Source organism: Miniopterus natalensis, chromosome 14 (assembly GCF_054644295.1).
Source record: "Miniopterus natalensis isolate mMinNat1 chromosome 14, mMinNat1.hap1, whole genome shotgun sequence".
NCBI classification, from domain to species: Eukaryota; Metazoa; Chordata; class Mammalia; order Chiroptera; family Miniopteridae; genus Miniopterus; species Miniopterus natalensis.
In genome coordinates, this window is record NC_142094.1 from 8,021,329 (window position 1) to 8,091,691 (window position 70,363).

The 70,363-nt window shown below is 50.2% G+C and overlaps 2 protein-coding genes across 3 annotated transcripts; both read right to left on the reverse strand.

Moving 5' to 3' along the window:
• Window positions 1-9,416: 9,416 nt before the first annotated feature.
• GDF2 (growth differentiation factor 2) lies at window positions 9,417-13,553 on the reverse strand. Its single transcript, XM_016200842.2, has 2 exons — window positions 12,684-13,553; window positions 9,417-10,416 (listed from the first exon to the last, which is right to left on the reverse strand). Exons 1-2 carry the CDS (start codon window positions 13,027-13,029, stop codon window positions 9,473-9,475), a joined length of 1,290 nt encoding a protein of 429 aa, XP_016056328.1. The 5' UTR covers window positions 13,030-13,553; the 3' UTR covers window positions 9,417-9,472.
• Window positions 13,554-21,896: 8,343 nt separating this feature from the next.
• Window positions 21,897-32,242, reverse strand: GDF10 (growth differentiation factor 10). 2 transcript variants are annotated; one of them, XM_016200852.2, is made up of 5 exons: window positions 31,919-31,964; window positions 27,516-27,640; window positions 26,197-26,258; window positions 24,784-25,709; window positions 21,897-22,871 (listed from the first exon to the last, which is right to left on the reverse strand). In XM_016200852.2, the coding sequence occupies exons 2-5, from the start codon at window positions 27,533-27,535 to the stop codon at window positions 22,680-22,682; spliced, it is 1,200 nt and encodes a 399-aa protein (XP_016056338.2). In that variant the 5' UTR covers window positions 27,536-27,640; window positions 31,919-31,964; the 3' UTR covers window positions 21,897-22,679. The 2 variants fall into 2 exon arrangements, with proteins under 2 accessions (XP_016056338.2, XP_087680379.1); XM_087824253.1 differs by lacking the exons at window positions 26,197-26,258; window positions 27,516-27,640 and having other exon boundaries at window positions 31,919-32,242.
• Between the last annotated feature and the right edge of the window lie 38,121 nt (window positions 32,243-70,363).

Genomic DNA, 70,363 nt, shown 5'->3' on the forward strand with positions numbered 1-70,363 from the left:
TAGAGGCCTTAGAGAGAGAAGTCAAGTCTGTGCAAGTCCAGTAAGTAGGGCCAGACCGAAGGATACCCCAATTCAGAAGCTGACAGTTGAGTAATCTGCCTATTCAGAGGCTATGACTGCAGAATGTTTTTCTTGTTTTAAATTTTTTTTTAATTTAAAATATACTAAAAATTACTTAAAATCCCAAACAAAACATTCACCTATATTTAAGTCATCCCAAACCAACAATCTCAACATGTTTATTTCCATTCTTATTTCTGTGTATGTATTCTTTTTTAAAAAATTACTGAAATAAGGAAAACAAACGTTTATAGATAAAGCAAAATGCCTTTTGATATTCCTCACCATCTTTCTATTTACTGTGTGCCTTTCTAGTGCTTTTATAAATGGCTTCCTCATATGTAAGCATCTCTCTGGGATGCATGCAGTCTTTGTGTGGGTTTTCGTTAATGTAATAAACATCACACTGGGCATTCACTGGGCATTTGCTTTCCACTCAGCATTATGTTTTTTATATCTAGACATACTGCTGCACATGGGCCAGTAAGCTTTTTAATAGCTCTGCATTATCCCACCAAATGCATGTACTACCTTCAGTCAGCTGTTCACCCACCGATGGATGCTTGGTCCCAGGGGAAGATAGAGCAGGGACAGGAAGCTGCACTGTCAGCAAGGCGAGGACATTGCACTGGAAAGAGGGAGAAGCTGAGTGGGATGCAGCTGCAACAGGGGCCTCGCCCCATTCCAAGGGGAGCTGTGGAGCAGGAATGACCCTTCAGAATCACCCCAAATTGAAGCCAGGGGCCAGGCCTTGATATCCCACACAACCAGTCACTGAATAGAGGTTGTCCCTGGGGAGGTGACATAACCAGGACAAGCTAATTCCTGTAGGCAACTAGGGACAATTCTTGGGGAGAGGCAGGCTGTGAGCTGTCAGCAGACAGTCCTAGGGGGCTCTGGGTGGGCTCGCCACACCACTGCAAGGCCAGCACCAGTGTCCCAGGATCACAGCACTGTCACAGAGCTATGTCTGAGCATGCCTCTCTGCTCATGGGCTCTTGCTAGAGTGGATACACAAATGAAGTTTCTGGATCTCTCCACTCTAACTGATGCTGCTGAACTGCACCCAGGGAGACCAAATCTGCTGGCAGTCCGGCCCGCCACCTATAACCGTGATCATTTCCCTCCTCGCCAGCGCCCACCTGTTATAGTCTCACGTGGCTTCATTTATCCACACTAGTAAATAAGGAGAGAATGGAGTCTCATTATCACTTTCAGGATTATGAATAAAGCTGAGCACAGAAAGCCGTTAGTGGCTAATTCTCTATTTATATTATACTTTGGCCCTGAATGTAAGCTGGACTATCCTCATGCATTCTTTCCTCTCCTTCTGCCTCTCTCAGTTCTCCTAAGAAAGGGTGTCTCCTCTGAGCTGTTTTGCACTGTCAGACGTTGCTAATGGGTCAGGAAGTTCTGGTGATTTTGCTTATTTTTGGATCAAAGGCACACACGCATGCTTGAGCACGTGCATGTGGGTGCTGTGTGTGATGTGCACACATGGGTAGTGTGTTACGTGCATGTGTGCATGTGTGTGGTATGTGCATGCACATGTGTGCCCACATATCCATCCGGGGGCATAGGGTACATGTGGGTGAGAGGGTTGTCACTCCTGGTCTGGCCCTGCTTGAATTCAAAACTGTGTCATTTTAAGTGTAACCAGAGGCTGGCTTCCAGGGGTGACCTGAGACTAACACGCTGCATGGTTTCCTTTCTGAGCTCAGCAGGCATGTGTCCTGCTGCTGCCTCTCAGCTGTTGCTCCAGCGACTTATGCAGAAAACACTGATGTTCTCTAGTCTAACCATGAATCAGTCTCAGGAAAAAAGAGGAAAAGAACTGATCGTAGTTCAATACATTATACTCCTATTTGTTGGTCTTTTTAGTTACTTTCCTGTTTTTCACTATGCAAAGCCCCATTCAGTGAACATAAAGGTTTCTTCATATTTAATAGATTTTCAGATGGAGACTCATATATTTTGGATATCAGCCCCTTATTGGATATATGGTTTGTGAATACCTTCTCCCATTCAGTAGGTTAACTTCTGCTTTGTTGATGGTTTTCTCTGCTGTGCAGAGGCTTTTGGTTTGATGTAGTCCCATTTCTTTATTTTTCTCCTGTTTTTTTGCTCAAGGGGATGTGTCCAAAAAGATACTACTCAGATTGATGTCAAATAATTTACTTCCTATGTTTTCTTCTAGGAGTTTTATGGTTTTAAGACTTCCATTTAAATCTTTAACCCATTGTTAGTTTATTTTTGTATATGGTGTAAGAGAGTGGTCCAGTTTCACTGTTTTGCATGCACCGGTCCAGGTTTCCCAACACCATGTGTTGAAGAGACTGTCATTCCTCCAGTGCATATTTTTACCTGCTTCGTCAAAGATTAGTTAACCATATAAGTGAGGGCTTATTTCTAGGCACCCTGTTTTTGTGCCAGTATCACACTATTTTGATTACTATGGCCTTGTAATTTAGCTTGATATCAGGTAGCATGAAAGCTCCAACTTTGTTCTTTCTCAAGATCGCTGGGGCTCTTCTGGGTCTTTTGTGGATCCATATCAGATTTAAGATGATTTGTTCTAGCTCTGAGAAGAATGACATGGGCACTCTGACCGAGCTTGAGTTGCGTCTGAAGCTGCTTTGAGCGGTGCGGTCGTTTCGGCAATGTTCACCCGCCCTCGCCACGAGCACAGAGCCTCCTTCACGCACCTGCGTCGCTTCAGTTTCTTCCTTCAGCGTCTTAGAGTTTCAGAGTAGAAGTTTTTCACTTGCATGGTTAAGTTTATCCCTAGGTATTTTATTCTTCTTGATGCAATTGTGAAGGGGTTTGTTTTCAAGAAACTCATATAACTCAATCACAAAAAGTAATCTGATCGAAAAATGGGCAGAAGGCATAAAAAGACATTTCTCCGAAGAAGGCAGACGGATGCCAACGGAACTATGAAAAGGTCCTCAGCATCACTAACCGCCAGGGAAATGCAATCAAAACCACGATGAGATCACACCGCACACCCATAAAATGGCTGTTATCAACACGTCAGCAAACAACACGCTGGCGAGGGTGGGGAGCAAGAACCCTTGCACACCGCTGGTGTGGCTCCAGCTGCTGCAGCCGCTCTGGAAGCAGTGCGGAGATCCCACAAAAGAAACTGAAAATAGGTCTGCCACACAACCCAGCAATCTTACTTCTGGGTATTTAACTAAAGAAAACGAGAGCACTGCTTTGAAAAGATATATCATTGCAGCATTATTTACAGCAGCCCAGATATGAAAGTCACCTAAGTATCCATCAATAGGTCAATAAATAAAGAAGATATTATACACACACACACACAATGGAATATTTCACAGCAATAAAAAGAATGAAATCTTGCCATTTTTATGGATGGATCTAGAGGGTATTATGCTAGGTGAAATAAGTCAGTCAGAGAAAGACAAATACAGTATCATTTCACTTATATGTGGAACCTAAAAACAAAACAAAACAAAAAACAAAAACAAAATAGGTTCATAGAAACAGAGACCAAAGGGATGGTTACCAGAAGGGAAGGATGAGGGGACAGGTGAAGGGGGAGGTGAATGTAATCAAGAATATTGTGATGAGTTTACAGGGTGACGGACAATGGCTAGAATTAGTGGGGTGATCACACTGTAAGGTACAAAAATATTGAATCCCTGTATTGCACACCTGAAACTAGCATAACCAATATAAGATTGTGTACTAACTATACGTAAATAAAAAAATTAAAAAATTAGATGGAGACTCAGAGTCAGGATTCCTACATCAAAGAATATGAGCATTGTGAAGCTCTTCACCAGAACTCTTCAGTTCTTATCTGCATCTCTTGATTAATAGTACTAACTGCCACTTCACTGAGCCTTACAGAGTGCCTGAATCCTGAGCCTCAGAGGCCCCAGACTGGGGACTCAAGAACCATTTCCCAAGCCCCTTCTGGAAGTGGCAGCTCAATGCTTCTAAGCCTACATTTCTGCCCAAGTGAGCACGTGTCCTTGTTGTTTAGGGGCCTGGCCCTGCCTGCTGCATCTTATTGATATCTTTGCTTTCCTGGAGTTTTGGACACAACAGGCCCCATCTGTTTCCCTCTCTGGCAGGGAGTCAGGTGGGCAGGTGGGCAACTATGTGGGTCCCCTGGCCTGAGTAGGAGGCAGAGCATGCCTGGCCATGTGAGGATGCAGAGGCTATGTCCCAAGTCATATGTGGCGATGAGGGTCACGGTCAAAGTCAGAGAGGAGCGAGCAAACAGGCATCGTAGGTGTGCCTGTGGTGGGTTCTCTCGGCCTGGAGCAGGAGGGCCAGCGGGGGGAGGCACAGCGGAAGGTCACATGGTTTGCTGGGCCCTGGAGACCGGGGCTGGAGCTGGGCCCAGGGGGGTTGACAAGTCCCGGGTGAAGGCTGAGTGAGACTGGTTCCCTTCACAGGTGTGGTGGCATCAGTAGGCACCTGGCTGTGGGACCCCCTGGTGTGTGGGTTGGAACCAAACCTAAGATGAGCCAGGGCCATGGGATTTCATAAACCTATAATTGATCACAAATCATTTTGAAAATCAAGGCAAAGTTGTCAGCATCTTATTTTGCCACACCTGGACATTATTTTATCATCACTATTATTATAATCCTTAACCTTTCTGCATGGCTTGACAATCAACCGAGCCTCTTTGGCTGGGCTGGGCATTACTGTTAAAAAGCCTCTTACCTACGCTCCTCATTCTTTCTTTAAAATGGGGGAGACGTGAAAACCCCACAAACCGCATTTGGCTGATGTGAACAATATCTTGTTGTCCTTACTTTGTTCACTTAGATCCAGACTGGAGAAGGCCCGTGGCCCCCTCGGCCTGCTCGGCCTCGCCTGGCCCAGCAGAGGCCCCTCAGCACCATGGAGAGGGCCCCGAGGCAGGGCCGGGAGGGAGGCGGGACACCCAGTCCCAGGAGATGCGGAGAAGTGGACTCTGGCCCCAGCTCAGGAACTTCTTCCCGAGGAGCAGAGTCATGCTCTGATGAAACAGGCGCCCTGTGTGGGCGGTGGTCATCTGCGTGAGAAGCTTCAGGGATGCTGAGGCCAACAGCGTGAGATTTCTGCCTGGGGTGGACGCTTCCATTTGGAAAGGAAAGAAGTTTCAAAACATGCACTGCCCTCCGTGTGCAGTTCTGCCTGCCTGTGCGTAGTCTCCGGTCTCCTCACTACGGTGAGTCTGGGAAAAGCGAGACCCTTCACCTCAGGCTGCTCCCGACTTTCCCAGGTTCCTGGGGGACCCAGGAGCTGCTATATGGCTGGAATAGACCGGCCTTTTGGAGCTGAACTGGGTTGTTTTGGTCACAAATCGGAGAAGCCTCTGGGCTTCCTCAACTGCTCACGGGGGAGGAGGGTGGTCCCCTCTCTCAAACACTGGGGCTAGCGCTCAGCGGCAAAGCTCGGACTCCCTATCCCACCAGACCCAGTCAATGTCGAGGCCTGCAGTGGCCTCCAGAGTGACCTGGGACTCGGGAAACCGTGGTGCCAACCACGCACATGCATTCAGGATCGGCTACATCTTTTGCAGAATGAAAATGTGGGGCCCTTGTCAAAAAATGTTATAAATTTTAGGAAGGCGACAGTAGGACATGCAGCCAAGCAGCCCTGCGCCACTGCCCAGCCCAGGCCACACCCTGCAGCTGTGTGCGCTCGAGCCCTCCAAGCAGGGGTCCCGCGGGCTACAGGGAGCCATGCTGCTGGCTCTCCTCACACCAAGTGGCGTCAGACCAAAAAGCCAGGGTCTGCTGCAGGAGCTGTCGGGACAGAGGGAGCACCCACAGGTGTGCGCTTGTCCAGGCTCCCCACTGAGTGCCTGTGCCAGCATGTCTACCCCTCTGGGCCTCCGTTCCCTCCTCCCCTGCTGCGAGGACCCCCACCCCGGGGGGATGGAATGGGAGCTGTCTAGAGCCTCTGAGATGGGCCCAGAGGCAGAGGCCCCATTGGCAGGCAGAGCAGAATTCTGAGGGACATTCTGGGAAGAAAATGATGTCCAGGGAGAGGGAGCTGGTCAGACCAGCAGGATGTGGATCCAAACCCCTAGTATATGATGAAAGGGTTTCGGGGGAAGGTGACCTCACTCTCTCACCTGTATGGCCCAGCTCACATGGCTGTGCCTAAATTGGGCTTAGAAAAGTAAAAGCTACAGCAGGAATTGACCCGGGAGTCTCTTTCCCCCAACTGTGGCAGAATCCGAGAGAAGAGGTAGGAGCCACAGTGTTTAGCGACTGTGTGAACAGATCGTTAAGCAAACGGGAGAGGAGGGGCCCTCCTCCTCCAGCAAACAGTGCCATACGGGCGCCTGGCGGGGCTGAGACCCAACAAGGCGGACAGGAGAGAGCCCTGCCCGAGAACACAGGCTCTGTCGGGGTCCTCGGATTCGTGCCCCAGCTTTCTTTCCTTCCACTGCTGTGGCTGTGGCCCAGACCTTGAGGGAGGTTTCAGGACAGAGACCAGTGCAGCAGAGAGAATGTGGACATGGTGTCACAACTGGGGTCCCAGTGCTGCTCCAGCAGTCCCTGGCAAGTGGCTCTGAGCAAAAGGCGAGGCCTCCACACGCCCCCATCACCTTTTCACTTGTACAGGTTGGGATTTAAATGTCTGTTGTCATGTGGTGGTTGTTGTCTGAGCCAGCCTGTGCTGGGGGTGCCCAGCCTCCCTCTCTGGCTGTCCTCACAGTCTCTCCGCTCCCATCTCGCTGTCTCGCTGTGTCTGCCTGTGGCTTCTGCTCCAGTCCCTGAGCCTGCCTCTCCCCTTGTCACTCCGGACAGTAGGTCACGTGAGGGGCATGGGACATCCATCAATCTTGCCAAGTCCTCACTTTGCTGGGCTTCAGCTTCCTACGTGTGGGGGTGACAACTTCACTGCCCTGCAGAAAGGCACACGCCTCAGGACACATGGCACAGGCGACAGGGAGGGCGGTCCCTAGGCAGAGGGCTAACTGGCTGCATGGCAGTGTCCAGAAGGTGGTGCTGCTGCCTCCGGGCTCTGGTGGGTGACCCAGCGCCGGGACACTGGCGGAAGAATGCAGCCCGAGCACATTTCTTGGGGCTTCGTGCATGTCCTGTCCAGCACATTCGTCCAGGCCAGTTTGTCCCGAGCACAGGCCACTTCAGCCCTCCAGGAGTGACAGAGACCAGAGGCTCTCATCCTTGACCCAGGGGACTTGCTGCCACTGGAGGCTCAGGACAAGAGGCTCTCAGGTTCCTTTCGTAGCCAGTGACAACTGTGAGAGAGAAGCAGGGTAGAGGTCCTCAGGGTCAGGAAGATCAGCCCGAGTGTCAGGAGAGGGGCCAGAGGGGTGATGCTAGAGCTGGGTCCCAGAAGGTGGACTTGGGCTGTGGCACTGGGCTCGAGGCAGTTAAGGCAGTCACTTGAAGGCTGAGGACAGGGAGTATTCTTGAGGGTGTTTGGCTGGAGCTGGGCAGCTGTGCGGGGGCATAGTGAGGGCAGATGCTAGAACCGTGCAGGCCCCGGATGCCAGGTAAAGATGACTTAGGGCTAAATGTCCTCTCTTAGCAGGAGCCAGGGCCTCTGTCCCCTGACATGTGGGGAGGTTGAGGGTGGCATGGTGGCTAACTATCCTTGGTCGCTTACAAATACCTACAGTCATTCTTATGCCCAGGCCGCATACTCACACACGCCCATACAGAGACATTTTGTCCGCCCGCCACGTGCAGGGATGTTGCTCACACATGTCCCCTGCCCCATGGCGGGGCACCTCCATTCCCTCCCCTTCACCCACCCATGGAAAGAAGGGCCTGTAGGGGAGGTGGTGCAAGGGTGGGGTTGAGGGACCATCAGGCCCAGGTCTCATATGCACAAAAGGACACAGATTAGACATTTGACTTTATTTCCAAGTAAAACTTTGATGCAGGCATAGAAACACACCATTGGGACTAGAAGATATCCATCACCCATCTTTATGATTGAGCAACATTGTCGTACCAGGAATTAGTATTTTCAATAACTCCAGTAATTAAACAATGATGTTCTATTGCATTTTTATGTTAAAGTTGTTCGTTGGCTCCATGTAAACATTTAGCACAAACCTTTATTCTTTTTTTTTTTTTTAAATACGCTGAGCACTTCCACAGGTGGGAATGGCTGAGGTCTCTCTAGGCTTCCTGCAAACTCTGCCTGGCTAGCAGTCAGAGAGCCATGGGGCAGACTCCTCACCACTTCGAGACTCGGCATCACTCCATCCCCTTCTGGGTGCCTTGAGTGGGGGATGAAGTTCAGAGGAAACAGAAACGCTGTCCTCTCCTGGATCAGCGAGGGCAGACCCGGGCCAAGCCCAGGACAGGGCCTAGATCCCAAGGTCAGGAATGCAAGCAGAGCTGGCTGAGCCAACGAGGACCTGAGGTCTCCTGAGAGCCCTGTCTCCTAGGAGGCCCTGGGATGGAGCCACAGTGTGCTATGATGATGAGCTGCTTATGCTGAGCAAGTAACTGCAGAGAAGCAGGTCAGAGAGCCCCCGGTCCCCACGGCAAACCATGTCTGCCCCTCCCAAGCCACCCCACAGTGTGAGTCCACAGGCAGCAGGTGGCCTCGTGTGAACTGCTGGGCATACAAGCACTGTGCCAGCAGGTCAAAGCAGCTAGGTCAATGCCCACTGTGGCCCCAGCATTGCTGTCCTGCACTCTCTCCACCCTGCAGGTGGTTTAGGGGGTAGCTTCTCAGTAACTCTGGGGTGATCTTACAAAGCTTTGGCCCCTGAATCGGCCCAGACTGATTCGTACTTGCCCTGGATGTAACAGGCAAACCGGTCACATAGGTGAGTACTGGCCAGTCTCAGCCCAGTGCCGGCACTCCCCACCTCCCAGCATCTAACTGACCTTCAGCTACCAGGGGGCCTGCTAGGCTGCGATGGGGCACTTGGGAAGGTCCTAGGCATTGGAGACAGACAGCGTTATGGAAACCTGTGAGATGGAGTCGGGCAACTGACCGGTGCTGCTTGACCTGTCGAGTTTGGGGTTCTACATATATAAATGAGGGTCATAACACCTGTCTCACTGGGTTCTGGGAATATGTGAAATGATTGGTGTAGAGCACTTTTCTTTCCCACACCCCCTGAGGTAATAGGAATGAGCCCCTTCCCCCTCAACTCCTTTCATTTTTATAAATCGCTACATGTCACCCACCCTTTGATACTCCTCTGGCTCAGCTTTGCTCAGAGTTCTGCCGGCTCAGGATTATTTTCTCTTGTCCCGTTTCATCATCTCCCTTCCCACCCCGGTAGCCCTCCAGCTGCCCTCTTCTCTCCAGATCCTTACTGCCCAGAGGACGTGACAGGCCCCTTTCCTTCTCCAGGCTGGCATGCAGACGGGCTTGGTCCCCACCGCAGGGCCTCTCATTACAGCCCCCGCCTCCCCAGCCCCGGGTGGCACTACCTGCACCCACACTCTGCCACGCTCATCCCTTCGTAGTGGTACTTGAGGGTGGGGACCCCCATGTCGTCCTTGTAGAGGATTGAGATGGGGCTCAGTTTGGTGGGCACACAGCAGGCCTTGCCCACCTTCATGGGGAACTTGAGATGCACCAGAGTCTGAACGATGGCGTGTTTCGTGGGCGTCACGTCGTCGGCCAGTGGGAAGAAGCAGCCCCCTTTGCACTCATAGGCATCGTACTCCTTGGGCGCAATGATCCAGCTGTCCCAGCCGATGTCCTCGAAGTTCACTCGCAGGGAGGTCTTCTGACAGTGGTTGCTGGCCCCGGCGCTCCTCTTCCGCCTGGCTAAGGGTGACCCCACGGCCACGTGGCCTTCCGTGTACCCTTCGCCCTTGTTCTCACCAGCCCCCGCTGGGCCACTGCTGGGCAACTTCTTGAGCACACTCTCCTGCTCGTGGCCGATCATCTCCCTGAGCTCCAGCCGGGTCTCCTTGGTCCCATTGCTACGGTCATTGGAGAAGACAACGAAGAAGGGCAGGTTTTTGGAGCCTGGGGGGACACTGATATCCAGCTTGTCACACCCTTTTCTGTGACTCTCCACGGTCACTTCCAGTTTGTTTTTGCTCTTGGTGGAGTCTGCCCTGACCCACCTTTTTACAGCACTGGAGACCTCAAAGGTCTCCCAGCCCTCGTCCCGGATGTCTTGGGACACCAGGAAGGTCTTGGCTCCTGCAGAAGCATCCCACATGTCTGCTCCATCCAGAACATCATAAATGACCATGTTTCCTTGCAGCTCATGAGAGGGGTCCTCGTGGCTTTGGCAGGAGATATAGAGTCGAAGCTCTGCCCTGGTGATCTGCTCATGCCTAGGAATGGAGATGTTGAAAAGCAAGATGTGTTTCTGGAAGGGGAAGTCTTCTGTGGCAGACATGGAGACGGCATCTGAAATGCAGACACACAGTGGTGGGCATCATGGCAACAAAGTTGAGACTCACGGCTTGGATGAAAGGGCATCTGGGTAGCACTGTCAGATCTCTATTTGGTTTCACTTAAGCCTTTGCTCTAGAAGAGTTTTTTGAAAGGTACATTTAGGATCTTGCAAAGAAAAGCAGATGCAGGAGATGGCTGGCATTGGAGTGAAGGGGTCCAGGTGTTTATTGAGCATTACTAGGTGCCCAGCACTGCACTAGGGACTTTGCACACATATTTCACTGCACTCTTCACCTTGACCCTGTGAGGATCTAATTATTATTTCACTTTTACAGAAGTGGAGACTGGGTTTAAGGTGTTTAGCTTCCAAAGTGCATGCATTCTGCAAAGACCTTCACTTTTAAAAAAGAACCAAATAGAAGAGCAATAAAACTATCATCTCCTGAGTGCTGATCCTGAGTGTACGATTGTAAAGGAGAAATCCTGGGAGGGAAGGTCAAATTCTCAAATTCTAACATTAAGGCGATATTAAAATCTCAGCATCTAAATGATGTAAAAATCATTTGTAATCGTAACTTCAGAGTGAAAGTAGATGATTTTTTTAAAGTTTGAGGGGAAAAAAATTTAGCCTCAACTGCTTTGTTATATGTCAGGCAAAAATGGGACTTGCCTTTGGCCACACTGTTGTCTTGGTGCCACTTCTGGCTGGCATGTGGCCATCATCTTGTCTGCATTAGACCATGGCTCAGTCACAAAAGGGAAGAGAAGTTGCGTTTGTGAGCACTTACTATGCCAACTGAAGGGAGACTGTGTGCTGTCATGAAAACCAGCAAGTTTTGGTGTCCGACAGACTAAAGTGCCAATCCTGACTCTGCCCCTTCCTAGGCTTATGGCCTTGGAGAAGTCCTGAGTCTCTCTAAGCCTCAGTTTCCTCAACTATAGAATGGGGTGCATCTTTTCTGCCTCCCTGGGTTGATGTGAGGCTTTAGCAGGATGGAGCAGTAACTTCCCCAGCACTGTCCTGGCTCATGCTCAATGCCCAGTCTATTCTTCTGTGCCCTCCCCAGACCTTCCACCCACCGGTACATGCCCTGCCCCCACAGCGCCTGGCCTGTCCCAGTTCCCTGCAGTCGCCTCCCAGCTATTCCAGCTCCTACAGAGTGCGTTGACACTGGCATCTCTGAGTAATGGGGTGTCTGTGAGCAGTGCGCTAGTGACCTACTGTGCTCCACTGTGGCTGTGGAGGCCTTAGTGGCTTGTGGGGCCGCATCAGACATCTAGGAGCAAACGCCCCCCTCCCTGCGCCTCCCTCCTGTCTGTGGGGTCTGCGAAGGGCAGCACACTTGGCCCCCACAAGAGTGCTGTCCACAGGCAGAGCTGGGGTCTGATCAGAGCACTTGTTTCCAGGACCTGGACAATGCTGGAGCACTGAGGCAGCGTGAGTAAGGCCTGCGAGGTTACAGGGCTCCAGCCCAGTCACCAGCGAGGCCCTGTGCCTTGGGCTGTTCAGAGGAAGAATGCAGCAGCTGGAGAGCCCGGAGCTCTGCAGACAGGCGGGCCTGGGTCGGAATCCAGCTGCCTAACGATTAGGCCCTGGGCAAGTCCCCCCAGCACCTGCTAGCTGGCTTCCCGCTCTCCGAATCATTTCCCCTACTGTGTGTTAGTGAGCGCAAGCCCTAAGTCTGCCTTTCTCATTGTCTGGTCCCCCTACCTCAGGAAATTACTTTATATTTAGAAAAGAATTAAGTAGTTCTCCAATGTTTATCTCTCAGAAGAATTTATCTGAATCTCTGACAACTTTTCATGAGAGAGACAAGAGAGATGTTCTCTCAGTTTAAATATATACCAGTGGTTCAAGGCCAAATGAGTAGCCTGTTTCTGAGTGGAAAGGGGGCATTAAGGAAAGGGGGAGGAAAAGGAGGGATGGAACGAAGGGATCCTACGTTCCCGCAGCTCCCGCTGAGCTAAAGGTGGCTCTGGGCTCAGAGAGGGAGAATCTCCTAGAGCGCAGCTGCCCGGGGGAGCTTTCTGCCACGATGGAGACGCTCTGTTAGCTGCAGAGCCCTGTGGGCAGCCTTAGCCACACAGGACTGCAGGCAGTTGAATCAAAGCTAGTGAAACTAAAGAACTCAGTTACTCATTTTATTTTATCTTAATTAATTTAAATTGAAACTTAAAGAGCCTCATGTGGGCAGCAGCCCCCATACTGGGCAGTGAAGCTGTGGACCAGAGTCCCCCCAACTCCCAACCCTCAGGGGCCCTGGCAGAGCCGATTCTACCTTCCACGCTGAAGCTGCGCACGATGTTGGATGCAGGGGTGGACGACTTGTCGGTGGTGTATCTGTTGTACAGGTCGATCATGTACTGCGGCGGCTCTGCTCGGGTTTTGTCCTGGGAGGGGACGCCGCTCAGGTTGAGGCTGCGCAGGAAATCCACCTTCATGTTCTCCAGGAACATCCTCAGGTCGAAGGTGCCTCCCTCCTGCTCACCTCCGGCCATCCCTAGCAGCTGGTGGGTATCTCCCCTGTCTGATGCCCGGACCCGGCTCTCCAGAGGCTTCCCCTGCCCAGAGCAGGCCAGCAAGTAGAGCACAGGCAGGGCCACCAACAGTACCCTGTGGCACATCTTGGGACAGCACAGTGCCCCTGGACAGGAGACTACTGGTGGCCACCTTGTGTTAGTGGGTGTGGGGAGGAGCCTGGGAGGCACAGGCCAGCATTGTCCTGCTGAACACTCTGCACCAAGCCCCCTGGCCAGTTCCCAGGCTCTCACCCGCCGTCCCGGAGTGTCCTCCACTTGTTCTTATCTGGTCCTCAGTGCCTCTCCAACCTCTTATCTAAGGGAGTGTTAGGTTAATGAAGACTCTATAAACATCTGACAAACACACAGGCTGTGGGAAGAGCACAGTCTGCTGCAAAGAACCCGAGTTCCCTGTGGGGTTATCGCCCCTAATTAGGATCTTTGCTCATTTCCTTTCCAGTTCTGTTCAGAAGAATCTCAAGACAGGGTGACATATGCTCTATCTCTTGGGCCACAGAACAAGGGATCCAGGAAACAAATAAGACCAAAAAGTCCTCCAAATATAGAAGCAACACGAAGCCCTCAGAAGTCCCTGCAAACTCCCTGAGTGGGTGGTGGGGTGGGGCCGTGGCAGGTTAGTGAGAGGCCTGCTCCCTGTGATGTCAGAACCTTAGGTGCAGCTTGAGCTCTCCACGCCCGAGCATTAGAAACCACGAGGATGCGGCACACGATTCAGTGAGGCGGTGAAGACTTCGGAGTCTGATGAGAGAAGGGTTCCGATCCAGCCCCCTCCCTCATTCCCAGAGGGATCTGGAGTAAGTCACTCCGCGTTTCCAGGGTCGGATTCCAAGGAGAGTGTGTGGGTGTAGGTACACACGTGCTGGAATTCACGGCCGTCTCTGTATCCTAGTCGGTTTGGGGGCTGCTTTTAGTCTGTCACTTCTCTGTCCAGGTCTGACTGAGGGGGGAGCGAGGAGGAAGCCCTGCTCTCCAGGGATACCGCACACACACCCAGGCCGGCCGCCAAGGACCCCCAAAGTGCTCTGTCACTGGCCTTGTGTGTGGGGTCTTTGCTCATGTCAGAGGGGAGGCTGCCTGGACCACATTCCTGTCAGGAGAATCATGCAGTCTGGGGAGACAAGGCAGGGGAGTGGAGCTCTGAGGCTGGTACATACCCAGAGGTGGACCCCTGGCCTAAGGAAGCTAGCAAACCACAGCCCAACAGCGTCTTGCCAAGCCCCAAGGTCTTTGCTATTTTAAGAACATCATGCCCACACTTAAGCTTTGTCCATCTCCATCAGGTGTGGGTTTGAACAAGGCAAAGACTGAGCCTTGTTTAAAATGCTCTGGGGGTCTACTCTGACGAAGATTTGCACATGAAGTTTCTATGCTGGTGGTGCTGCTGGGGAGGGCGGCAATGAGCTCAGCGTTTTCCTGGAGACGCAGGAGGGGCCTCAGCAGGTTGGGGTCAGAGATCTCAGTGTGCACCCAGCTTTTCTCCCACCCCTGATGGGGGCAGGGCAAAACCAGGAGTCCCCTAGTGGCCAGACCTGGACAGAGCTTACTGTCCCTATCCTTCGGGACACTGCCAGGGGAGGATGCATGAGAAGGGTGTGGCCTCAGAAGTGCTGCTTGGAATGGGGGCAGGAAGCATCCTGGGTGTTGGGCCAGCTCAAGGCAAGAACTCCTGCACTGGCACAGGGGCAGGGGGCAGGGGAAGTGCAGTGGGCTGGGAGGAGCTGCAGGCAAGACCCCCACACCACCCTTCAGTCCCTGGAGGCGGCCCAGGAATCTGTCAAGCTGGAGGAGGAGCCAGGGCTGCAGGGGGGTAGCCCAAATGTGCTCAGGGGAGCTCAAGGGGCTGTTGCCTGAAGTTTTTTTGTTGTTGTTGTTTTTTAAATGACAGATTTTCTTTCCTGATTATAACAATAATATATAGTGCAGATAATAGGGAAATGCAAGACACTCTGAAGAATGAAATAAAAATAAACTACAATCTTATCACCCAGTGGTGCCCACCGCTAGCTAACACTGAGATATGTACAGCTCCAGTCTCCCATTTAAAACCCCTGTGGCCAGGAGTGTTTTCAAATTCAGAAAGCTTCTGATTTGGGGGATTCAGTGTGGCATATATACTGTGACTCTCCAGCAGGGTTGGGGAAGCAACATTAATATTCCTGCAGTGAAACAAATAAAAACACACGTATCTTTCAGGTCAGGTTTTGCCATGAAAGGAGTTAAAAGAAACTTCAGGTTTTCTGGTAGTTTGGGGTGTGGGGACCTCAGATAAAGGATGGCAGACTTGTTCACCTGTGGAGTCACCAGATCTGCTCGTGGAGGCTCCATGGGAACAAGGCTGAGTAGCTGGTCTGTGATGTGGATGGTTCCCCAGAACTGTGCAATGCAACATGCGTGTGGATTTCTGGAATTACCTGCCCCACAAACTCAGGGTATCAATATGTCCACATCTCTTATACTGTTTTTAAATAAATGTGTGCAGCCTTCTATTATCTAGAAGTCTAGGTTTCCTCCTCCCAGGGCATCTCCTTCCTAAATTGGTCAAGTGCACTGTAGGTTTATTTAGTCCAAAGGAGATGGAGGTGGGATGGTACCAGTCCAGCTTCTTCATGCTGGAATGCAGCAGGAAGAGAGGGGTTCTAGCAGGTGCCACCTGCTATTGCTTCTCAGTGACACCTGGCTTTGCTGCTGGGGATTGTTCCAACACATCTAACAGCTGTTTGTGCACAGTCACTGGGATGCCGTGGGCAGTCCAAGTTACTGCCCAGGTCTCTGCGATGTCCTCCTTGTGCACCAGCGTCACAGCTTTCTTAGGCACACTCCCATTCTCCAGAAGGCACATCCTTGTGGTCACACTCTGACCCCATTCTGCCTTCTCTCACAAAACTCTAGGTTCTGTATGGGGAGCTTGGGTCACTAGCTCAGATTCCCACTTTCCTCGTTAAGAAATCATTATCTATTAAGATAATGATTTCAGAGACCTTGTTACCTTTCTCTACAGATGGTCCATCTGGACAGATCCCCTTACCCTGGCTCTTAGTGAAGGTTTGGGTCTTGTTCTGTGTCTCCCAGAAAATGGGGGGTCCTCATACAAAGGACCAAGCCCTCCCTGTCTGCAGCGTTCCATTTCTGGGGCCTCATGGAGGGGCTGCTTTCACTGAGCTATCAAATATCTTATTCTTGTCTCCTCTTCTCCCCCAAATTGTGTACCATATGACTAAGCAATTCCATTTCTATGTACGTTCCCAAAGAATTGAAAGCAGGGTCTTGAAAAGATATTTGTACACCCACACTCATAGCAGAATTATTTACAGTAGCCGAAAGGGTAGAAACAACCCTAGTGTCCACGGATGTGTGAGTGTGTAAACAAAATTTGGTACATATACATACACACATACACATAATGGAATATAATTCAGCATTAAAAAAGGAATTCTGGCATATGCCACAACCTTGAAGACATGCTAAATGAAATAAGCCAGTCACAAAAGGACAAATATTGTATAATTTCACTTATATGAGATACCTGGAATAGTCAAATGCATAGAATAGTGGTTACCAGAGGTTTAGGGGAAGGCAGAATGGGGAGTTATTGATTAATGGGCACAGAGTTCTAGTTTTGCAAGGTGAAAGAGTTCTGGAGACAGATGGTGGTGATGTTTACACAGCAATGTGAATGTACTAAATATACTACTGAACTGCACACTTAAAAATGGTGAATTTTATGTTATGTGTATTTTGACACAATTTATAAAAATGAAAGTGTCCCATATAGAGTTCCTTCTGTTGCAGGTTGCAGGAAAGAAAAATGCAAACAGGCTTAAGGAAAATGGGTATGGCTAACTAACGACAGCTGACAAGTTCAGCAAAGGTTTGGCTTTGGCACAGCCTGATCCAGGATACAGGCAAAGTTCTAGTGATATTTTCCCACTCTCAGAACTGCCTTCCACTGTGTAGTCTTCGCGCTCCATCTGTGTCTTGGAAAGAAGGCTGCAGCAGGTCTGAGACCAGCCGGGAGGAGCAGAAGCCTCCTCTCCAAGAAGCCTCAGGCAGTCTCATGGCGTCTCCTTGTTCCTCATGGGTCATCTGCCTACGCCCTAGCCCATCACTGTGGCCAGGGGCATGCAATGCCTTGATTGGCTTAGGTGGGGGTGATGTCACTGACAGCAACCAAAGAGTCACATTGGGATGAGTCCTCAGAGGGGCTTAGATGGTCACCAGGGGGAGATTATACAAGTATCTCCATATGCCATGAAAAATGTTTCATATACTTCATTTTTAGTGACTTAATATCCAGCCGTATGAATATATCTTAAAGTATTCAACATTTGCCAATTATAGGGAATTAGTTTATCTGTTAAGATAATGCTGCAATGCACATTGTTATAGTCTATATTTTATATTATTTTCTTAAGACAGTTCATCAGAAGTGGAATGTGTACATCAAAGTATATTGGTAAACACTGCAAAGCTAGTGTCCTGAAATGCACTTTTAATATTCTCTCCTATTAGAACAGCCCAGAGCACCTGTCTTACCACCCCTCACCAGTAGTTCTTTCTAGCCTTTAGTCATTTGATAAAAAATATGTTACTTTGCAGGGCTAGCTGAGCTGGACTAATCTTTCCCCACATTTGGATGAGCCACACTAGTGTGTGGACTTCGGCCTTTCGGAAGGTACAGCAGTAGCAACCTCTCACCCCGGCTGGCCAGGGCTGTGCTCAGGAACTGTATTTGGTGGTGCGCTCGCTGTGTGTCCAGGGAGGGCACCAGAGATCCAGATGTCTGGGGTTCCCCGGGAGCACAGAGCCGGGCACATGGTAAGCACTCTCGATTGCTCTGGTCAGTGAGAAGTCAGATGTTCAGTCACTTCTTCTGTCGCCCTGGGGCAGCTCTGTCCTTCCCTCTGCAGAGCCATGCTTTGGCTGCGCCCACAGTTAGGGATGTCTCATGCTCTCTTCCCCATTGTCTTCCACCTGGGCCAATCCCCACTGCCTTTCGGCTTCTGCTCAGGACTCCCCTTCACCACACAGCCTGTGTGTTCTGAGCGCTGGCACTTGTTGGGCTTTGTAGCAGGTGATCACTACAAAGGGCCCTAGGACTGCTGTCTGCTGTTGGCTTGAGTTGGAACATCCTTCTTGCAATTTGGTTTGCCCACTGAGATGGCCTGCATTTATAGTGAAGCTGAGGCTCCTTCCAGGCAGACCTCCGTGCTCATCTCTGTATATGCCCTTCAACACCTCAGGGCGCTCTACTGGGTGTGTTGGTCAGGCTGAGTATAGTAGCTGCCAGCTCAGCCTTGCCCCTGTCTATACTTGATGCCCAGATAGTAAGCATTACTGTGCTGTGGTGATTTTTAACCAAAGCCTCTGTAACATCATCTCTCCCAGGACTTGTGAGTCATCACATGCAATTGCTCTGAGAAGTATAATTTAATGAGTAAGAGAGACAGACTGAAGGCATCCATTTATTTCAAGGATTGCTGAAGCTCGTCCCTCCAGCAGACATTGAGCTCAGCCTTCATTTATGGAGGTGGGACACATCTGCCTGAAGTTCTCTGATACAGCCCCCTCCAGGAGTTGGGAACTCCTTCCGTCCTAGGGGGGCCTGACTATGAGAACACCACCAGTCCCTCTCTGAGTTTCTAAAGCTCCACAGTCACCTACACGTTGCTCAGAGGAATAAGGATTGGACCCACCTAGAAGCTGTAAGGAGAAAGCACGAGCCAGGCAGAGCAGGGGGTGGCTCGCTACCCAGCTTCTAGCTTGGCCTCCTTGAGATCTTCCTTGGATTGGCACAAGGTAAGTTTTCAGCCAATGCAAACTCCATGTCTCAGGACTGTGCCCAGGTGGTTAGCACATTTATTAGAACAGTGGTTCTTAAAGTGTGGTCCCTGGACCGCCAGCAGCAGCATGTGGAAACTGGTGAGAAATGCAAGTCTTGGCCTGAGTCAGAAACTCTAGGGACAAGGCCCAGCAACCCAGCCAAGCCCTCCAGGTGATTCTGATGTATGTTCAAGTCTGTACATCGGTTTTGCTAGAAGAGGAAATCCATATAAGCCTGCCAAGAGATAAAGTATGTAGATATTGCCTAGCATGGTTTTTGGCATTTAGCAGGTGCTAAAGAATTGAATAAATAACCAAGTCCATTCCTCTGCTCACCCACCCCACTCATACAACCAGCACTGCTGGGAGGGACTGGAGGAATCTGGGATTGAATTAGACCTGAGAAAGAAAAGTGGACCAAAGCTTGAACAAGCATCATCTCAGGAAGAAGAGAGAAGGGGAGTGGAAATCTCAGAAGTATCCATTTTTCAGGGAAGGATTTTATGTTTCCAGCTTTGGAAAAAGGAAATAGCCTTGAACTTCAATGTTTTGGTGCACAATTTATATTCAGAGCTGGCTCTGCCCTTCTGGTCTTCCCACCAAAACTCCCTCAGCTCTCCTTGGCATGGGTGTGATCAAATGCATTTTGCTCAAGTGGTACATGTAATGTCTTTATGCCACAGAGAAGTCCAGCTCTTCCATCCTGGTGGAGCTCTCTCCATTCCTCTTCCTGGGGAGTCCCTTCCTCACATCCTCCCACCCTACCCCAGACTTCTGTCGACCCTTCCAGCATGGCCCTGTCTCCGTCCTGGACACAGAAGCATTCGTGATAGGTGACAGCTCTGATGACATTTTATGAATGAATTAGACATACAGAGGCACCTATTGGGATACCTCAGGCAAGGCACCTGGTAGTATCTGGACTCAGTTTCCCCAATTGTTCTGTAAAATGTATCAGTTTTTCAAAGTTTTCTCCTAGCCTTAAATGTTGTAGCTCTCAGTTGTACATTTGTATTTGTCACATGGACTAATCTGTAAGGCCCCACCCTTTCGGAGGATGTGTCAGTTCAGCAATAGGGCCTGGTGGCACGCTGCTCTCTCCAGACTAACACGGGGCCAGTTGAGAGACCTCAGGAACCCATGCACACAACTGGAACCTCTTGCTCTTGTGACAGTGTGATGTTGATATTTTGGTTTTAAGGGAGAAAAAAAGTTGTTTCATACACACATTTCTTTTTAGACCTTGTTTTACTGCAAGGTCATTTGGTGCCATTGGGACAACCTTAATAGGCTGGCAGTGAGGTCACTGGCTGGGAGGTCTTGAATCAAGCAGCCTTGGGTGTCAAAGTTCACACTGCTCTGGTCTTGGTAAGACATGGGTGGCTGTTCTACTTACCCATCTTGAGCCTATGTTTCTGAGGCACCAGTTGGGTAGTAAGGTTTCTGTGAGGCTTAACGAGATGCCGGGTGCTCTATAAATATGAGGGGTCACTGATGACACCAGTCCTTCCTCCACACTACAGTTATCCCCAGTGAGTTCTATCTATCCCTCTGCTCAGGGCTGGGCCCAGGGTGGCCCTCCCAGCCTGCTCCCTCCACCCCACTAACCCAGAAATGAAACAGAGGAGTTCTAGGTTTTTAGGGTGACTCAAAAGATCTTCCAGAAACTGCAAATGACCGAAAGAATAAGATAGAACATTATAGGGCACCCCATTTCCACCAAGGAATGGAAAAAGAGCAATTTGATGAGAGAAAGTTAAAGGGAAGAGAGAAAATAAGAAATCTGACATTGTGAAGAAAAGGCATTTGAAGCCTTATCAAGCCCCAGTATTTTGTACTTATTCTAATATTAACTTGTATCTTGTCACCTCCTAAAAAGGGTTAGAGATGGCAAACCAAGCGCTACGTTAGCAGACCCACCTGAGACGTCCCAGCAGTTCACAGCAACTTGAAATGAATGAGTTAGTCCCAGAACAGTACCTGCAGGAGTAAGGACAACTCCCCTCACTGCACCTGATCTGTCAAGGGATAGGGCCCTGTGCCCAGGGCAGCTGTTCACACCTGTCACAAGGCCATCTGGAGCATCTCAAAGGAGATGCTGAGCAGAGACTGCTGGGCTCTGCCCAGGTGCCCTCAGGACTCCCTGCCTACCTGTTCTGGGCACCCCCTCTTGTCAGCGGCCTTGTGTCCAGTGGCTGCCACTGCAGCCTTCTTCAAAGGCTGCCTGTGTGGAGTCAGGGACCTGCAAGTTTCTGTTCCTCTCTGCCCCCTACCCCCCACCCCCGCTGAGGCGGCCCGGGGAGGGTCTGACCACCCCGCTCCCTGGTCAGGGCCTGGCCAACCCTATGGTGTAATTAAGCTCCAGAGGTCCCTAGAGGAGCCAGGTGAGGCTGGGACGTTTGGCTTCTTACCCTCCAGCCCTGCTCTCCCCATTCTGCACCTGTTTCTCCTGGGAGGCCTTCTCATACATCCTTGTGTAGGAGCCCAACCTAAGAAAGACAGCTTGGGCTTCTTTCCTCTAAGGCCCCTGATGGACAACTGCTCCTGGCTTCTCAGTGTCCTCCAAATAAGGCTGGGGCTTGTTTTCTTCTCAGGTCCCAGCCAAATGACAGTCAGACACCCAGATGCTCCTTTCAAAACGCCAGTCAGCCTCAGGCACTACAGCTGTAAACCGATGCCCATTTAGGGCTAAGGGAGCCACTGGGAGGAGGCTATTTTAGGGTGGGTTGCTGATGAGGAAACAGGGTGGGCCTTCTACGAACACGCACAGAGAGCAGCATTCCGGTCCCTGGGGAGCTCGTGCACCGCAGGAGGGACTCGTGACTGTGCAGGCTGAGTCTCCTGCTTGAACTACCCCAAGTGAAAGGTCTGCGACCAGGCCACCGCAGGCCTTCCTGTTGATGCCGCAGAGCCTCCCAGTCATTGGGTGTAAGGGCGCTCCCTGAGGCTGCTGTGCTGGACAGGAGGGTGGGCAGCACTGGGGGGCAGGGCAAACTCTGGTTTCCAGAGTTTGGGGCAAAGACAGCCTAGGGGCCTCAGTTGATCCTAAAGGAGGCTGTGTCCCCAGCAGCCACCCAGATGGCATGCTCCCCGGTGGGATCCATCAGTATTTTGGAATGGGTAACATTCCGTTTTAAAGATACCACTGTGCCTTTAATTTATTAGCTTTCCATAAAACACATTACATACATAATCTACAGCACTGAAAGTATAATTTATAAAAATATAAAAATCTTGATTTTTTAGTATTCCAAGATATTACTGCGTGTTATTTCAGTAGGCACATTCAAACGATGCACACTTACCCAGCACAGTTACCTCTGGGGGGAGTAGTTATGACTCCCTTTCTTGTTTTAAAATAAAATATATATTAAGAAAAAGAACCCAAATTGGTTATATGTGCATATTGTACGTATAAAAGCCATTGCAGTGGAGTTTGAAGGAAAACATCCATTTTTACCATTACTTACGGCCTGCTTTCCAGCATTAATATGGGGCCCAAAGGGTCTTAAAGTGATTGCTTAAATGAGGCTATTTCCACTGAAAGGAGCGAGTGTCCCCAGGTGTGCAGTCTTCTTTGAAGGCCATGAGACGATGACAACAGCCAACAGTGTGGGATGTTCGGTTTGCAGGCCTTCAAGGCAGAGGGGTGAGTGGTGGACAGCCTTCAGGCTGGGCTGATTCCCAGGTTCCTTCAGGGGATTGAGTCTGGCATTTTAGGGGCTCAGTCACTGGCAATAAAAACCCCAGAACGATGCCCTGGGGGACAGATCCTCCTGGGACGCCGCGAGGCTGCCTGTGAGCTGTCCTGCCTTGCAGCTGCACCCTTAGTCAAGCTCTCACTCCAAGGCTCCGAGGACGCTGCCCGGTGGGGCACGGGGTGGAGGTTTCCTTCCACCCTGGAGCAGCTGGTCTTACCGGCAGGCACAGGTCTCCACAGACATGTTGGGGTACACCTTCAGAACCACATTCCGGTTCTCATCCAGGAAGAGGACCCCAAGGGGGTTCATCTTGTCGGGAACACAACAGGGCTCCGGGATGCCTGGGACGATGCCTACCGCCCTGACGATGCTTTGGATGGTGGCGTGATTCGAGGGGCGGACGAGCTGCCGGGTGGGAAAGGAGCATTGTTACCTCAGCGCTCAGCCCTCACCCACCCACTGTGCCATCTGCATGTCCTTGACTCAGCCCTTGGAAAAGGCATCGACCTAAAAGAGGAGGTAAGATTCCCAGACTGGTACCCCTTTCCTCTGAAGTCAGCCACAGACTGAGTCCCTGGGAGGTTCCTCAGAGCCTCAGGCTTCCTGCCCCTCTGACCTCTCAGAGAGAAGTCACATCGCCTACATGGCACTGGCCACTTAGGGGCACCTGCTCATCACGTATCCCTGAGAAGCACCTGGAACTGGCAGGAGCGTGTAGAGGGAAGGCCTAAGGACATGTCTTGCTGATGGGCCTGGGGCCCCAGCTGCCTGGGTTTCACAGTCCCAGGAGGACAGACTTGCTTCCACGTGAGGGTGCTCTCAGCCTTGGAGGGGAGGCCTGCACACGTGTGTGCACGAGCAAGATGGGCTGGGCACTGGCATTTCCTGGGAAGGTCTGACTGCTGTGTCAGGCACTGCTTCACCCGCGTCACCCCATTTGTCATCGTATCAGTCTTATGGGGTGGGTATTACCTAAATTTTACTGGTGAAAAAACTGACGCGTAAAATGACTAGAAACTTGACTGAGACCCCTTAGATAGCACAGCCAGGCTTGGAAACCAGCTCCCTGGGCCCACACTGGCTCTCTCCTCCCCCAGGCAGCCTCTCGCACCCAGAAGGCTCTGGGTCACAGCAAACACAGAGAATGCTTCTCCTCCAGCACCTCTGACAGGTGAGCAGGCTCCAGCTTGCTGCTGACGGGAATTTTATGTCTACTCTGTTGAAGAGAAAGCCCCCGTGTGGGCGTCAGGGAGTGGGGGGAGGCAGGGACATCTGATTTGTGGGATTCAGGCAGGTGTCAGGGAAGGTGACAATGCAACCAGCCAGGATGAGGAGGGAAGTGCAGGTCGGCCAGCTGGAGCCTGCTGAGTCCTGAATCTGCTGGACCTTCCCAGCAGACGCCTGTCTCTGCAGGGCACCTCCCTTCCTTTCTCTTGCCCAAGCACAGCTTTGAGGAGAAGCCTCTTAATTCCCAAGCAGGGGAATGCTGCCCACAACTGGGTCTGGGATTTCCCATCTGGCTGATTTATTGAGGTTCAAATTGGATTTATGCACTGACTTCCTGTCTTGGAAGGGAAGGCATGACCCGGAACCCAGCAGTGGAGCTAAGCAAGAGGCAAGTGCGCTCTGTGTACCGAAGATCGACGTGAGCTGGCAGCCAGCCATCAGAGCTCAGGATGCGGACACGGACAGACAGAGCCACAGCCCACTTCGGAGGGAAAGTGAGGCTGCAAACATTTCCAGCACAATGGGTAAAACAGCCCCATGCTGTGTGTTCTGCAGGCTCCTGCACCATGAGGGCTAGCTGTCCTGTGGGTCCCTGCTCTGAGTGAGAAGAAGGGAGGCGGGAGTCCCGAGAAGCCAATGAAACCAACTCTGTGTTGGTCACAGACACCAATGCTGAGGTCTAGGCCAGAAACAAAGAAGAGAGCCTGCGAGGAGGGTGCTTTGAAGACTTGTCTTGTCTACAGGGGGCAGCATCTACTCAATCTCTGCAGATTGTTACTTTGTGGGAATACACACCTAAGGAGAGGCATTATCCCCTTTGCAAAAGCAGAAATGTTCTGATTTAAAATTTAAATTCAATCAAGTCATCATGTTCAAAAACACAGCCCAACCATATCCATCTGTGAGCTATACCCACACAATAGGCAGCCACACTGGGGCCTCTGTCTACCCACTTATTCCAGGCCTCCAACAGGTGGGAGGTGTTCCTATCCCTATGTGACAGACAGGAAACAGGTCACAAGGCAGAGGAACTTGGTAGTAGGGGTAGAGCTGAGAATCACAGTTAAATAATGGGCAGAACACGCCCTACCTTGGGCATGGGGAACTCGCAGGCTCCCGCGCAGTAGTAGGCGTCAAAGGATTTGGGTGAGATGATCCATTCGTTCCACCCAATGTCCGCGAAGTCCACCTTCAGATACCTCCGGGAGCAGACCCTTGGCTCATCCCACTGCTTCCTCCGGGCTTTCTGCATCGTCTTTTCATCGAAGTGCAGCACCTGCGACGAGGCCATGAACACATCCTGGCCCTTTCTCCTGCGGTCCTTGCGCCCTGGCCGGGGCTTCAGTGTCCGGAAGGGGCTGGGCCACAGCTCGTGCTTGTGGTAGTGCTGGGCGTGGGAGGCCTGTGCTGGCTGCTCGTCCAGCCCTGGCAGCTCGTTGTCCTGGAGGGGCCCCGTGGCCTGTGTGGCCCGCCTAACTCGGGGATCTGTGGAGCTGTTGGGGGCTGCGCCAGGCTCCAGGTCTCCAGCTGGGAAGGGGTCATATCTCTGCAGTGTCACTGCCACACTGTTGGGCTCCGAGATGGCCAGGTCATTGGCATAGATGAGAATGTAGGGTGCATGGGGGTTGGGCCTGGGCACCCCGGGGTCCTTCTCCCCTGAATCCAGCTCAGCAGAGAGGAGCAATTCGCCATCCCTGCGGGCCGCTTTGACTATGGGAGAGATGTCCTTGGCCTGCCACAGGCCCCGTGGCGGGGGTGCCAGGGCCATAGCCCCTCGGAGCAGCCCCTGCGTGGCCGTGTTCTGAGAGAGGCTGTGGAAGAGCAGGTGGTGGCGTGCAGGCAGGCCTGGGGGCAGCAGGCGGCAGGACGCATTCTTGGCCCGCTGCTTGCAGGGCACCTCACGAGCGCGGGGCCACCGTGGCTCTGAGTAGAAATGGAATGTGGCCGTGAGGATCATTTCCGAGTCCTGCATGGAAGTCAGGTTGAAGAAGTACAGGGCCCTCTGATTGATCACTTCTGTGAGGGAAGAATAAAGGCAGCCTGTTAGGTGCTCTCCTGCATAGGCCCTGGGACAGGGTGAAAGAGGAACAGCCATTTAGGGAGCACTCTGGCCACCAGGCTGTCCTCATGTAATTCTCACATTAAACTGAAGAGGGCGCCCTCTGTTATCCTCAATGAACGGATGAGACATGAAGGTCACAGAGGGTGGGGACTGTCAATATCCTCCAGCAAACAAGGAAACATAGCAGCAGACAGGGTAGGTGCTCAGGCTGCTAGGCCCTAAAATTCCTGTCACCCCCCCACTCCAATGCCTCTCACAAATGAACAAATGATCTCTGACACCTTCATTAATGAGATAAGGTGGGATCAGGGAGTTGGGATGGTTTGGGTTGGGTCCAAGCACTTGCTGACAGTAGCCCCTCCTGTATTTTCTCAGCCGTCTATTTTACAGACATTAAATGCAACCGTTCTCCCAAATGAAGTGAAATAGCCTCATACTCACCCTGCGTTCTGAGTGCCCTCTGAGGGAAGGGGGCACAGTCATCTGGGCGTCTGCTAACTGTTCTGCATCCATGTGAGAGACAAACATTGACCAGCTGCCTTATGTATGTGCTCTGACTGGGACAGGGATCGAATCCGTAACCCAGGCATGTGCCTTGACTGGGAATCGAGCTGGCAACCTTTCTGTGCACAGGATGACACTAAACCAACTGAGCCACTCTGGCCGGGCTGTCCAATGGTTTTAAAGCTTGTTTTACAAAAAATGATTTTACAAAGAAAGAAATCAGGGTTGCAGAAGGTCACCCAACCAAATTTCCAATGTCCAGGCTGCTCCAGAGGACCAAACCATGATAGGAACTGGGGTCCCTCAGATGGCCCATCTGAAGCTGGAGAATGCTCTGACCCCTGGATCTTGGAGCTGTCAACCACCCCTCTTTCCTTCTCTCCTGGTTCTACTAAGTGTATCCCTAGGGTCCCAAGGCCAAGTCTCTTGGTCTGCAGCCCCAGAAAGCTGCCTGGCTTGGCGGCATGAGTTCTCTGAATGACCAAGTCCTCTCTAGGGTTTGAATGGGAGAGAGGAGTGGTTTCTGAGGCCTCCCTGGGAAGTGCCAGTCAAGGCTAAAGTGACACTCTAAAGACCTGCCTTATCTATTTCTCAGAACGAACTCACAGACCTGTGGCAGCCCCCATACCCTGCAGCAAGGTGTGGCCTGCTCCACACACAAGGAGCAGTGCACAGTCTTAATGCACATTTGAACTTGGCTTCTCCAAACACTGCAGCCTTGGGTGTCATGGTCTAGAGCCCTGCATTTCCCAAACCTCCCTGATCACTGCCTTCCTCCCTGGACAGGATCAGAGAGCTTGGAACATGTGGCCCAGGAATTTGTATTTTAACCAGCATCCCAGGGGCTTCTAACCATCAGAGAAATTTGGGAAGTGCTGGTGGGTGGGGACTGTGAGCCTGCAGCATCTGGCTTGACCTGTGGGTGGGGTGAAAATTCACCAACAACTCTGCTCTCCCATTCCAACGCCAGGCATCTCCATGGTACCCTGCTTCACTTGTCTTCACGTCATGTCCCAACATCCTGATATATATTTCTTTTTTGGAGTTTCTCTTTCCCCCAGAACACAAGCTCCCAGAGAATAAGGGCATTGCCAACTTTGTTCACTGCTGTGTCTTTAGATGCCAGCATGAGCCCCGAGCAACAGTCAGTGCTCAGAAACACGTGTTGAATGATGCAGAAGAGTGGTGTCTGTGCTAACTCTGTCTACTTCAGGTAGCAAATGGGCTCTACCCTACAGAAACAGAACCCAAGTCACCTGGAGATCTGTCCTGTCATTCACTGCCCTTGAAAGAGCCATCCGGGTAACCGGAGTGAGAGCCCCACTGAAGACACAGGCACTGACATAAGCTGGAGGTGGATGCAGTGGGCCAGCTGGTGGTGCTGCAGGGAAGGGAAGACATCTAACATAAACTGAGGTCTTTTTTTCAGGCAGGCCCCAGAGTCAGGATTTAATCCTGCTTGCATCACTTACTAGCTCTGGGGCCTTCAGCATGTCATGGAACCTCTCTGTGCCTCAGTTTCCTCACCAGTAAATCAGACAGAATACTTGTATCCACCACCTAAAGTTAGAAGATCATCTCCGTGGAGCTTGCAGCACTGTGTCCTGTGGCATCACGAGCCACTGCTGCACTCAGGGCACCGTGCCCCTGCACCCTGCCTCGTGCCCAGTGAAAGGCATGGCCACCTACCCGCTCCCCTCCCAACAGGATTCTCAGGGCCTCTTCCCCCTCCAGCATCTAACTGATCCCAGTTCTTCCTGGCTTTGCAGCCTGTTTGTCCACAACTGCCCTGCACTCTGCATCCTCCTACCACTGCTTCATCCAGGGCATGGTCCCAAAGCCACCATGCCCCCAGAGCACTGGCACCCCTCAGGTCACACTCATGCTTCTCAGGAAATCATCCATTATAGATGAAGGGTTAATGTCCTTCATACGTAAAGAACCTCCATGAATCAGTAAGAAAAAGACAAGAGTTCCAATAACAAAAAGCAATTTCTACCAAAAGAAATTGCAAAAAACCCCCAATAAGCACAGAGTCCAGAATGACCAGTAATGGGGGGGAAGTAACTTCAAATGAAGATACAAATTTTACCTGCAAGTTGAAAATATGATCCTAAAAACTATATAGTCCACCAAAATATTAACTCTGGTTATATCTAGGAGTGTGATTAAGGATGGCTTCTTTTCTTTACTGTGATTTTCTATGATTTCTAGATTTTCTGCAGTAAGCATCTTTTATAACATTTCTTTCCTCTCCTCCCCTCCTCCTCCCCCTGCCTCTCTCCTGCTCTCTCCTTTCCCTCCCCTTTCTCCCTCCCCCTCCTTCCCTCCCTCTCCCTCTCTCCCCCCTCCCCCTGTATCGCTGCGTACACACTGCACACCCCCAGTGCCGCTAGGACACGCAGGGCCCTTGATGGCCCAGCCATGGCCCCCCTGTCCACTTCCACCCCCTGCCTCTCTCTTCACCTTATTTCCTCACTAAAATCGAGGTCCTCACAGGCGCAGGCGCACAGCGGACTGCTTCCCTTCTACAACTGCCCACAGGCCACCCGCCCTTCTGTCTGTCTGGGGCCTCACCGGCTCGTAAAGGCTTCACTGGCCCCTACCCAGGTCCCTTCCCTGCCGCCCCTGGAGCTCCTGAAGAACACCCCCAGCCCTTCGTCACTCCATCAGACCACTTGTCCTGCAGCTTATATTCTTCTGCTTCCTCCTACGTCCTGTATCAGCCCCTGAGCTTTTCTAGGCAGGGCCAGCAGTCCATGCATCCTTGTGTCCTCTGAGCTTACAGCACCTGCCACCTAATGGGGTGCTTAGGAAAAGCTTGGGGAACTGAAATGAATGTAACTTTTGACACTGCTGACAGATATGTATTATTACACTCCTTTTAGAGATAAAGAAATGAAGCTGAGAGAGGTTAAGTAACTTGCCCACTATTACATAAGCCAGGGGCAAGCTTAGATTTAAATACAGGACATTTGGAGTGGGGGTGTCTAATCGTAACCCTCAGGGTCAGGCTCAGAGGCTCTCTCCACTGATGGAGACTCAATAGGGAACTAAGTGTACTTCAGGTAGCAATGGGAGGCAGGGGTGACTGGAGTAATAATAGTAGGAGTTAATAAATTACTGACATATCCATCAGGCAATGTTTTAAGCACCTGATGTAGTTCAGATCACTTAAAAAACCTTATATGGGAGAACTATTAGTCCAATTTGAGACGTGAAAAAGCCAAGTCATGAGCAAGTTCAGTCCCTTGTCCAGATCAGAGACTCAGGATTTGGACCCCACCAGACCAGCTCACAGCCTGTCCTGGGAACCTGAGCTCTGCTGCCTGGTGACAGTCTAGGAACACAGCCTCATTGCAACAGGGCTATAGGGGCTGATGCACGTTGTTCAGGAAGAGGTGCCACCCCAGTGAGGCAGCAGAGGCCACCACCGCGGAGCAGGCTGGTCCCAGTCCAGTCCAGTTCCAGAGCTGAAGCCGCCCACTTTTTTGCCTCATTCATAAGACGAGGGATCCCTGCTCAGGCTCACACCTCCTCACAGCTGGGCCAGGAAGCAGGCACCTCTGAGGGCTGGAGAGGGGCTGGGTAAGAAACAACTTAAGTGAATCAAGGGAAAGGATGACAAACTAAGCTGCTGGGGGCTGCGCTACGCAAGGCACAAAACCCACCATATCCCATCGAATCTTCAACACACTGTACCTACAAGAAACCGGTGCTCAGACAAGTAAAGTGACCTGCAGCACAGCACACAGCCAGTAGCTGGCGGTCCAATGGTTCCAAATGAGAATGTTAGATCTGTCAGGTAGTCCAGACGCGTCCAGAATAACCTCCCTGATTGTCGGTTCTACCTTCCATCTCCCAAGCCCTGGGTTTAGTTCTGATAGAGCTGAAGGAAGGAGCTAATAGTGCAAATAGCATCGGCTTAGCAGATGGGAAGCACCAACCATTGCCACTGTGAACAGCCCCCTCCCCTGTCATTTTTCTTCTCTGTAAACTAGGAGGGCTGGATCTGAAGGACTGTCTCAGGTCTTTTCCAGGGCTAACATGCTGTGCTACACTCACCATTACTTGTACTACCTCCATTCTGTGAAAACAGAGGTAAACTGTGCACCTCCATCCCAGGACTGCAGCAAGTGGGGGGGCTCACTGGGGCGCTCACCCCTTGTTGCAGCAATGGCTTTGCCAGCCTCACTTTCCTCAACTGCAAGGCTTTGAGGACTGACTCAGTGGATGCAAGGCCAAGTCTACACTTTGATGAACACAAATGCTTGGTGCTCCTAGGGGAACAGCATGCACCAACACCTAACCTGGCCAGGGCTGGGCTCAGGATTCTACACATTACCTCATCTCACCTTCCCTGTAACCCCACAGGGGAGATACTCGCATGAACGTCCCCTTTTGTCCATGAGTACACTCAAGTCCACAGCGCTTTAAGGATTTGCCCAAGGTCACATCCATGCTAGATAATTCCTGAGTGGCTTAATTTAATAATGATGCTGCAGAAATACACCCCAGGTGGTGAATAAAAGGTACCAGGGAGGTTGGAGTTAGATCTGGTTGACATGTAGCCCATCTAAGCCCGCTTAGTGCAGGATGGAGGAAGGGGGCCTCTCTGTGGCAGGTGCTGCCCAGTACACGATGATGTGAGGCCAAGCTTCCCATGCCTGGCTCTGAGGCCACAGGTGCTACCTTGAGTCGCACGGCCAGTGATCCACAGGTGGCAGATCTGACCCCAGGATGTCTGGCCCCAATGCTGAGCCGGTTCCTAATGGTCTTTCTTCTGATGAATGGCCTCCTCCCCCACAGGGGCTGCAGAGGACCCCTACCCACATTTTCTGGAATGGCATTTTGTGACCCTGAGTAGTCTCCATGATAACCAGGGTCTTCCCACCAGCCCTGGTACCGGCTGCACCTCTCTGCACCACAGGGACTGCAGCGGCTGCCCAGCCCAGGTGGACTGGAAGCTGAGGCTGCAGGCTGCTGGTGCTCCCTGAGCAGGGCAGGGAGGGCTGGGCAAGTGGCCTCTGGGCAGATCCATTCAAGGTGTGGGGAGTGGGGAGAGGATCCGCCCAAGCTTCTGGACTCTTTCTCAAACCCCCATGGTCTACCCACTTCATGCCAGTGCCCCACAGGCCTCAGTCCTGTCCACCCAAGCCTCCGCACGAAAGGCCCTCTGTCTGTTCTGCCTCCCCAGCCACCGAGCCCACTAACTGCCCCCAGCTAGAGGTTCACACCCTGTGTGGGCCCTGTACCTGGAACTTCTATGCCCACCTGATATGCCCTCCTCAGTGCCCTCCTCCTCTGTCAAAAGCCAACACAAGCCATCCCCATGACATGGATCCCCCTCCCATGAGCTTCCCCAAGCCAGTCCCGTCTCCACCCTGTGCTTAAGGTCTTGAGTGCGGGGTGGTCTGTGCCCGGCAAGTGTGACACCCTTGCAGGTTTGGCAGCAGCCCAGAGACGGGAACTCTGTGTCTCTGTGCTGCTTAGGTGTCCCCGCTGGAGGCCAAGGCATGGCATAAGGCACTTGGAGACTCTTTAAAGAATGAATGAACACGACAAGAACAGAGGAAGAGGAAGGGCCGAGCGCCGGCGCAGGAGGGCGAACAAGTGGGGAACGGGGCGAGGGAGGGGAAGGGCCGGGCCCTCCACTTACCCAGCCGGGGCCTGAAGCTGCGGACCGTGTTGCCGCCTCCAGGCCTCCCGCCCCTGCGGCTGTACTTCTCGTAAAGCCTAAGCATGTGGACAGCGACCATGTCCTGCGCGCCCGGGCCCAGGGCGGCGGCGGCCTCGGCCCCCGGGAGCCGCCGGGGGCCCCGGTCCCCGGCCAGGTGGTCGGCGGCCCCCGGGGGCGCGGGCCGGGCGGGGGCCGTGTGGCTGCCCCCCGCGCCCCGGAGCAGCAGCAGGAGCAAGGGCAGCAGCTGCAGCAGCGGGGACGCGGGGCCAGGGCGGGCGCGAGCGGGACCACGGGCCATGGCGGGTGGCGGCGGCGAAGGGCCGGAGCGCGCGGGCCGGAGGCTGCGGCCGACCCTGCGGAGGGGCCGCGGGCAGCCCGGCAGCCGGGGCGGCGGGCGCGGTGCGGGGCAGAGCGGGGCGGGCAGCCCAGCGCGGTCCGCCCGCGCCGCCCGAGCTGCAGGCCGGCGGGCACGGCCGTCCGGAGAGGCGCGGGGCGAGCGGAGCCCGAGCCGCGCGCTGCCTCCCCGCACTCGCGCCGCGGAACTTTGCCGCACACGGGGCGGCGGGCTCGCGGGTCCGAGGGCGGGGCGGCGGGGCGGGGGCGGGGCGGGGCGGCCCGCAGCGCCTCCGGGAGCCGGCTGCGCGCCCGGGACCCCTGGCGGCGCCCGGCGGCCGCGGGAGCGAGCGCCCGGCCGTGGCAGCGCGCACGCAGGGGTGTGCGCCCGGTGCAGGGCAGGGGCGCGCGGGCGTGGGCGTGGGCGTGGGCGTGCGCGCTGCCCCGCCCCCGCCTGGAGACGGAGAACCGCGACCCCGAGGCTCCGGCGTGTCTGCGCCAAAGCCTGCGGGGGGGGGGGGGGGCGCGGGGAGGCGGAGGCCCGCCCGCGGGTTGCCCCTGAAACGGCACGCGAGGACCGTGCGGTTGCAAGGTGACAGCTAGGACCGGAGAGGGGACGTGTGCGCCCCTAGTTGCCTCTGAGCCGCTGTGTGTCCCAGACGCCAGCAGGAGTGAGGGGAACGTGAACCGACCCTCCCCGGGCAGCCTTTGAGAATTAAAAAACCGTGCACCCAAAGCTCAGCCAACCGGCCCCTGGAGAAAGATTCTGCGTAAAGTTCAGAACTAGTCGGTTAACTGACCTGGATCTGGAGGCAGTGATTCCAGTCTTTGAGGGAACACATCGAAGGTCCTTGCTAATCACTGGACTTTGCACATGTAGCCCTCGGGATTGTGCTGAAAAAGGACATGGTTTGAAATGGCTTTACCAAATGTTTCCAGATCGTCAGGACAGGAGCCGAACAAGCAGTGGCTTTCCCAAGGTTTCAGGATGAGGGGAGGGTGTTGTGAATCCCTGGCCCACCACCATCAGCTCGCCGCTGGGCAGAAGGTCCTCAACTCCAGCTTACCTTTAGCAGGGTTTCCCCTCTATGGATAGAATTTCAGGGGGTCTGGAAATTTTGGTGGGGAAAAAAATTACATCTTTATTTTCACTAACCTGTAACTGAAACTTAGCATTTCCTAATATTAGAAAGGCAGACAGCCAAGCACAGCAGTATTAACCATACCTGTGTCTTTGTCACCAATAACCACCATGCACAGATATTTTCGTATCATGAGAGTTGTTTCAGATATCTCAAAATATCTTTTTGGCTTGTCACTATTTTAAAATTGGAGTAGTTGCTAAGCCCTCTGCTAGTTATTTAATGAATTAATTAAAGAGGCATATATATTACTATGTTGCAAAGTTGTTTTTAAAAATATTTTGATAACTACATTTTAATGTAATGGCTTCCTTTATAACCTAGCATATTAAAAACATTCTTTTGAAGAAGGCTGCACACCTTCTTCAGGTTGAGAAAGGAGTCCAAGACCTGCACAAAACGTTTACAAATCCTTCTGAGGTAAGGAAAGGACCTCTTTAAAGTCACCTTCTTCCAATGGCCCAGATGCTCTCCTGCTACATTTCAAAGGAGTATTTACAAACTTGTGAACATGCTGTTCCCTTCACTTGGTAACTCTGGGCTTCCTAAGCCAAACTGGTTACTTTGCTTGGAAGACTCACAAGGCAATAATTGAAAAATTGCTGGAAAAAGCTTCTGTTGGTGTGTAAAACAACCCCTTTGTAATTTTTAAAACCTTGCAGTGTCAAATTAGAGACCATCCTATTGAGAGCCTCTGAACTTAAGGCCTGTAGCTTTTGGAAAACTACAGAGAAACATTTTATTTATTTTGATAGTTAGCGCTCATTGCATTCAACTTCCCATTCCTGTAGCTCCCGCTCTGAAATAGTTTTCAAAAAGAGTGCTGAAGGTGAGATGATCAAGTCTCAGTCTCCGACTTGATGAATCTCTCCTTACAAATGATCCACACTGTGTTTTACTGCTCCCTCCCCCACCCTAACCCTACTTCCCTCCTTCTCTATGTGCCCCTCACTTCCCCTCCGCCCCCCTCCACTTCGGCCCCAGAATGCCTCTGACCTGTACCCGGCTGGGGGTAACCTCTGCTCATGGGTATTTTGTCTCTGCTGGGGCCATCCACAATCGAGGCCTGTGAAAAGGAGGGTGAGTCTGCAGGAGGCTGGGACAAGCTGGGCTATTCTTGATCTGTGCCCATTAAAGCCTTCTTGCCCTCCTTAACTCATTCCTGCTCCATTCAAGCCAGCCAGAGGGTCAGGCTTCAGCCGGCACTAAAACCTGTTGGGTACAGATTCTCTGACATTGTTGGGAAAGAATTAAGGCATCAGCCGGGGACGGCTAATATTTCTTGCCTCATTTTATTGCCGAACAGCGGGACTGTAAAGTCTTGAACACTGGAGCACTATGGCCCCCTTTCATGTAGCCGAGATGATGGGATAAAAATGTGTTTGGTGAAGCAATTCAGATTACCACCGGGTCACATCCTTGCTGGCTCCCAGCACAGCCTGCAAGCGGCATTGCTGAGAGGAGAAACAATCGCTGTGCAATCTCAGCTCATGCAGAACAGCTCCTGGACGTGAGGCTAATTGTGGAGCTGGCCAATGAGAATGTTCTGTTTTTAATAGCTGGGCTGTAGCTCAAAATAAAAGTTGAGATGGCAGACTGTGGATTCCAGTCCTGAGAGCTGTGATTTCTGACAGCTTTCTACTAAAATTATCTTAGTCCTGAGAGTATCAGAAACTAGTCTTGCCTGGGTTTTGAGGTCTTCAACTTGCCAATTGCAGTGGAGAGTGCTCCCTCCAGGGAGGGGAGAGGTTTTGGGGAGCCCTCAGTTTTCTAGGCCTCTCTGCCACACACTCTGGGATAGCAGGGGTTCCTTAAGCTCAGAAAACCCAGAGGAAGTACTGAAGAGCTCATTAGTTATGAAGTTCTGTGCCTCAGTGAAGGTGAACTCTGGACAGTTCTGAGAGGCACACTCATTCGCTTTCATCCAGAGCCTTTCCCCAAGTAACACCTGAAATGTTCCTGAACAATTGTTTCATGGACTGTCCAGCTAATTTGTGGGAGAGTCACTTTGTGGCTCTGATTAGCTCTGTCACCTTGGGTTAGTCCCATTGCCTCTTTGGAGCCCCAGTAGCCTCTTGTTTAAATGAAAAGGCTGACCCCCAGGCTCTGTTTCAGCTCCCACACTCTAGGTCTATGTCTTTGGCCTCATGTCACCCTGTTCTTGAAGTGAGAGGGTCTACATGATCCTTTGAGCAAGTTGGGACTAGGTTTGTGTCCCTCGTTCCACCTGCACACCTAGCTGTGTGGCCCCAAGCAAGGTATCTGCCTTCTCTGGACCTCATTTTCTCCTACCCTAAAATGGGTACACGAGCACCACATTATGAGGCTCACTGACAAGGTTTTAACAAGAGATGGAACTAAATAGCACTGATCCTTGTTTTAGCTTATTTAAAGTGAACCTGGCTTCTAGGAGATCTGATGAGAAGCTCAGCCTGGCCACCCCTTGCTCTGCAGATGAAATGCATTTCTCAACACGCAGTGCCAAGAGCTGGGGGGGAGGGGGGAGGAAAGAGAAAGCTCCCCGATTAGGAAGCCATAGGCCTCTCCCAACGAAACTTAATTATGAGGATCTGAAGGTCCCTGTCTGTTAGGAGGAGGATCCGTATAGCTCTTCATCTAGTTTTCCAGAGCTCATGGCCCTTAGGACAAAAGAAATGCCAGAGAGTCCCTGTTCCCATCTGGGGCGTGGGCTGTGAAAAAGCGGCTACAGAGTTTGCTGGGGCGCTAGAGACAGAATCCCAGGGCCTCCTCCCAGGCCTCTGGACCCAAGTGTAATAAATCTGTGAAATAACAAGCACAAAGGGCTTTATAATCAATGACAGATTTTATTTTTGCTCTGGCAACCTCCATCCGTAGAGTTACCGTTTTATAGGGAAATAACTACCCACTTGTGTCTCCTTCTCAGCCCATATTCCCTTTCTTCAAGTTGGGAAAATGTCGAGAATCACAGTCAGCTCCCGGGAGAGCTGTGGCAGGAGAAAGCGTGACTCCCCTGGGCGGGAACCCAACTCTCCCGCTACTTCCTAGGGTGGCTTGAGCCATTCATTTCTTTTTTGCTAAAATACCCGTGACATGTGAATAAACCAGGATTACAGAACATTGTCTCAGTCAGTAATCTGAGCCAGCGTGGGCTCTGGTTTGATGAAATATGGTGCTCTCTGAGCAAACATGGGAATTGGTATTGCTTCTCGTTAAAGCTGAACAGTGGGACTATTTAGAACTGATGCATGAATGCTGCACTGTGGGGAGTGACCATTTGAAGGGAGCCGATTCGAGGGAGGGGGACAGTGGTGTGTGTGAGTTGGCCAGAGCAAGCCAGTTAGGAGACCTCTGAGTCTGCGGGGGAGGCAGTCGAAGGCACACTTTAGGAACTGGGACCCTTAGGGGCTGCACAGTCTCCTTATAACTCCAAAAGAATCTTCCTCAAAACCTTCGCAGGAAGGACAAAGCCTCACATCTTTGTTCTGGATTCAAGCCCTTGTCACTTAGTCTGTCTGCCTCAGCCTGTCTGTCTCGGGAGAGCCTCTCAGTCTCCAGCTGCAGTTCTCCTGTGCCCCAGATTTCAGATAGCCCACCTCTCTCAGCACACATCCCAGCCCTCCAGCTTTTTCCTGCAGACACGTTGGGGTGCACACCCAACCCCCCTTCCAGGCCCCAGCCCTTCGTTGTCTAGGGGCCAGCAGAGTTGTCTGTGGATGACTGGGTCACAGCTGCATCCCTCCCCAACAATTGCTTCAAAGGGGACCAAAAACTGTCCCCTTCCCCAGGACAGCCTAAATGCAGTGACTAGGCCATGAATGGTGCACAGGCTGGCCCCTTACCCCAAGGCAGGACAGCTCTGCTGGGCCCTCCGGCTCCAGGACTCCCCATGGGCTTTGCTCAGACCCCTGCTGCAGCTGCGTCACTTCACCTTCTCCCTCTGACCAATCTGGTCCCCACAGGCACTCTCCCACAAGTCTCTGAATGCTCACCCCTCCCCAGTGCGTGTTTCTTAGGACACCTGACTTAAGTCAGTGTCAGGAGTGACATGAGAAAGTGGGCTCTAAGGTGGTCGCTGAGACATCTACTGCCCAGTGGCAAAGAGGACTCTATTACCGGGGTAGCTGGAGTCTGGATAGCCCTTGGCATGTGCAGTGGTGAAGTGGACGGTTTAATATCTCATATTTTAAAGGTCCAGGGGAGTGATTATTAGAAAGACAATGGAAGTGGTTGGCTCTTGCTGAGTGGGATGGATTCACAGGAGACTGATAATGAAAGGGAGAGGGTGATTAATCACTAACTTAAGGCAAAGTGTACAAATCAGAGAGCCTTCTTGGCAGCATATAAATAAACCCTCACCCCTTACAGCAGGGGCAGTGGGGACCAAGACTTAGATATGAGGGTAGCAGAGTGCCAGAGGTGGTTGAATTTCTCAGCCCCAGGAAGCCTGCTCTGCCAAAGTCAGGGCCCTAGTTGGGCAGGAGTACAACCCTAAGACTTGGGGTTGGGAGCATCTTGGTTGGTGCACTTGAGACCTTAAAACCTGACACATGTTTGCATGCTCTAGGCCTGAAGAAGTGGCTCATGCCCCTCTCCCCTACCTTGCTTCAGGATGGGGCAAGCATAACACATGTCTCTCTCATAATCTACTCACACCACTATTTTGGCACCACATTACCCAGCCAGCGAAGTGTTGGGCCCACCAAGGGACAAAGTTACTGTAGACTGAAAGGTCTTAGTACAAAGTCAGCTTGTTCCAGCAGGATGTGTGGAGTATGATTGGGAATGGATCCTTGGAGTGCTGGATCAAGGGGGCCAGGTTATAGAGTCAGATGAGGGAAAGTTTATCAATGCAGAGGCACTTTCCCATGATGCAGGATTTAAACCATGGCAAGGGCCCCAGGACCTGGGTCTAATATGTCTATGGGTTGACACTTGGAGCTTGAGAAAAGCAATGGCTTGCACTAAGTGGAGTTTCAGTGTCAAATTGCCGAGACAAATGATAGAGGAATGAATTAAAGGCTTAGAAAGGTGAACATGCTAGAGTGGAAGTAGTACATAAGGCCAGAAAACCACGCACCTATATATGCAGTGGAAGACTTGGGACTCTTTATTTACCAAAGTGATAAGCAATTCAGTGGTGAGAGAGATACCAATGTCATGAAAGGCTCAGTGATGGCTGTTCTCTGCAGGGTCAGTTTCAGATAGGAAATTTTATTACTGAACTGAGATTCCTAGCAGAAATGGGATGAAAGGAGTCCAACACGGAGTGCTTAACTGTCCAAATCAAGGTGAGCACAATTATCAAAATGAGACGCATAGTCAGAGCGCAGGGTGCTTAACTCACATGGAGATATGGAATTGCTTCCCAGAACAGGGAGTCGCTAAGGGACAGATGGGTGGGCAGCCAAGACAAGTGCTATTTAATTTCTACAATCAAAACTCAAACAAGGATGGATGAATGAGACTAAGAGCAGCCACCGCAATAAAAGTCACACACTCTCACCCAGTTTCTGGGCCTGGGATAGTTTTCAGGCCTGGGACGCATTGGCTGGAGAGGCTAGGTTAGGTCTCCAGGAGGAAGGAGCCTGCAGCAGCACAGCAAGGACAGATGGTGGTGATTCCCCACGTTATCCCAAAGGGACCTGTGGCCATTCACTCAGGGAACAACTGTACAAGGAGGAAGGGGAACATTCAGACTCTTCAAGGATGGATGGACACATGGTCTAAGTTGACATTGGTACTGAGTGCCCAAAGCATCGTTAAACCCCTATTAGAGTAGAGTTCTATGGGGCTAAGTAATAAATAGCTCACTGGGCCCTGATCTCACTCAGTAACCATTTCCCGAAACCTCAAATGCATCGCCGAAATGAACATCATTGAGAGGCCCCTCACTCCTGTCCTGGCCATAATAAAACAATCAAATAAGTGTTGTGTCCCAAGGGGAATAGCAGAAATGAGCACCATCCTAAAGGCATAAGGATGCTTCACCAGTCTGGTCCCTGTGGAAACTAAACAGATGCTGAAGAATCAGAATGGACGACTGCAAACTCAACCAAGTGTGTGATAATCACCCCAACTGCAGCACTGGTGCCGAATGTGGTGTCTTAGAGGAGATTGGCATGGGTTCAAATGCATGACCTGCAGCCTTTGAGCTGGTGGGTGTGTTTATTTCCATCTCTTTCAAGAAGGGCTTAGAAGCAGTCTGCATTCACGTGGGGCAGGCACCAGTACACAGTGGCTGGTTTGTGTATTTCTTTCCTAGGGCCATGTTACCTCCACCACCTGTGTCACAATATATCAAAAGGACCTGGACCATGGGATGCTCATGTTCCAATGAGCATCACATTGGTCCCCTATATTTATGACATAGTGTTAATCAGACTGAATCAGTGAGAAGCAAGAACTTTGGAGACCTAGGTAAGGCACGTTCTCCAGAGGATGGGAGACAAAGCTCATGAAATTTCAAGGGTCTGCTGTATTAGTGAGACTATTAAGGGATTACTGGTTTGAGTATGTTGGCACATCCCCTCCAAAGAAAGCAAGATATTTTTATATCTTGTTTTTCTCGTCTCTGAAAAGGAAACACAACTGCCGGTAGGCTATTTGGGTTTTGGAGACTACAAATTCCGCCATTGGGAATACTACTACGACTCAGAGGTGCACAGAAAGCTGCCAGCCTTGAATGGGACCCAGAGCAGGAAAGGACTCTGTAGCCTTGCTGCTTGGACTACATGACTTGTCAAACCCTGTGGCATTAGAGGAGTTGGTGGAGGAAAGACATCATGTGGAATTTATAGCAAGGCCCAGTAGGAGCAAGATTTTGGAGTAAGGCCCGGCCATCTGCAGCAGAGAAGTATATGCCATTGGAAAAGCAGCTCCTGAATCATAGGATGTCAGATGATCAAGCAACCAGAACTGCCCATCATGAGCTGTGATCCCTTCAACCCACCAAGTTATGAGTTTGGTCAGGTGCAGCAGTAATTCTTCAAGGATGGAAGTGGTCCGTCTGAGATTGAGCCTGAGTAGTGCCAGGGGTGCAACGAAGCTGCATGAGCAGGTAGCTCAGACCTCCATGCCATCCATGACTGTTGCACCTGTACCTCTCTTTTAGTTTACACCTATAGTCACTTGGGGAGGGGGACCCTGATAGAGAAGGAAACTGTATGAGCTTGGTTCATGGATGGGTAAGCTCGGTATGTGGTTGCAAACTGAAAACAAACTTGTGCTCCATTGCATGCTCACTGAAGGTTGGCCCTGAAAGACAGCAATGAGAGGAAATCCTCCTATAGGCAAAGTTTTGGGGGGACACACATGTGAAAAAAAAGAGACCTGAGGTAAGAATATAGGTAAATTTGTGGGCAGTAGCAAGTGGTTGGGTTGGTGGATTGGGGACCTGAAGAATAAAGACTGAACTATCAAGGATAAAGAGGCCTGAGGACAAAGTACATGGATAGATGAACAGAAGAGGGCAGGAAGTGAGAAAATCCTCATACTGCATGTCAGTGTCCACCAGAAGGCACTCACTGTGGAAGAGGCACTGAACAGCCAAGGAAATAATATGGCTTGACGTCAGCAAGCCTCTATCATCTGCCAACCCATTCTGGCATTTGGGTGCACGAATGGGGTAGCCATGGCAGGAATAGCAGTTATGTGTAACACAACAGCATAAGTACATACTAACCACAGCTAATCTAGCTTCTGCCACTCCCAATATCCGGCCCCTGCTATGGCATCATTCTTGGCTGAGCATGAGTTATTTTGTGGAAGGATGATTTCATTGGATTCTTTGCACCCTGGAAGGAGCAATGATTCATCCTGACTGGCGTCTATACCTATTTGAGTATGGTTTACCATTCTTGCCTACAGAACCTCAGACAGAGTGATCCAGCTTACAGAGCATTTGAGACACTGATACAAGATCCCACATAATTTAGCATTGGCCCAAAGGACACACTGCATAGCAAGGGGGCATTGCAGTGGACGTGGGCCAATGGGATCCTCTGGTCTGTCAAATATCAGCTGCTGGCCTGGGAAGTATAACCAAAGTTCCATCTTAAGGTGATACCCTGAGAGGAAGAAGTACCATCCTCTAGAACATAGTGCACACTCTAAATCAACAACTGGCACATGATGCTGTGCCCTCAACTGGTAATTATGTGAGGGCAGGAACCAGGGTGCGGAATTGGGGGTGGCACTACTTACCATCATTCTCTGTGGCCCACTGGGAAAAACTGCTCCCTGAAGTCATAACTCCAGGGTCTAGAGTCCCTGGTGCCCAGAGGAACTTCCAGCAGGCCACAGAGCTGATTCCCTTTCGGTGTTCAGAGACCAGTAGGGAAAGACAAGTAGCTACCATCCTGCATGGATGACCAGCCTTGTGCTGTCACTCACTGGGGCAGGGAGGCTGTGTTTAACACCCAGGTGGTCTGCTGGGACATCTCCTGGCACTCCCTGCCTGATTCTGATGGCACATAGACATAAACACTGGCGGGAGCCACAGCTTGAGAAGGGCCTGGTGACCTCCAAGGGTGAGAATCTGGGCCACACCACCAGGCAGGCCCTCCAGACTAGCAAAGGCATTAGCCGAGGTGGAGAAGAATCTAGAATGCATAGCAGAGAAGGGAGCTGGTGAGCACCAGTGGCCCCAAGCACAACTGCGCCGGGGGGGGGGGGGGGGGAGGCATATTGATTCCTCTAACCTTCCTTTTGTAAGTCTTCCCAAGAGAAGAGATCAAGCAAAAACCTGAGGGAGTTATTCCCAGATAGTGAGATTATGAAGGAAGCAAATGGACCCAAGCTGCAGAGAAGGAAGACTGTCGTGGGCACTGTGGTGCTGCCTAGTTCCCTCTTTGGGACCCAACCCCTCATCCCTTTGCCACTTGGAGTGTTATCTGCTGGTGGCTCCCCACTGAGACCCTCCCCGTGAATTGCTCTCGGCTCCTTGAAGAGCTAACCTGTCCGTGGTCAAGCCTCCTTTGCTCCAGCACTGCCTTGTCCTATGGCTGGTCCATGTGGTGGTACCAAGGTCTGGGCTCCCTTGTCTTAGTTTGGACACTTCAAGGGGTTGTCCCAGCTCCAGAGACCCCTGTGGAGCAGCCCCAGCCCCATTGCAACCACGTCCCATTCAACTCCCCACCTTGTCCAGCCAGCTTTCCATCAGGTGTTCCCATGTGCCTTCCCCACTAGCCTGCTGCACTCGAATCTCCGAATCTCCATCTCCGGGCCTGGTTCCCTGGGCAGCTGAATGTGAGACAGCAATCCTTAGGCATCCATAGTGCCAACTGCTCGCTTTCAATTCTGTTTCAGCCTGTCCAAGAAAAATATTTTTCTTCTATTTCTTTAACATCTCTTTCAAACTTACTACTTCCTGTTTTTAAGCAAGAAGAGCAGGCCACAGATCCAGACTTGGGAATTTATAAGCTCAAGTTGCTTTTATTTATTTTTATGGTTAACTTCTATTTATAATAAGGAATGCTGAATTTCCATTTTACTTGAGATATAAAGGTTCTATTTAAAATAAATTTAAGTAAAAAAGAGTGAGTTGGTTTAAAGAAAAACTACGAAGTAAATAATAGTTATGGCAGGAGCTGTGAAGGTAGTTAACTGGAGGATGGTAACATGGTACACACCTACCCCTGAGATTTCTTCTTCCTGGAACCCCCCTCCCCACTGCACCCCCCCCCACCATATCAGATAAAAACGCGCCATGCAAGAATCAGTCCACAACTTCATTTTTGGGGAGACCCTCCCCCCAACCCTGCATTAAACAGAGGTATTCAATCCTTCCTATAAAACGTGTCTCTCTGTGTAGAACTGTCTGTTTCCGTGTCGGATTTTGCAGAGGGCCAGTGAAATCCTTGAGTGCTGGGTCTTTCTCTTACCCCTGTTGTAACTCTAGCAGCCAGCATAGCCAAGACACGAGTAGGTGTGGTGGGCAGAGCTCTAGGATGGCTCCAGAACCCCACTTCTAGTGTGCATTTTATGTAACCCCACCCTTGAGTGAGATGGGACCTTCGAACAGGATGCCTGTCATTCCCATAAGGTGAAGGGATTTTACATGTGTAATAAAGGCCCCAAATCAGTTGATTTTTAGATAATACAAAGGGAGATTATCCTGAGTGGGCCTGACTTAGGCGAAAACCGTTGAAAGAGGGTCTGTCTGGCCCTTCATAAGGGGACTACCTTCTGCTGGCCTTGAAAGCCAGTGGTGGAGCAAGGCCCTCGGTCCTCTGGCCACAAGCTCCAGGACTGTGGCCTGGCCACCACTGAGTGGCAACCTATGAGACCCTGACTGGAGGAGCCAGCTAAGCCACACCAGACGCAATCCCATGGAAGTTGTATGATAAGTTATTTTAAGCCACTAAATGTATGCGACTTGGTTTCACAGCAATAGCAAACCCACAGCAGTGTCAGGAAACAGCGGCGCGAGGAGTGAGCAAGCTCAGCGAGTCTGTGCTCACCAGCTCCTGGGCTGTCCTTGGAGGTGAGACTTTCCCACCAGTGGACATGGGGTGAGTGGGAGGGAAAGCCAGTGTCTGCAGGATCCTGAGTGGCCCCCTTACCTCACATGGTGCAGAGGAGGAACAGGCTTGAGCAGACGTCCCCCTCAATCTTTTAGAAAGGGGGGTCTCTGGGACACCCTTCTGAACCTGGACCCCTCAGCTGCACTATTGGGTGCTGGCCAGTGCACCCACTGCCTGACTGGGTCATTCTCTGGAAGACATCACAATCTTGTCCCTCTTTTCTGACTGCAGCTGCCAGCCAACCTCCCGACCCTTGCCCACCACCTCACAAGGTCCGAGCTAGGGGTGGGTGGACCTGCTACTCCTCTCATATGTCCTCTGGCTCTAAGGCAGAGTGTCTGCCCCTCACTGCCCAGTCAGCCCTTCGTCTTTGACCTCCGACTTCAGCACCATGAAAGGCCTGGCCTCTCCACCCCACCCTCCATACTATCCAGCCTCTAACCCTCAGGACTGGACCTTCCCCAGGCCACCTGATAGTCCTGGCCCTGTGTTTCCCAGACCCCTGCTCTGGGCCCAGGCCATTGGCTCCCTGACTCCCCCAGGCCCATCCCAACATCTCCTTTCAGTTTCTTCAGCTGGTCTCTCGCACCTTCTAGACCATCCTCCAGCTCCACATCTGCCCAGCTTCCCTTTCCTCAGTGGATGACACAGCATCTACCCCACTGAGGAAACAGGGTCCTACAGTGGACACCTGCTTGGTCTGCTCAGCAGGGCTCCTCCCTTTTTCTGGAAGCAGTCCTCTTCCTCCTGTGTGGGAGGGCTGTCCCCCAAACCACATGTGTGGCTCACTGTGGCTGCCTACCATAGGAGCTGCCCTCTGGCCACACCAAGGATTGAGCTTATGACCTAGCCAGTCCTAACATCTGTCCTAGTTACTGTGCATCCCAGGAAGGAATCCCGCTCATTAGTCCCTATTCTATAGGAGATTTCTAAGCAGATTTGATGGGAAAAGCCCCATTTTTGAGGTTGCTCAAGAAGAATGATATAAGGCCAGACCTGGCTGCTGCTAGGTAACAAAGAGAAACAGACTATCTCTAAGAGAAGGGGCTTGAGCCAGTTGAGGAGGGGGAGTGCACAGAGATGCAGACATGAGGGGAGGGGAAGGAAGGGGAGGTTTGTATTAGTTATCTATTGCTGTGTAACAAATTATCCCCAAATTTACAGTGGTTTAAAACAATACACACTTATCTCATAGTTCCTATGGATTAGTAATCTGAATGTGACTTAGAGTTTTTCTCAAGGCTATAGTCAAGGTGTTAGGTGGGACCCCAGTCATCTCAAGGTTCAGCTAGGGCAGAATCTGCTTCAAAGACCCTGCATGAGATTATTGGCAAGATTCAGTTCCTCACGGGCTGTCAGGCTTCAGTTTCTGGCTAAATTCTGAGCTCAGGCTTCTGCACTTACTCCTCTCCTCTTTCTGGATGTCTCCATTCATTTTCCAGCCCTGCAACTTCACCGAGACCCAGGTCTGCATCGCAGGCTAGTGTTTCCCACTGGCTCCTGGAGAGCAAATATCTCCCCGGATCTCATGTGTTTCCCTTACCTGCTTCCCCTCCTGTGATGAAAGTGACCAGGTATTGAGACTGAAGCTTCTGGTTCATTTCTGGCTCTCCCCCTCTTTAATCACATACCTAAGCTGTTGCCAGTCCTGTAAAGCTTGTCTGGTAAATATATACCATCTACCCCTGCCTCGCTCATGAACATCTTCTCACGCAGGCCTTTTGTCTACCTTTGCTACTAGTTCCCATCTGGGCCCTACCTCTTTTACTCCTCTCCACTTCTGGTCAGCAGAGTGATCTTTCTAATGCCAGAGTTGACCCTGCCAATCTCCTGATTATAAGACATTATTGACTTCCTCCACTCTTGGCATGATACCCATGTAAGTTAACCTCGCCCACCCCTACCCCCTTGCCTCCTCACTTTCCCCTGTTGGCACCTCAGGTTTGCTGCTCGCTTCCTGACTGCTCTTCATTATCCCAGCACAGGCCTTCTCTCAAGGTTTCTCTCAGCCTGAAATGTCGCCCTACCCCACACCTACCTGTCCAACTTTCTCCCAATTCTCATGCTTTTAAGTTTCAGGGTCAACTTCCATCTTGCTCCAAAAGCCCTCTCAGAACTTCCCATGCCTCCAAAGCCAGTCTTTCACTCTAGGAAAGAGACTTGCACCAGAGGGCCCTTGTGGAGGTGCTCCTGCCTGTGTTTCATCCCCACACTGGCAGCTCCTGGGGGACGGTGGCCTATGGGGGTCCCTTGGAGGAGCTCAGGAAGTGGGGGGGGGGCTGCTCCAGGGCTGTGGGAGTAGAGAGGACCCTGAGGTAGGACTCATGCTTCTCCAGCCACTCGCAGAGCTTTGCCCCCTGTTTTCCTTTCCCTTCCCCCTGAGGCCTTGATCACCAGGCTGGAGGGCCAGAATCTGCCAGCTCTGGGAACTTTGGTAGTTTCATCTGGTTCTAGAAAAATTTGTGAATCCTCCATGATTTACTCAGGCATCTTTGACAGAAACCAGTTAAGTCAGCACAACTGAGAAGCAGGGTTGACCAGCTCAGATAAGGAGACTGCCAGAGGGTGGGTGCGGCCAGCCTTTGAGAAAACTTCACTAGGGACTTCAGCATTGACAGTGCCCCTCTCCCATCCCTTTCTCCCCCCTTCCCCTCTTCAAAATCAAAAGGCTTTAATGGTAACTGAACATATAATTACTACTTGGCTATTGTAAAAAATGAGAACAACATATATGGTGACCCTTTGAATATTCTGGTTACCGTCTCTAACAAAGGCAGGCAGTTTTTTCCTACCAAGGCTGTGTAGGCGATATGATCTCCAGTCTACTGTGAAAGCCACTGCAGATACATGTAACCCAATGGGCCTGACTGTGGGTCCAACAGCTCTGGGCTCTCTCCTCTATTGCTTATGGTCAATGAGGGAAGGCATGACTTCCTCCCATCCACGTCCAGACTCCCAGTGCAGGACTCTGATTGGCCTGGCTCCACTCAGATGCCACACTCTGGGTCAATCTTGAGGCAAGGCCACCTGACTAGCTTCTGGTGATGGAGATATGCCATTTCTCAGATGAAGGCTGTGCTCTCTGAGGTATAAAAATGATCAATGTCCAGTAGTTTTGGTTGTTACTACAACATAATTTTTTTAAAAATTATCTTTATTTTTTAAAGTATTGCAGATACCTCACTTTTTTCCCCCATTGATCCTCTCTACTCCACATCTGCACCCCCCACCCAGGCCATCACCACACTATTGTCTGTGTCCGTGGGTTATGCATATACACATATAAGTTCTTTGATTAATCTCTCCCTACCCACTCCCCCACCCCCGCCTGCCTTCCCACTGAGATTCCTCAGTCTGTTCCATGCTTCTATGTCTCTGTCTGGATCTATTTTGTTCCTCGGTTCTATTTTGTTCATTAGATTTCACATATGAGTGAGATCATGTAAAACTGAGTCAGGAAGAATCAGAAAACCTGAATAGGGTAATAACAACTGATGAAATTGAAGGAGTAATAAAAAAACTCCTAGCAAACAAAAGCCCTGGTCTGGACGGCTTCATAGGGGAGCTTTCTAATTCTTTCAGTTGTAGGGTTAGGTACTTTACTAAAAATTTTTCTTGCTTTTTGAGGTAGGCCTGAAGTGCTATGAACTTCCTCTTAGGACTGCTTTCTCTGTGTCCCATAGATTTGGGGTTGTTGTGTGTTCATTTTCGTTTGTTTCCAGGAAGTTTTTGATTTCTTTCTTGATCTTATTGGTAACCCATTCATTGATTAATAACATGTTATTTAGGCTCCATGTGTTTGAATGTTTTTGAGTGTTTTCATTGTAGTTGATTTCTAATTTCATGCCCTTGTGTTCTGAGATGCTTGATATGATTTCAATCTTCTTGAATTTGTAGAGACTGGTTTTGTGTCCTAACATGTGATCTATCTTTGAGAATGACCCATGTGCACTTGAGAGGAATGTATATTGTGCAGTCTTGGGGTGAAATGTTCTGTAAATATCAATGAAATACATCTGATCTAGTGTGCCATTTAGTCACTGTTTCTGTGTTGACTTTTTGTCTGGAATTTCTACCCAGTGAAGTCAGTGGGATGTTAAAGTCCATGACTATGACTGTATTGTTGTTGAACTCACCCTTAAAGTCCTTAAGATTATAATTGATAGGTCCTTATTTATTACCATTTTAATTCTTTATACCTGGGTTTCTCTCTCTCTATTTCTTCTTATTACAGCAGTCCCTTTAACATTTCCTGCAATGTTGGTTGGTGGTGATAAACTCCTTTAGCCTTTTTTTGTCTGGGAAGCTCTTTATTTTACCATCTATTTTGAATGATAGCCTTGCTGGATAGAGTAGTCTTGGTTTCAGATCCTTATTCTGCATTACCTTGAATGCTTCATGCCATTCCCTTCTGGACTGTACGGTTTCTGATGAGAAGTCAGCTGACAGCCTTATGAGGACTCCTTTGTAGGTAACAGATTGTTTTTCTCTTGCTGCCTTTAAGATTCTCTCTTTGTCTTGAATTTTTGGCATTTTAATCATGATGTATCTGGCATGGGCCTCTTTGGGTTCCTTGCTTGGGACTCTCTATGCCTCCTGAACTTCTGTGACTTTTTCCTGCACCAGGTTAGGGAAGTTTTCTGCCATTATTTCTTCAATCAGGTTCTCTAACCCTTGCTTACTTTAGACCTCCTCTGGCACTCCTATGATGCAAATATTGTTACATTTCATGTTGTCCCACAGCTCCCTTAGACTGTCCTCCTGTTTTTAATTGCGTTTTCTTTTTGGATCTCTGATTGATTTTTTTCTACCCTATCTTCTAATTCACTGATCTGATCCTCAGCTTCCTCTAATCTGCTGTTTATTCCTTTCAATGTATTCTTTATTTCTCCTATGTCATTCTTAATTTCCTTTATAGTTTCCATATCTTTTTTCATGCTGTAGAGCATCCTTATAATGAGTATTCTGAATTCTATATCTGATAGATTGCTTATCTCTGTTTCATGTAGCTTTTCTTCTGGAGATTTCTCTTGTTTTTTCATTTGCGGCTTGTGTGTTGTATCCCCATTTTGGCTGCCTACTTGAGTTTGTTTCTATGTATTAGGTAGGCCTGCTAAGACTCTCAGTCTTTTTGGATGGTCTCTGGTGTAGGCCAATGCCAGACACTGTTTGTGACTGGCCTTGAGTACCCTATTGGGAGCTTCAACAACCCTTGGCTTGAGGTCTCCTCTGTTGGACCTGGGTGCATTTGGACAGGACCAAGATGCAAACCAAAATCTGCTTTTTCAAGTCCCAGGGTCCAGAAACAGATCAGGCAAAGACTCAGAGCACTCTGAGGTCTGCCTCTGCCTGCAGGCTGATTACTCTGATTCTCTTAATGAGCCTCAGACTGTAGAAACTCCACAAGGTGGGGGAGAGGTTTTCCAGCAGGGTGGGGAAATTGCTTCTCCCTCAGGCAAAACTGCTTGGAAGATAAATGTCTGCCTCTGCAGTATGGGGGAATATCTCAGCACAGGAATCTAGATGGCTGCCCTCTGAGCTCTATCTCCAGAGCCCACAACCCTAGATTGTCTTGACACAGCACCAGCCCACTTTGCTCTCCCTCTGCTTGAGTCCAAAGTGAGTAGCTGCACAGGAAACTTTGTGCATTGGCTCTTTAAGAGGGTGCCTGCATTTTAAGCCATCTTTCCCTGGCAGACAGAAACCCTGCTGCTTAACACAGCCATATGTTATGTGGGCACCTTTCTCAGTTCTGGTGCTCTTGGCCGGGAAGCCCAGCCTGGGGTTTAGGCCCCAGAGTCCTCAGTGGGAACCCCTTACAGCTGAAATATCCCTCTAGACCTTCAGCTGCTGCCTGTGGGAGCCCAGCCAGCCCTCTCTCCTCCGCACTTCCTACCTGTCCGTCTCTACGTGATCTCCACTTTTCCTCCTTGGTTATGAGGGTACTCTCCAGAGGGTTCTAGTCTTCAGTTGCAGTTGATTATTCAGGATGGTTTTTCTATATTTTAGTTGTAATTCCATTTTGGCCCCAGAGAGTGTCAGTGTAGCTTTCACTCAATCCCCTGCCATCTTTAATCTCACAACATCATTTTTTACAAAACATACTTTTTCACTTATTGACACAATGGTCTATTATTTCCTACTGGGAGTTTAGTCAGTTCCTGACCCCCTGCCACTTGTGTAAATGCTTTCCAGGCTGTCTCCCAGGTGGTATTCTTTAGTCCAGAGAGATTCACAATATCAGCTTCCTGGAACCTCCTTGGCTTCTTCTTGACACTTTCCTCTTTACCCATGGCCTTCTCCATCCCGCCTCTTGCCTTAAATAGATCAGACTATAGGGGGTATTGGCATATCCATGTCCAGTGAGATCCTATTATGGACAAAGCTGTGCTAGGACTTCCTTGCTTCTAATCCTAATGGTAGAGCCCCACTCATCCCCATCTGGACCCAGTGCAGCCCAGTGCAGATCTAGGTGTCTATTCTGGCCCAGGCAAGCAGTGCTGTGGATTCATGCTGGTGGCTGAACCCCTTCACATCTTAAAGACCCCAGAGGAGACCCTGTCCTCTGCCTCCTTCCCAGGCTGTCCAAGGTCCCCATACCTGACTGCAGGGTTGAGCCCACCTGTCTGCAGTCTTGGGCCACCTATCTGGTCTGGCACCTATCTTTCTTTCTTCAGCTTCTATTCAGGCCCAGTTTCAGCTGAGACCTCAGTGTGCACTATTTAAATCTCCAGCCCCCGGGGGAAGCACCATTACCCACAGGAAAGAGACCACATCGGAATCTGTGGACCAGGGTCCGTCCCCTGTCTGCATCCGGGAAGAGGTGTGAGAAATTACCCATTTCTGAGAATAATGAGCTTACCTCAGAGGGTGCTTGTGGATAGTGAACCAAGATAATACTTACTGTTGGGTCTCATCGCAGAACTAGGGTGGCATCCACTTTACCTGGCCTGTGACCTTCCCAGCTTTAGCACTGAAAGTCCTCCGTCCCTCCATCCTGGGTAAACACACACTGCAGTAAATGCTACAGGGGTTATCAGCCCTGGTTGATTACTCTCCCACCATGGCCCTTTTACAAGGACTGCTGTCCACACACCTCCATTTGCAGCTCCCAGACTTTCCCAGGTGGCTGGTGGAGAAAGATCTTTGCCTCACTGAGTTAAGACTCTAGGAACAGCTCCACCATCTGGTACCCTTCCGTGGGCTGGACTCAGCCTTAGCTTTTCCACACTTCCCATCCCAGGCGGCTTCAGGTCCTGCTGCCACCAAGCCTAAGTCCTGGCTCCCTGTTTTTGCTGATGCTCACTCAGGCCGGCTGCCCAGAGGTAAACATGCTGATGGGAGTCTCCAGCCTGCAGCCACCCTTCTGCTCTCACCCCCATCCTGCTGCACTGACAGAGCACTAGGCTGCCCACCTGCCTGGCGAAGCTTACTTCACACCCTCCTCCCTCCCCTGGACTTCAGGTGCTGCCTCTCAGAGGCTTCCCCTGTTCACGAAAACACCCACTAAGCTCTTCCCTGACACCTAGATATTTTCAGGGAAGAGTAAAAGTTTGGGTGGCCTGGACCTGGGGAGCACCAGGTGAGTCAGGATAAGAAGAGATGGACTGCAGGTCTGCCTACAGGCTGGCATCTTCTATGGACATGGGAGCCAAGGGAGGCCTGCCATCGGGGAGGGGCTGCATCGAGAGGAGTTTGGCCCTGGCCGGCGTTGCTCAGTGGTAGAGCGTCAGCCCACACACCGGCGGTCCGTGGGTTCCATTCCCTGTCAAGGGCACATACCTGGGTTGCAGGCTTGTTCCAGGCCTCAGTCAGGGTGCTTCCTAGAGGCAACCAATCGATGCATCTCTCTCACATCAAAGCTTCTCTCTCTTTCTCCCACTCTCTCTAAAAATCAATGCAAAAAATACCCTGAGGTAGAGATTAACAACAACAAAAAAAGAAGGGTTTGTAGGGCTGACTGGAGAGAGGCTGGGCCTGTGGGTCCCAGAAGGAATTGCCCCTGCTCACACTACCCCCACCTGCTTCCAGGGAAGAACTCAGGCTGTGGGTCTGTCCTCCTATGTCCACGGTACTGCTGAGGGCTGTGGGTGCCCGTGATGCTGGATGCCAGGCCCTCAGCCTAGGCCACTTCCTACTGCCAGTGCTGACTTGATTGACAGGTTAAATTAGCCAACTCCCCTTAAAGCAAACTAGTCACAGTTCATTCTCCTGGTGTCAGTTTGCCCAACGATACCCCACCTCAAATTACAGTTCATCAAATTAACATTTTATATGGGACAGGATCTCCCTATGTGGGATAGCTGGTAATCTATTAGGAGTTTTTCCCTAACTTCCTGCTTTATGAGTATTTTTTCTTTTTGTCACTAACCATTGGGACATAAGCATGTCTTCACATCACAAAACACTGCAAAAACATATTTTAATTAGCTGCATCTTTCATTGGTTGCTTTAGCATAATTCAGTGAACCTGTGTTCCCTTATTATTTCCATTTTTCCTATTATAAACAATACCAACAAGAATATTTTTGTGCAGTAAATATTTTTCCATATTTGAATCCTTGTGACTTAGGCAAATAATTTGCTATATAACACCAAATAACAGATTTTCAGAAGTGAAATTAATTGATCAACATTTACAGAGCTTTGTGCATATTTTAAACTATCTAAAAAGTAATATTATTGAGTTTATTTTTTTTGTGTATCAAGTTTTATATTTTTTAAAAATCAAGTCTGATTCTTCTGGTACCATTGGTACTTCTAAGCCTTGTCACATTCCCCCTCCATAGGTTAAATATTCAATCATAGTTTTTTCCCCGTATTGCTTATTTTAGTTCATTTTTGTTAGTATACGTTGTTATGCCTGCTTGTTTGGTCTGGGTGGGTTTCCTTTGGCCTGGCATGTGAGATGAGGTGGGTGAGCTTTGATTCCCAACTTATCACTTACCAGAGGTAAGAATAACCTGACTTGCTCAGCCACATTTCCTCCTCTGAACCTGCCAGTCAATCCTTCCTGGTGAAACGGTGGGGCTCCCGTTGGGGTTATAAGGAAGAATGAGATGCTAGGATGCTCTGTGGAGCCCTCAGGGGTGGCTGTGTTGTGGAAGGGACAGCCATTTCACACCGTGCAGCAGATGAGGCCTCCTCCCCGCCCGGCCTGGCCATCTTCCCTGCATCCCTATACTCTGCCTCATCCTGGAGCACCCACAGGCCCAGCCAGGTTTCCCACCCCTCATCCTGGGCAGCCACCCTGCCACAGTGGGATCTGATGGGAAGGGCAAGAATGCTGATCCCATGTGCAGGGGATAGGAGATTGGAGCAGATGCCAGAACACTCTTCACTCCTCATGAGCAGCTCCAGGAGACGCTGCCCTGCCCTCACTCCAGCCTGGCTCACAGCACACTTGGGAATCCTGCACCCAGTAGGATTTGAAAATTTGAAAAATTTTCCTCTTCAACATCTATTTGACAATGTTTTGTGAGGGCCTTCGATGAGCTGAGCACTGGAGCAGGTAGTCCTGGGGATGCAGAAACAAAAAGCAGGAGTGCCCAAAGCTATAAGGATTGCGGCAGTCTCTAGAAACTGAGAACAAGGTGTGTGGGAGGGGCACAAGATGGGGATGGAGATGGAGGTTTAACATAGGGGGTGATGGTAGAAATCTCACTGGGAGACCCTGAATTTAGGTGGAGAGGTCCAGGAGGGCTTCCTGGAAGAGGTAGTGACTGAGCCAAGAAGAAAGTAGCATAGGGAAAAAGGAAGGAAAGGCATTGCAGACTCAGAATATATGGAGGCAGAGAGGGAGGAGTAGGTGTGGTCTTCCCAGGAAATACAAGCATCTGGTAGGGTGGGAGGTAAGGGTAACCTTGGACCTTGTACACCTTTCAAGCAATCACAGTCACAGGGCCACTGAGTTAGGCCATTGGAAGAGAAGGTAGAAGCGTGTGGTATCTACTGAAGCAAAGATGTGGCATTGCAGAGCAGCTCAGAGGAACCCAAGGACCATTCACAGGCAGAGTGAGAGGCCCGGGGCACTCTGCAGGCAGGGCAGTGAATGAAGCAATGCATGAAGCATGACTCCGGTCTGGCCTTGCTCTCCAGCCTCCTCCCAGAGTCCACTGCCCTTGCAGGAGCTGGGATTCTGTAGACAGCAGCTCTCTGCTCTCACTGGGGAAGGGGCTCTCAGAAGCATGGTTGGTGGATCAGGCAGAGAGAGTGGTTGGTTCCAGCAGACAGCAAGTGGTGAAGGACTAGCCTCCTCCTGCCTGTGTGACCTTGGATAACCTTCAGCTCTGCTAGCACATTTTCTGCTTCTGGTGTACTAGGAGACTTGCTGCTGCATCCTGAAACTTAAACATCATTCTTTCTATCCCTCTTATGATGCCAGGTCTCTTCCACCTCAGAGTGCGAGGACAGCTAGGTACTATTCTTCAAATTGGCTGCCACAGCCTTGCAACATCCCTCTGTGCCTAGGTGCCAGCAGCTGGTGCCACTGTGGCCCAGACTTTCACCATCTATCTGTGTTGGGGGCCTGCCAGTGCCTCTCTGGAGCCAACAGGGGCATCTGTGGGCTGGCAGGCAGCTTCTATGTGCCTAGTGAGAATTTGATGGTACAGCCAGGCAGACCTGTGTCTGACAAGACTGTGGATAGCTACTGGCTGGCTCTGTGCACCCAGCAGGGTCCCTCCTAAGAGCGGAGGCCACCAGGGCATCCCAGCAAGCCTGCCCTGGAGACTGCACTCCTCGGCTTAGCCACTGAACAGGGACCACTCCCTCTTTCCTATGGCTTTCCCTTCCTGAGATGCTTGTTTCCATTTGTTCATGAAAGGGCTGGGCTGAAGCAGACCGAGGGGGCGGAGGACCTTGGTGACAAGCCCCTGGCTGAGTGTCCTGTTGTTGCATATCTTTGGGCAGGCAGAGAACAGTCTCTGGGAATCTGGGGTTGATGGGAGCTTCAGAACCACAAGTGTTTCAGAGCAGAGGGTGTCATTGGTCCATTCCAGCAGGCTCCTCCACCCCCTTCCAGTGCCTGTCCTCTGCCTGGAGACGCGAGGGACCAGGGCAGGGCCCTCGCAGGAGCTGTATTCTAGTGGAGGTAGTGCAAGGCCACTTCCAGCAGAGTGGGCTCCAGGAAGGCAAGTGGTCAGGGTCCTTCTGTAGAGGAGAAACCTGATGAAGGCTGAGGAGCTCACTAAGTGCAGAATGGCTGCTCCTGGAGGCACCAGAATGTGGACTGAGGACAGAGGGCAAAGCATGCCGACGCCAAGGAGCTCTCGGGGGTGAATGGTGCTGGTGTGCTCGAACTGAGGTGTATGGTGAGCTCAAATCTGTCTTCCTAAATTCAAAACCCAAACAAAATTAAAATCCAGACTGAGACACCAAAAGTAATTGAAAACTCTAGGGGCAAGTTGTGATGGGGCTGGGGCTGCTCAGTTGAGGGACTTCCGTGCAGTGTGATCACGTGGGGAGCTGGCCACTCCATTGGGGAACCCAAAACCTCAGTCCATTTTCTCATGGGTGGATCAGGAGCCCTGCCATCTTCTCTACGGGGAGGGGTGAGTGTGGCTGCCAAGGCTGAGGGAATGGAGGGAATATGGGACTCAGGATATAAAGGTTCATCTCTAGAAGTTCACCATATCCCCCTTTGCAATAAGGCACCCGAATCCTTAGCAGTAACTGCTGCCCTGAACTCAGAGCCTCCCTCTCTCCAGCTTCCCCAGAAAGGAAACTGTGTCCTGAGGGCTTAGGGGGTGGGGGGAATGCACAGGCTCTGCTGAGTGGGAGAGTGGGAGACTAGAACCTTCCTTATTCAGAGTTTTCATAAAACCTCTGTGCTCAGCCAACCCACATCCTCCTCTTCATAGTCCGGAGACCTCCAGCTCCAGAGCCTTCCCAGTGTTTTACTGGGATAAGCCAGCTAACTCCTTATTGTCTCTCTTACTGTAAGCTTAGTTTTCACTTTTCTTATTTCCCTAAAGCCTACTGACATCTCTAATCTCCTGCCATCTCTTTTTCTTTTTTCCCTTATAGGTGTAAGACTTTCATTCTTTTTGTCCATTTTACTGGAATTTGGGGGAATAAGTAGACACAATGATACTTTTACCCACTATGTTTGCTTGAAGTCACAACCCCACTATTTCTCTGGACCTCAACTTTCTCTCTAATGTGGGAATGATGACACCATGGTCAAATGAGCTGCTGGCAGCAGTCACCTGGGGGAGGCTGGATGGGGCCTGAAGGTTGATGCTCCTGGGTTGAGATCCTGGCCTACCACATGCTGACTAGGTAAGTTTGACCAAGTCCTTCAAGCTTTCTGAGCCTCGGTTTCCCTGTAGTACAATGGAGATGTTCACATTGCTCCTTCCCAATCCACCAGGCATATGGCAGGTGCTCAATTTCTGCTGCTTTCCTTCCCTAGGGAACACGTCACCTGGGACTCTCAGCATCACCATAGGGAGATTTGTTACATGGCTCAAACATGGCACTATGACCCAGCTGAGTGTCAGAGGCAGGGCAGAGTCTGCTGAGATCTCATTTAGGAAGGATCTCTCCCAGCTGTTCCACCCCCTTGTTCAGGGGTTGAGGCAGAGTCCAGACACAACATCTAAATTCTGGGGCCATCAGGAGATTTCAGGCAGAAGGTGGGTTTGTTTCCATACAGGAAGCCCGTTAATCTGAGCACCATGTAGGAAAGGAAGGAGGAACAAGGTCTCCTTTCCTTTATGTCATGAAGTAGGAGGGGTGGTATAGGTAGTCCAATGGCTAGCAACTTATCACAAAGCTTTCAGGTAGAAAATAGGAGTCCTTTGATCTCTGGAAAGCCAGGAATTCTAGAAGAAATTCCACCAACCAGAAGAAGTGAGGAATTCCACCAACCAGAAGAAGTGAGGTGTGATCATCCAAACATCCATGTTCTCTGAGTCATTTTCTTGCCTGACTGCATTCATGGAAGAAATAGTTCTCAGGTCACCAAGATGCCAATGGCAGGGTGGATCTTAGACCTTGTTCTGGTTCTGCCAGTAATTTGGCCCAACCAATTCCCCTCTCATCCAGCCTCAGTTTCCTACCTGTAAGAGGTGCAAGTGCTCAGCACGTAGACTCCTCATCTCCCTGCCCAAGTGGCCCCAGACTCTGTCAGCCTTCAGCTCTCTTATTTAGAAACACTTAAATCTTCCTATTGCTTAGTGTGAGATGTTACCACTTTGCTGATGGTTCCTTTTTTTTTTTTTTTTTTTTTAAATACACAAGGATATGTTTTTATTGGTTTTAGAGAAAGAGAAAGGGGGAAAGAGAGAAACATCAATGTGAGCAAGAAACATCAATCAGTTGCCTCCCATGCATGCCCCAACTGGAGATCGAACCCGAAATCTAGGTATGTGCCCTGATCGGGAATCGAACCTACAACCTTTTAGTGCACAGAATGATGCTCCAACCAGCTGAGTCACATGGCCAGGGCTGCTGATGGTTCTTAATCCCTTAAGCGACAGATGTACTTTGGGGACCATGATACTATTTTTGGACAAGCCTGTAGAGTCCCGAATCACACCCACCTCTAGGACAAAAACATCCTCCTTTGGTGGGGATAACAGGAAAACAACAGTGGTGATGAAGAAACACCAAGACTCATGAAAAGTCCTGCCGCGTGTGAGTCATCTCATCGTTCGTCAGACTTGAAGAAGGTCCATCCAGAGGGTCTCCAGGGCCAGCAAATGGGACACATGTGGTAACTGTGTATTTTTGTCCTGGGGCCAGACACATGGGAAGTATGAGGAAATCTTTCATTTTGTGACCATCATTGTGAGGAAAGGAGTTAAATGTCAGGAAACTGAGATGCACAGTCAGTCCACTCCCTGGGTTCATCAACCCATGGGTTCTGCCAGGGGCCCAGGAGAATGAACACCCCTCCCTGCAGCTCCGGGGGGTTAGGGGGCAGGGCAAAACCTAGCCTGCCTCTGGGGCATGGTCAGGTTTCTCTGCAGGGACTCCTGGGCGGGAGGGGCAGGGTGGAACTCTACCAGTGGCTGCACCGTGGGGCCTGCACCTTCCTCCTCAGGCAACTTTCTATGAGCTGTAAGTGTTCAAATTCTGTCAAGGCCAATCAACACGGAGCCTCTTGCATGGGAAGCTTCCATTCTGTCGCCACCCATGGGGCTGCTTCCGAGGCATGGAAGGGCAGCAATTTGCTTTAAACCTGAAGTTACTTTGTAAAACATCAAAATAATTATCAAACATCCATTCATCAGAGGCAATTTGAAAGATATAACAAGGAAAGAAAATCAATCCTCATTTCTGTCACATGGCGTTCACTACAACTTTGGCACCTTGCATTCTGGACTTTCCTGTGCCTATTTTTGTCCATTTACACAGCTACAGTTACACAGTTGTCAACTTTCATGTCACAATTTTATATTTTTTACTGAGAAACAAACCTCTCCCCAAGTGATTATAAATTTTTCCTAAGTATCACAAGTAGTAGCTAAGGACATGCGATAGGTTAATTAGACAATCCCCTATTGCTGGTTAATTCGTCCATTTTAACTTTGGCGGCTATAGATAATAGTACGATGATCATTTTTTGGTGGTTTATTTCTTTTTTCAATCTTGCATCAATACTTTTTTTCATCCTCACCTGAGGACATACTTAGAGGAAGGGAGAGAGAAACATTGATCGGTTGCCTTCTGTATGCTCCCTGATTGGGAATCAAACTCACAACCCGGGTACGTGCCCTGACCAGGAATCGAACCGGCAGCCTTTTGGTGCATGGGAAGACACTCCACCAACTGAGCCACTCCGGCCGGGCTGGGATCAATTCTTTAGGGCCAGTTCCCAGAGTGGAACTGTTATTTCAAAGGGTATGAATAAACACTTTTAGGTTCTTGATCTTCCATGGGAAAAGCAGACTTTAAGATTTCACCTTCCACATGCCCAGAGGGAGCAGTGAGAGTTCTCTGCTCACAAAACCCTTGCCCACTTATATTAGACCAGCAGATTGGCCTGAGTCTGAGCACAGAGTACTCTGTGAGCCCCTTCCTCTCTTCCCTGCCCTTCCACTCTCCCCTCTTGTCTAGAACTGTGATCTTTGGAGGACTAAGAGAGCATTCTGGTCTTGGATGCTTCAATGCCCTTGAACAATTCCATCGGAAGCTGTTGCTCCTGAGCGTGCTGATACCCACCCATGGAAAGGCCTGTAGTGCCAACATATGTGAGCAGACTTTCAATTATGGCCCCACAGAAACACAATGAGTAACCAGAGTGCCTTCCTGTCTTCTCAAAGTTCAGGCCAGGGGTCCCAGTTCAAAGAACTGCTGCTGACTCATTTTTTCCCATTCCCCAAAGGCAACTGCAACTTAAAAACACTGAGAGCACCTCCAGCCCTGCCCAAACAGAGGCCCATCCCTGGAGTTCCCTCAGTCAGAGTTCAGGCAAAGCTGGCAGAATAAGCGTCCAGGCCAGAGGACACCCCGTTGCCCCAGCCCAAGGGCTCCTCCCAGCCAGGCCCACTGGTGGCATCCAACACTCTTCTTCCAACCTGCTTTACCTTCCTCCATCCATGCCAGGTGCTGCATCTCTGACTCTTGGCTTCAATTTTCCTTTGTACCTGGGCACTGGGGACAGGCTGATTTGGGGGTCCCATTTAGCCTGATGCTAGGGTCAGGAGCCTGGGAAGAGGCAGGGAAAGTGAACTTTACTAAAGGGGAGATGAAGGTTCCAAACTTTACAAACATGCGTGTAAAGTTGAGGTAGGCCCATCACCACCAGTACTGAGGAGCAGCTTCAGGTGGGCCTCTGGGCTTCCTGGGAACACCCCAACTGCTGTGAGGAGTGTGTCTGCACTTTCAAGCCCCAGGTTGGAAGTTCTCACTCAGCAAAGGCCTCTACTCTGAAGCATACGTGACAATTATTAGGATGTCTCCAGGGACACCGAGCCCGTGGCCTAAAAAACAGTTTGTTACACTGGGGAACCATGTTGTTCCTTTTATTTATTTTAAGTCTTTGTAAGAATAAGGGCTGGCATAGGTAAATAAATACTCTCTTCCTTATGGAAGCAAATCATCAGTTCCCAGAGAGTTCACCCACTGGCCACTCTCTTACCCAAAGGGGCCAGCAAAGCGAGGCTACATGTACAGTGACTCCAGGGTTTGAAGACTTTCCAAGTCTCCTCTTTTTAAATAATGTTCCTCCAGTTGTTTCTATGTGGCTTATGTTCCTTAGGATAAATTCCACTTTTCAGTTTCCTTCTTAGAAAGTGGTGTGAAACAACACACACTCGTTCAGATAAACCCACAAGCATGGAAGCTGTTGGTGCCCTTGTTCTGACAAATTGTCCCCCCAGACTCCAGCTGCTGCACTGAGCACTGTGAGAGCCGTAGCTCGCCGTGGCCTCACACCCAGGTTGCAGCCATCAAAACTCCCAAGGCCTTTATTATGAATGTCTGAGCAATCTAGCCAAGGTAAGACCCTTCTCTCCACAACAGATATCCAGTTCCTCTCAACTGTATTTCACCTCAATTATATTGAAGATACCGGCTCGGTGAGACTGGTGCTCTCACAGGTCTCTGTGGGTGTCATCACATGTAGCTCCTGGAGTTGCTCCCATGCAGAGTGATGCCTGTGAACTAGGAGACGGGGCAAGCAGAGCTTCTAAGCGCACCCGTAGGATGCAAGGGCAAACAGAGCCTGCTCTGTGCGGCTGTGACTCCTCACAGCACACACCAACACGATCCCCCACAGTCCTCCATGTATCGGAAAAAGCTCCATACTGCAGAGCAATTTTTAATAAGTACAAGCAGATAAATTCAAATAAATAAACCCCCCAAAAACCTTTAAACTTTTCACACAGTATAACACTGAGGACGTTCTCTGTGTGAGTTAACTTCCTCTCACTACTGTGCTCGCTCAGAGCCCCATCTTTGCAAAGCCACCAGCCCTGCAGCTGGTGCTGATTAAGAGCTTTGACAGCATGGTTTTCTCTTCCTACAAACTAGGGGGCTGGAAACGAACGTTTGTGGAATTTCTGTAGGTAAACTCCTGCTAGGCATTCTTTGTACCTTCTTTCTATTAGCCTTCATCACAACACTGAAATACAGTCTTATTTCCATTTCAATGTGGGAGGGCTGAGGATGGCAGTGGTTCAATCATTTGCCCATGTCGACAAAGCTGGTAACAATAGAGTCTGAATTAGGGTGCAGAGCTGTTGACCCAAAAGCCCACGCTTTCTCTATGCTGCAACCTCGAGACCAGCGATGGCCAATAGAAACAGAATGTGAGCCACTAATGTGAGCCAAATATGTAATTTTATATTTTCTCATAGCCACATTAAACAAGAGAAAGTGAGGTGACATTAATCCCAGGAATATGTTTTATTTAACTCAATGAATTCAAAATATTAGTATTTCAACATGTAATCAATTGTAAAATTATTACTTTTACATTCTTTTTTGTAGTAAGTTTTGAAGTCCATTGTGTAATTTACACTTAGCACATTCCAATTTGGACTAGCCCCATTTCAAGTGCTCAGTAACCACATGTGACTAGTGATATTATATTAGACAGCTCAGCTATTACATATAAAAATAGCTGTTTTGGATTTTTTTTTAGCTATTCTTTAAAGAGAATTACATTTTTTTTAATGCTTTTAAATACATTTGAATGTTACAAAAAAGAGTCAATGAATTCTTAATAAGATGAAACGGATATCATTTCCTACTTGTATTAATTCGTTTAGGCTGCCATAACAAAGTACCATAGAATGGGAAGCTTAAAGATTTCTTTTCTCACGGTTCTGGAGGGTAGAAATCTGAGATCAAGGTGTCAGAATGGTTGGGTTCTCGGAGGAGCCTTCTTCCTGGCTGATAGCTACCTTCTCTCTGTGTCCTCACATATAGCAGAAATAGTGAGCTCCCCCCTGCCTCATCTTATAAGGGCACTAATCCCACCATGGGAGCCCCACCCTCATGACCTCATCTAACCTAATTACTTCTCAAAGATGCCATTCCACCCCCAGATACCATCACACTGGGGGCTCGGGGCTTCGACAGACATGTAGATGTAGGGGAGGCACAGTCCATCTATGACATCATCGAATAAAATGCAGGTGAGAAAATTTCTCACAGTGCTCAGTGACGCAGTGTGTCCTTAGGTCCTCTGAGGGCAACTTGGACACTTCTCTTGGAGTATATGTGAGTCTTGCATGTTGCAAAAATGCTGCTGCAAAGTAAAGACTTTTGATTCAAACCCGATCTCTACGATTCTCTGTCTTCTTTATTTTCTTCAGTCCTCACTCCTTAGCCCAATGTTTGAGATTCAGCCTGAGGCTCCGAGCCTTGGTGACAAGTTGGCGGTCACCTGGGTAGAGCAGGAGCCAGGGCTTAACATCAGCCGTCTGGGCCCAGGACTCTCTCCTACATTCTGCTTTATGAAGCGATGCCGGTGCTATACTGCCATTTCCCAGGGGAATAGAGGTTAGTATGATCCCTGTTCCGCACACTTTTGTCTTTGTGTTCCTTTTTGAGCAAAAAGAAAAAAATAGCAGGTTTCAGATCATTATCTGTGCCACGTGGTTGGTGGCTTGGTCCATGGGCCTCTGTGTCCAGACAGACAAGATCATTTTGGATGTGATGGGGGAGCGTCTACGGAGGGATGCCAGGGGAGCAGACATGTGAACAGGTTTTACCTTGTTATTGAAACTGAAGGATTCATTCCTGATCCTTCAACCCCTCACCACAGGCTGCTCTCTGCCAGACTCTGGCGAGGTGGAGGCTACACAGCCACCAAGTAGCAGAGCTTGGCTCTCAGCAGCCGCGGCATGGTGACAGGACGGGGGCAGAGGTGGGCCGGCTCCCGGGTCAGGACAGGTGTTGGCAAGGCATTGGAGTGCAGCAGACACGGCAGACAGAGTCCCTGGAGCTGGGGGCGATGCCGCGCCCGCCCGCCGTGGAGGTGCACACCGGGATGGCCTCACTGAGGGGGCGTGGGCAGGGTGCGAGGGAGGTGGGCATCTTCAGGCCTGGAGCTGCTGCCTCAGACAAGGGGGTCCCTTTCCACCTTAACTGCCTCTTTAAACCCAGGTTGGCAAGAGGGGCTCTATGGACAATAATCATGCTATTTATGAAAGAATTCTGACATGCAGCAACTTCACACGTGACGCGTGTTATGGGTTGAGTTTTGCCCTCCGAAACACAAATGCTTCTGCAGTTCAGGCCACCCCGCGGGGGCGCCATTCCTGCCCCAGCCCCCCGTTCGGGAGTCCCCTTCTCATCTCAGAAATGCCCCGCGCGACACACGAGGCCCTGGGGTTCATGGTTCCACTCAGTCCCACCGTGAGCAGGAACCTCTTTTAACCTTCTCTGCAGAATGGAATGGAAAGTAAGGCTCAACTGCTAAAGAATTTTTATTGGCCCGGCCTGTCATTTTCTTTGGCTCCATAAATCAAAGGGAAGTCAGGCTACAAAATATAGGCAGCCCCCTAGTAATCCTCCATCAGGATGTGCCGTGGGCGCAGTATATTGTACTTGCTGGGTCAAATAAACATCTTTCACTTGTCCACAGCTTCGGTTATTGCGTGGGGGCTTTCCTTCCAGTTAATATCATCCTGCCATGGACTATTAGGGACTGGGAAGTTCTTAAGCAAGGCAACTACTACTCTGTTCAGTGTTTCCCCATTACATCGACCGAGGCTCCAAAGGAATCTTCCTGAGGCTGCAGGACAAAACCGGGCACCCGCCAGCCTCCTCCAGTCCTCCCCTACTGACCCCTGCAGGACACAGCTGGAGGCCCAGCTCACACCAGCCTAGAACCCAGCAGGTTTACAGTGACACATGACAGTGGTGATTTATTCCTAAGAGGGCATTTCTGCCCTCTCCAACTGCATTCTGCTTCTAGTTTTGCTTAGAAATTGCAAAATACAGACAGCACCCCAGTGATAGGCCATCAGAATGTGCTGCATGCGCGTGTACAGAAACAGGACGGTATTTATTTCCCCAGTAAGTATGAACATGATCATAGCCACCTCCTTGCAATGAAAAAAAATTAAAGAGAAATGGAATCATACCATATAGAGTGTTTTACAATTGCTTCTCCTTTTCTCTAAGCAGTAAACCAAGGAGCCTTATAGGTCACTAGAGATAAATTTAACCCATTTTAATTCCTTCTGTGTTTTTCATATTTTGTTTAATCATTCCCCTATTGGTGGTATTTAGGTTGTCTACAATTTTCAATTCATCTAAATAATGCAGATATTAATATATTTGTGTTTTCTGTAAGTATTTCTAAATGATAACTATTTACAAATAACATTTCTGAGTAGAAGAAATTCCCACATCAAATACTGGGAGACAACACTCACTTTCCAGTCAAAACCATACTTGTTTTTCCCAGTTCTCTACAAGAGAGCCCATTTCTCTCCCTGTAATACCTTGAATATTACATATCGTTTACATTTTTTTGCTAATGTGGAGAACAAAATGGGTATTTTGCTGTTTAAATCTCAGTAACTTAATTCCTGGGGAAATCGAGCATCTTGCCATGTGTTTATCAGCTTTGCCTCTCTGCCTGTTGCACTGTGGCCCTAATAACTAGGACTTCACTCTCTTTCTATTGGAGTGTTTAAGTTTGTAGTTCGATTAGCCTGTCTTTATTCTTAAAATAATATTTCTGGTTTCATGTTTTGCTAACAAAAGCCTTTGCGAGTCTGTGTTCCGACTGTGAGCAGCAGACTCCGTCTTCATTTAACTCAGGCAGACAGGCATTTACTCGAGTACTGGTACCTAGTGAAAGAAGGAGGTGCTGGGAGACATACTTGGGGGAAAAGTCCAATGGGAGTAGGCCAGAGAGCCACGAGTGTGACCGAATGATACTATAGGGACATTGTCCCGTGTCATTGTCCATGCACAAGCGTGAGCTGTAAGGAGTCGGGAGAATAACCTGATTTCTGGGTTAACTTGGGAAGGACTGATATCCTTATACTATCATCTTCTCATCTTGAAACATGGTATGTGTGAAGATATCGCAGATTTCTTACAATTTTTGTTACTGAAATGCCAGTCTGATCTTCCTTTATAAGTGATTCTTTTTTTCTCTCTGTGTTTCTTTTTTCTCTCTGTGTTTATAATTTTCTCTTTGTCCTTTGTATTTTAAATGTTTTTTGCTATTTTTTTCATTTACCAGAATAGGACATACTTGTCGCTTGAATCTGAGTCCCTCTCCTGCGCTGCTCTGCTGTCAGATCCCTTCACTTGCTCTCTGGGGTGGTTGATGGATGGAGAATTATGTTTATAATGTCTGAGGAGATGTTTCCCCCCAGAATATTTTTTATGAATGTGCAACTTTCCTGAATTTCTGAGAGTGGTAGTTAGAGTTTTTAAAGTTTTCAGTGTTCACTGGCTTGTCTACACATGTGGGTTCTCCTCCACCCTGTTGTCTGCCCTGTCGCTCCCTGTCACACACACTGACTTGCTCCATCGGCCTGGGGCACTGCTGTTCGAGAGCCCGCTGGTTCTTCCAGGTGGCTGGGGTGGTGGCCCTTTTCCCTGGAAGGCTCCTCTGACTGAAGTGGCTGCCTGGGGACCCTGGGGACCCTGGGCACCTGGGCCAGCCAGCAGCCTCCCTGGGTTGAACGGTACAGAACGGTCTGCAGGCTGAGGCATGGCTACTAAGTGAGTTTAGTAGTGTTGATGTCCGAAAGCAGGACAGACACTTCCTGTGGGTTCACCTGCCTCTCCTCCGGCCCCTCAAGCTGACCTGGGTGTCTGTCTGCAGGAGGAGACCCCTTTTCCTGTAGCCATTTGTTCAGAGGAGCTGACAAATGGCTTCCTCTGAGTTCCCACTTTCTGCTGGTGATTTTCCATTCCAGCCTCTGGCCTGTGCCAGTAATAACATTTCACACTGTCTGACACCTTTTCTCCTCTGAGCTCCAAGCACTTTACAAGCAAGCAGTTACTATTATTGCCCTCTGAATTCTGGTGGAAAAGCTGAGAGCTACAGGATCAAAGCTGCCACAGTTGGGGTGAAGATAAGGCTCCCAGACACCCAGGTTCATCCCTAACCCTGCGCAGAACCAAAGAGGGCACCCCCACCCCCAAGGGGAGGCCACTCTGGCCTTAAAGAGGTCCTCCAGGAAAGGGTCCCAGGGAAGGACTGTCAGCACTTGTTCCTGGAGGCCTCCTCAGAGCCCTTAGTTCAGGGTAGAGCTGATGCACTTTTTTCTTTGCCAGGGTCAGCAGAAAGGAATGGGGTTCTTGGAACCATTTCCTGGAAGGAAAGGTAGGTCCATGGTGTGTGGTTTGTTCTGGGGATAAGAAGATGTTGGAAGTTTTCAAGTATCATCTGGCTTGTCTTGAGAAACAAGGAGTAGGTCTGCTTCGTATGGCCCCAGGCAGTGGGATAGGTTCAAGTGCTGTAAGCTACAAGGGGCTGAGTTAGTATTGGGAGGAACCTGCTGATACTTCCAGCAGCCCAAAGGAAAGGGAGCAGCTCTGTAGCCATCTGATTGGACATCTGTCCATCACTCCCTGGGACTTTGGCAGGATGATACATGAGAACTCTTCCAACCAAGACATTTGCATCATAAAAAGAGACTCTCCTGCCATCTCCTGCAGGTGGCGGAGCCATTGGGGCTGAGACCCTGAGACTCCAGGGTGAGCTACACCTTGCTGATCTGAGAAACAACTCGGGTTCCTTCTCCTTCTTTCATTTAGCAAGCTTTGAACTGGGGTCTGCATTTTCCCTCCTCTGTAGGAGACTTTGCCCAGGGGCAGGTGACTGTCTAGCTAGAAAATACACCTGTGATCATGACATTTTCAGCAGCTAAACAAGACCCTGAGCCCGAGCTGGGAGTCAGCAATGAGGGGGTGTGTACTGAATTCAGCTGTCCCCATTCCAATGGAAACTGGCCCTCACTTACCTGGCCATCAATCTCAGGGAGGACTCATGGAACTGGGAGGGTGGAGAGGACACCTTGCCAGGTAGCAACTGAGAACAAGCCATCTCTACCTATGGATCAAAGAAGGAAGCAGGAAGCCAGCAGGAAGCAAGCCATTGGGACTGGATGGGCGTGTGTGTGTGTTTGTGTGTAACCACATCTACCAAACAAACGCAGTGCAGAGCACATCTGTATGTGCTATAGCTCAGTTAAATGTTCACACTCAGAGATTAGAGGTTAAAGGTTGAATAGCTGCCCCAGGGTCTTAGCACCAGCCCAGAGCCAAGCTGAGATTGAACCCAGCTGTCTTTGGCTCTAAGCTTTCTTTCCTGGGACAGTGCCTGCCTTGAAGTTAAGTGCCACACACTGGGTCTCACAGACCTTGCCTGACAGGCCTGGAGTCTTTTCTGGCTCGCGGAGCCCTCCTAGGCCCCAAATACTCTTTCCCAAGGGCTGACTGCCCCGAGTCCTGGGCGGTTGCTCTGGGGTTTGCCCTGAACCTCACAGACACTACAGAGAGCTCTGGGCCCAGGCCCAAACACAGCAGGACAGCCCTTGTCCAGCCCCGCGGTCTGTGATCGGCCATTCATAACGGGCTCTGAGCAGGCAGTTATCATTCTTCCACGACCACCCAGCCAGCCCCATGCTGCCTGGAAGTGAAGTCCCAGCTACTCAAGCCAGACGCTGCTCAGCCCTGGGTGTGCTGCTCCCGCCTCCTGTCTGCCACCCCTGCTGCAGCCAGCAGGCCGCCCAGCCAAGGGAGCTCTGGAGCCCAGAAACAGCAGGGCCTGAGCATCCCCCGCCGGCCACAAAGGGAGATTCACAAATCAAAGGGGCCTGAGAGAACAAAGCTGTCATATCAGCCATCACAGAGCCGGATCTCAAAGTAACGCTGGGGCCAGTGGCCTGCCAGTTGTGAGTCCCCACTGGGCCAGGACAGCCATAGATGCCCCAACCCCCCACCCCAGGCTAGCTGCGGAGGGTAGGAGGGTAACATGCCCTTGGCCAGACCTGGGGGGGGTGAGTGTCCGCGGGGGGGTTGATTCCCCATGAGTGGTGCCATGGGGTGGAGAGAAGTCAGCCACAGTGAGCTCACTGTGGGAACAGGAGGGAAGGGACCAGGAAATGGCTACGGTGCTGGCTTCTCTGCCTTTCCCTCCATCCCGTCAATCTGCTCTGGCCTCTGTGACAATGCGGGCGAGGCTGGCAAAGCCTTCCAGGCCCCTCTCTAGCCCTCCGGTGGCCGGGCTGAGGGCCCAGGTCACCCCAGGTGATGGAGGAGAGGGGGAGGGTGACGTGAGCTAAGCAGCTCGCCTGGCGTAGCGCTGGACTCACTTACAGACGGCGCGCTTCCACTCAACCCCCGGCTGCCTCACTGCGCACGTCCCCCCGCTTCCCGCAAAGGCTGATTCATTGGGTGACAGGATGCGCGGAAATACTTACATACCTCAGAATTTCCCTTTCCTGCTGGTCTAAAAAGGTTCCTGACCTCAGTCCTCTCTATCATGGCAGCCTCCTGAAAGCCTGTCCCTCCCTCCAGCATCCTTTATTTCTCCTGGCTTTGAAGCAACGACTTGTGTGCCAATACATGTGAAATGGCCTAGACGACAAACCATAGTTCTAACCCTGTTTTTGTTACTAGCTTATTTCTCCGTTTGTACCTCACGTCCCTCATCGTTGGAATGAAGGGTTAGAGGTGACGGCCTTAGGGACTTTCAGTTCTACAATGTCAGGGCATAGAAGGCGACTCTTAGTGGAATGAGCAGCATTGTTCAGGATAACATGTGTCATCTTGGGAAGGGGGCAGCAAAGGGTTAGAGAACCGCAGCGTGGCCCCTAGGCTGTGAATACCCTCGCTCACCCCTTCTCGGCGCGCTCCCCTGCCCCTGACCTGGGCCGCAGCTCAGTCGTGCTGAATGTGGTCCTCCTCTCAGTGCCTGGGTGGCAGCTGACGCGTGGAGGCTGCCAGGGCGCCGATTCGAGGGCACCACCATGCCCTAGAGAGGTGACCGGGGCCTGCCTTCATCTTTCTCACCTGCAGCCCGATTCGCCTGCCAAGAAGGAAGCAGGTGGGAGATGTGGGCTGTGGCTCCCTTTTAGGCGTGGCTCATCCTTTCTATTTCCATGCAGTCCTCTCCACACACTGACAGGTGAACGTCACACAGTGTACAGTTAACCATTTTATAGTGTACAGTTCAGGGATGTTTCATGTATTCACAATACTATGCTACCATCAGCTCTCTCTAGCTTCAAAATGTTTTCATTTCCCCATGAAACATCCCACACTCACTAAGTAATCACTCTCCAGTCTCCCTTCCTCCCAGCCCCTCATATCCTCTCATCCACTTTCTGTCCCTGCAGATTTGCCTGTTCTGGATATTTCATATAAACAGAAACATACAACATGTGACCTTTTGTGTCTGGCTTTTTTCACTTAGACTTTTGTTCATGAGGTTTATCTGAATTATACCCATGGATCATTATTTCATTTCTTTTTTATGGCTGAATACTATTCCATGGTGTAGATACACCACAATTTATTTATTCATTCATCTATTTGTGGACATTTAGGTTGTTTCCACCTTTGTCTGTTATGAATAATGCTGCTGCAAACATTCATGTGTAATATTTTGGGTGGACAGATTAGTTATCATTTCTCTTGGGTACTTGCCTAAGAGTATAATATCTGGGTCATAGGGCAATTCTTTATTTAACTTTTTGAGGACATGTCAAAGTGTTCTCCAAAGCAGCTGCGCCATTTTCCATTCCCATCAGCAGTTTGTGCGTTTTAGTTCCTCTATATCCCGCTAGCACTCATTAATCACCTGACTTTTTGATTGCAGCCATCCTAATATGTGTGAAGAGTCTCTCATTGTGGTTCGAATTTGCATTCCCTTAATGACTGGTAATGTCTCATGTGCTTATTGGCCATTCGCATATCATCCTTGGAACAAAGCCTACTCAGACTCTTAGCCCATTTTTAAATTGAGTTGTCTTTCTATTATTCCATTATAAGAGTTCTTTATATATTCTGGATACTAGACCTTTATCAGTACATGATTTGGAGATATTTTCTTTCATTCCATAGGTTGTCTTTTCATTTTCTTGATAACGTCCTTGATCTACAAAAGTTATTTGTGCTTTTCATGTCATATCTGAGAATTCTTTGCCAAATCCAAGATCACAGAGATTTATTCCCATGTTTTCTTTTAGGAGTTTAATAGTTTTAGTTCTTATATTTAGGTCATTGATTGAATTTGAGTTAATTTTTATATATGGTGTAAATTGCTCTAAATTCATTCTTTTTTGTATGTGGATATTGTAACCTGATTTCTCTACCAGAGTTTTTAATGTATTTTTCTATTTGGGCTATTTGGGAAAACAAAGGTGTCCACATAGACATACATGTAAGTTCACATTTTTCAAGTTCAGGGTTGTTAGGAAGATTAAATGAGATAATGGATGTAACACTCAGCACGGAGTTGAGATGGATCTAATAGTGGTGCTTACAGTCAATTTACGGGATGT

Excerpts from the sequence above, each read along its gene's own strand:
- GDF2 (XM_016200842.2), bottom strand. The coding sequence starts at position 13,029 with ATGTGCCACAGGGTACTGTTGGTGGCCCTGCCTGTGCTCTACTTGCTG. Across the intron at positions 10,417-12,683 it reads GCGCAGCTTCAGCGTGGAAG|ATGCCGTCTCCATGTCTGCC; the intron begins GTAGAATCGGCT and ends TCTGCATTTCAG.
- GDF10 (XM_087824253.1), bottom strand. The coding sequence starts at position 32,237 with ATGGCCCGTGGTCCCGCTCGCGCCCGCCCTGGCCCCGCGTCCCCGCTG. Across the intron at positions 25,710-31,918 it reads CAGCTTCAGGCCCCGGCTGG|AAGTGATCAATCAGAGGGCC; the intron begins GTAAGTGGAGGG and ends CTTCCCTCACAG. Across the intron at positions 22,872-24,783 it reads GCGAGTTCCCCATGCCCAAG|CTCGTCCGCCCCTCGAATCA; the intron begins GTAGGGCGTGTT and ends CCCACCCGGCAG.